The sequence below is a fragment of the Lepidochelys olivacea genome, assembly GCF_965140295.1.
Source record: "Lepidochelys olivacea isolate rLepOli2 genome assembly, chromosome: 24".
In the NCBI taxonomy this organism is placed as follows: domain Eukaryota; kingdom Metazoa; phylum Chordata; order Testudines; family Cheloniidae; genus Lepidochelys; species Lepidochelys olivacea.
In genome coordinates this window covers 16,806,172-16,875,608 of record NC_140434.1, presented here as the reverse complement: position 1 = coordinate 16,875,608, position 69,437 = coordinate 16,806,172, and the positions used below count along the sequence as shown (strand labels likewise).

General features: G+C 58.6%; 2 protein-coding genes across 2 annotated transcripts; one reads left to right on the top strand and one right to left on the bottom strand.

Moving 5' to 3' along the window:
* Positions 1–16,689: 16,689 nt before the first annotated feature.
* On the bottom strand, positions 16,690–22,953 carry LOC311512526 (putative G-protein coupled receptor 33; the record flags this gene model as incomplete). The annotated part of the gene is made up of 2 exons (XM_084613783.1): positions 22,891–22,953; positions 16,690–17,790 (listed from the first exon to the last, which is right to left on the bottom strand). The coding sequence occupies exons 1-2, from the start codon at positions 22,897–22,899 to the stop codon at positions 16,690–16,692; spliced, it is 1,110 nt and encodes a 369-aa protein (XP_084469909.1). The 5' UTR covers positions 22,900–22,953.
* Positions 22,954–24,762: 1,809 nt separating this feature from the next.
* On the top strand, positions 24,763–57,792 carry IGLON5 (IgLON family member 5). The gene is made up of 8 exons (XM_084613762.1): positions 24,763–24,953; positions 45,941–46,019; positions 48,832–49,064; positions 50,672–50,791; positions 51,340–51,471; positions 51,633–51,753; positions 55,328–55,479; positions 55,947–57,792. The coding sequence occupies exons 1-8, from the start codon at positions 24,890–24,892 to the stop codon at positions 56,045–56,047; spliced, it is 1,002 nt and encodes a 333-aa protein (XP_084469888.1). The 5' UTR covers positions 24,763–24,889; the 3' UTR covers positions 56,048–57,792.
* Positions 57,793–69,437: the final 11,645 nt, after the last annotated feature.

Genomic DNA, 69,437 nt, shown 5'->3' with positions numbered 1-69,437 from the left:
CTACACATGCCCCCACCATCGAATTTGGTTGTGTGCGTGACCCTCAGTACTCCAAGATCTGACTGGCAGCCGGGCGAGCCATCCCCGTGCAGCGTTGCTCTGTTATTCTTTCCCAGCTGCCCCACCCCAGAGGTGGCTGCATCCCAGCGCCGGATGAGCTGCCCCCTGCGGAGTGGTGGTGGGGCTGTTCCCCAGCCACCCTGCCCCATCTCTGCCCTGGGTAAATGCCAAATGAGATTTTGAAGGAAAGGAGACTTTCTGCCAGGCCCCCATACTCGTCAGACTGCGATAAGGAGAATCTGGTTGGGCTGGGCTGATCGATGCGAGAACCTGTTTGCTAAATGTCTGTTAATTAGAATTTAGCCTGTCAATAAAATTACAGCTTTGAATAAACACCCAGCCCAGATCTACGGCTTCCCCACAGCCACCAGGACAGTTATTACAAGTTCGATACAGATTAATAATTAAGTATTTAAATTATTTTTCTTCCCAAGGTTTAAGCAAAGTTCCCACCAGCCCAGCAGGTGGCTGGCAGGCCGACGTAGATATGTGCTCCGATCCGAGACGGATTTATGGGAGAATTATCCCCACTGTGGGGAGGGGAGTGGGGTCTAGTGGTTACAGAAGGGGGGGTGGGGAGCCAGGACTCCGGGGTCCTATCCCCAGCTCTGGAAGGGGAGTGTGGTCTAGTGGTTAGAGACAGGGGGAGCTGGGAGCCAGGACTCCTGGGTTCTATCCTCAGCTCTGGAAGGAGAGTGGGATGGAGTGGTTAGAGAAGGCGGGGCTGGGAGCCAGGACTCCTGGGTTCAATCCTAAATTCCCTTTAAGCTGCGGGGCCGTGCAGCAGGCTATCAAGGGGGCCCATCCCCCAGCCCAGCCCAGACGTAGCTGCCGCAGCCAGGGAGAGGGGCCTCTCACCTGGCCCAGAGCTACCGCGGGGAAAGAGGGCTGGGAGGAGTACTCTCCCAGCTGCAACCCTGGGGCAGCCCGCTCCCCAGAGCCTGCGCCCCCTCCCGTACCCCGATCCTCTCATCCCCAGAGCCTGCACCCACAGCCAGAGCCCTCTGCCCCAGCCCTGAGCCCTGTCCCACACTCCAAACCCCGCGGCCCCACCCCCACCACACATCACCTCCATATTGGTGCAAATAACAAAAGTCAATCCGCACATGGATGTACAAAATTAGGGGGAACAATTCTATCCCCGGCTCAGGGAGGGGGGGGTCTAGTGGTTAGAGTGGGGGACTGGGGGCCAGAACTCCTGGGTTCTATCCACAGCTCTGGAAGGGGAGTGGGGTCTAGTGGTTAGCGTGTGGCGGCTGGGGGCCAGGACTCCTGGGTCTTCCCCCCACCCAGCTCCAGGAGGGGAGTAGGGTCTAGTGGTTAGGGCTGGTGGGCCAGGACTCTTGGGTTCTCTCCCTGGCTCCAGGAGGGGAGTAGGGCCTACTGGTTAGAGGAGGAGAGGGTATCTCTTATTTCTGCATTGTCCCCTCCCGGCTGGCTAACTGCACCTGAAACACGTCCAGGATGATGCATGTTGGGCTGCCGCCTCCATCTGTCTCTCTCCCCGCGGACGCTGCAGCCTCATTGATTTTTGCCTTCACCTCCCACCTTCCCTCCCAGCCCTGGCAGGCGGAATCCTTCACCGGGCCCGTCAGCGCCAGGAGCTGCTCCCGCAACACCAACCCGGAGGGGATCTAGCTGCACCAGTGTTCTAAGCATTACGGTAGTGCCCAGGGGCCCAGCTGAGACCTGTACCCTATGGTGCATGAGAGCCAGCCCTGGCTGCCGGGGAGAGCCCCCCACCCTGCTCACCACTAGGCCCCACTCCCCTTCCAGAGCCAGGGATAGAACCCAGGAGTCCTGGCTCCCAGTCCCATCTGTTCAGTGCAACCCTCCCTAACGGACCCAGGAAAGGGGACGCTCCCTCTACTGTGGCCCCAGGGCAGGGTGTAGAGGTCGGGGCCTGGGATCATGCTGCTTTGACTGACCCCAGCTCTCCGTCCCCCCGATCAATAGGCACAGAGAAGCCCATAAACCACCAGGGAATGGACCAGGCTGTAAACTGGCCCATCGATTTCCTATTGCAACCGCCCACAAGGCAGCGAGACCAAGGGGGAGCCGTGGAGATTCCTGCTAGTGGTTAGAGCGGAGGGGCGGGGGTGGGGGGTTGGGCGCCAGGACTCCTGGGTTCTATCCCTAGCCCTGGGAGGGGAGCGGGGTCTGGTGGTCAGAGCAGGACTGGGGGCGGGGCGGGGGGCGGCTGGGATTATGGATAACAACTGCAGTACAGAGCTAGGTTCACCCAGCCTATATCCGGGGCATGAGCATGTGCGGATGGGGGCTCTGACCACAGAGCGGGATTCTCAATCCATAGGGGGCTCAGTGAGATCTCTGGGCAGGCAGCCCCTTCCCCACGCAGTGTGGGGTGCTGTGTCTATCCATCCACATATACCCCCCTCTATCCATCCCCGTACACCCCACCATATATCCGTCTCCGTACCCTGCCTCCACCTGTCTCTCCCCAGACACACTGCTCTATCTGTGATTTTCTATTTTCCTATTGATTTCTGGCTGCTATTTTTTCATTTTTCTCCATATGTCTCTTTCATCTCATCAAGCCCCTTAATCCAGTTAATCGAATCTATTTATCCAGAAGGAAACCAGCTAATTTCCACTGCCCCTGTGATCTAAACTCCCATTTCACCTCGGTGGAGACCCAGCTGCAGCCTGACCAATTACCCCGTCGAATCCGTTCAGTGAGTCTGCCGAGCCATTGGATCAAAATCATGAAAATGTCCAATCTGAGCCGGTGTGAGGTATTTAATATAATCCCGATAATCTCATCAAGAATCCGTTACATCTTTGTAATTGAATACGATTTTGTTAATCCATTTAATCTAATCCATTAATCTCTCTATCTGACGTTTTCTACTCTCTGTCTGCTGCTGTGTCTAAAATGTGCACCACAGACCTGGGAATCAGGACTCCTGGGTTCTCTTCTTGACGCTGGGACAAAGTCCTGAAGACCACCAGACCTCACTCCCCTCTCAGCGCTGGGGACTGAACTCAGGAGTCCTGGCTCCCAGGCCCCACTGCTCTAACCCCTAGACCCCACTGCCCTCCCAGAGCTGGGGATAGAACTCAGGAGTCCTGGCTCCCAGCCCCAGCCCCCTGCTCTAACCACTAGACCCCACTCCCCTCCCCAAGCACAATCTAATGTGTCCCGTTAAAATAACTAAAATAACTCTAAAAAAGCTGGACACTGGAAGTGTTTTTGTTCCTCTTTTCTTTTTTAGGAATTGGTGCAATCCAACAGCTCTGTGTGTGTGTGTGTGTTCTTCTAGGTGTTGTTCTGGATTCTTTAGTGCCTTGAACAGATCTAAAATGTGTGAATCATAGATTTTAAAGTCATAAAAGGCCTTTATGGGCATCTCAGGTGACCTCCTGTATAACACTGACCAGAGAACCACACCCAATAATTCCTACTTCAAGCCCAGACTTTCTGTTTGATCTAGGGCACAATTTATAAGCCGAATGAGTCAAAAAGCCCTTCACTCCAGACTGACTGGCACCTGGAACCAACAGCATCCTGCAGGGGATTAGAACTATTGTTGCATTGAATGAAGCTAGAATGAAGAAATTGTGCTGAGAATAAAGATATTTAGCCAGAATGAACCCTGTATTCAGAATCTCGATGTCTTGTGTTAATATGGAATCTAGAAGAAGTCACACTGTCAAAGAAAAATCCCAGGTTCTCGACCATCTGGAAACTGGAATCTATGTCATTCAGAGGGGGCTAGGCTTAATCTAGAATATAGATGTCTCGCTGCTCTAAAAGAAAGATTTTTATATTCTAGATCATATGAAATCTTGGAACCATGTCATTCAGAAGGGGATTAGAACCACTGACAGCTTGGATTGATTTAGAACCTAGGAACTCCCCAGCTCCACGAGAAACACCCTGCATTCTGGATCAAAATGACCACTACAGCCTACATTGTTCCGCAGAACAACAAAATCCCATGTCTTGCATTAGTCTAGATGTCAGCCATCTTCGAAAGCAAACTGCAGATGGTTCTAAATTCTAGATGCTTTCAGTGGATATTTACAACATTTCTGGAACCTGTTTGATTACTGAAGATCACTGTAGCGGGGTGGTCATCCCACTCCGGCCCTGAAGGGGTTAAAACAGCCCCGAGAAACCACTAGGAAAAGCAGCCCTGGAGATGGCTGCAGCTGGGGGAAGAGGACTGAGTCGCTGACCACAGGTGTGGCCAGCTCAATTAGGGCCCAGCTGGCCCTAACGAGGGGGCTGTGGGCCAGGAGCTGGAGGAGTCTCCCTCTAGCCCTGGAGTGGGAAAGGGCTGGCTGCCTGCCTGGGAGTGAGGTACCTGAACCGGAGCTGGGGAAGGGCAGAGGGAACTGGGGAGCTCCAGCCTGGTAAGCCCCCAGGCTGCAGACCTTGGTGAAGGCCTACATAAGTCCTGGGGTTGCAGAGGGGCAGCCCGCAAATAGGCAAAGGCAGTAGGTCCTAACCTCTTGCCAATGATGAGTGGCCATTACACTGCAGTCTGCCCCAGTGAGTGGGGGGCTAGATGATGACTGGCAGTAGCCACTGAGGCAAGGTGGGTTTAGAGGGTTGGGGGTTCCCCTGGGAGGGGAGCCCCAGAGAGCAGGGGTACTGCTGGGGCAGAGCCCTAAGGTAAAGGGCGCAGGGGTCCAGGAGGGACATGGGGCCTGAGGCAGGATGCTCCAGGTTGGAATCGAGCTAATCCCCAGGATCACCAGCAGGAGGCACCATGCCGGTGAGTCATCGCACCGCTACAATCACAGACAATCCAGAACATAAATTGTCTTCGCACTAGTTACTCCTCATCCAGATTAGTTTTTATCTCTGTACTTAGGTTTGGAGTTTATCAGGAGTTTTTGGCTACAATCTCTCCTGCAATTGTCTCTCCTCAAATCTGGATCATCTAGAATGCTAAAGAGGGTCCCAGTCGCAGCTGTTCTTCAAAGTGGTCCTGTACCAGTTTTAGAGAGAGACGCTGTCTAAAACTGGGGGAGTTCAATTGTCATGGAGAAGCTTCTAGATACACAAGAAGAGGTTGCTTTTGTAAAAGAAGCTCTTGGCTCTGGCTCCAAAATTGTCAAGAGGTCTAGACCCCATGGCCAGCTACAGACTGGCAGGTGGAAATCTAGAACCCATGGGATGTTGCTGGGTTTGAAAGCACTCAGAGAGCCGGCGCCTGTGAAATTCTAGACTCAATAAGGAATCTGGCACCTAGAAGTTCACCTCATGATGTTAAAAAGGAGAGAGATCGAGACCCATGGAACCAGCTAGGAGTCTAGCACACATGGGGTCTGTGACGCATGGCTAGAAAGGGTTAAACAGCCTGCAAAATAAATAACCCACAGAAGACATGTGGGGCGATGATTACGTTGTCCACCCTACTCATTCATCAATAGTCCCTGTCTGTGCTGTATTCTGATCATTCAGAGGTCAAAAGACCATCCTAGCATGTAAATGAATTGTAAACATGGGATATCTCAGTATTCATCTCTCTTTGAACTGTACTGTGAATGGTGGAGAAACAAGCAAATGGCCTTGTGTTAATTCATATAGCTAAGTACCACTGATGGACCTCCTTCAAAGTCATCCTAATGACCTTTTGTTCCTTGAGGAACTCCAACTTGTCAAAGGACATGAAATTGTATAAAAGATCCTTGGCTCCTGGTTCTGTCACCTCAGATCTGCTTAAGCTTCTTCAGGGGAAATTTGAGTCACAAGATTGAGATCCCAGTTATGCTGGTATGCGCAGAGTATGAGATTTGGACTATGACCTATGATCTGAATTCTAAAGGAAGATTTTGTAACTACAAAGCTCTGCTGTGAATCTGAACCTCAATGGATTGAACTCATCTCTGTAGGTACATTGATCTTTTAACCAGACTCTCTCTTGTTTGTTAATAGAGTTTAGCTTAGTTAATAAGAACTGGCTGTAGTGTGTATCTGGGTGAGATCTGAAACATTCGTTAACCTGGGAGGTGACGTGTCCGATCCTTTGGGGTTGGTAGAACCTGTTCTTTTATACGATGAAATAAGATTTACAAAAATTTTCATCATATTTGATGTGGGTACCTGGATGGAGGCCTGAGGCTGGATCACTTTAAGGGAACTGTGTTGTTTGCACTTCTGAGTAACCAGTAAGGTAATAAAGAAGCTCTTTTATGCTGGCTTGGTGAATCTAAGAATTGGAATATCCCCCAGCTTTATGGAGAATGGCTGCCCCATTCTTTGCAGTTCACCCTAATTGAGTGACCACAGTTGGCTCCCCACTGGGACCCCGGTCACAGTGGCGTAGTCGTGCTTGGATACACATTACAACAGGGTAATTGGCTTTTTGGATCAGAACCACACGCTTGTCAAAATTTAATTTTGATATTGGAGAGTTTACGGGTTAAAAATCTATTAGAGTGAGTGGCCTGTGATCGAGATCCTGAAAGAAAAAGCCTGGAAGAACTGTGCTTACAGAGAAGGCTGTATTTTAAGAAAAGGCCCCAGAGCACGAACTGAAAAATCTGTTAATTGCCAGCAATAAGGAAGCAGACCCAGGGAAATGTTTGCAGTGAGAAACCAGCAGCTCGAACTTGAACAAAAGCAAAAACTTGCTGATATGGCAGGAGAAGCTGCTGAAAGAGAACACCTGTGTTTTGAACACGAACAGAGAATGGCATATATTCGATTGCAGGAACTAGAAGCTAAGGCAAAAGTGGACAGACTTAAGCTCCAACTCCTGAGAATAAAGGAACAGGAACTGTATCATCCTGAAAAGCCAGCTCCTCTCAACAAAGATGGGGAAAGACTCTATCCAGTTTGTAACAATGTTGGTATGATGTTTGACTCTAAGCAGCTGTCTGTGTGTAACCAAATTTACCCCAACACTATCACCTTCTATGTAAAAGTTTTTACTGTGAGCTCAGGTGAAGGTAACCCCATAACTTGTGCAGAGAATGTAAAAGTCAACGGGAAAAGCTGTTTAGGGCAAATGACAGCTTCTAACATCACTCTTGTTAAAACAGATTTTGTCAAAGAGGAAGATTATTTACCAAATCAGAGTGTGAATACTGTAATCCTCTGAGTTTACTGTAAGCGTGCCTTTAGCCAGAATCCATCTAAAATGGAATGGTGTTAAACATGAAGTTATCACTAATGTAAGGAAGTTATTGCCTAAGGATCTTTTGATTGGGGATGATTGGGGATCAAACCTTTGTTCGGTCAAGTTGATGACATAAACCAGCACAAGAAAGAAATAATCCTGAACCTGTGTCTCCGAGGGCAAGGATTTGCCTATGGAGGGTTTCTCCAAATGTTTGTCGGAGGAAGATGGCTGTTCGTCTCTGCAAAGAAGCACTGCACATGTGGGAAAAATTCCTAATTGCCTGTCTGGTATTTCAAAAGTGAATCTGGCATTAGATAAGGCTCAGGAAAAGATTTCTCTGGAGCAAATTAAAGTTGGTGATTAGGTTAAAGCCCTGATTGAGGAAGAAACGAGTACATTTTTTATGGGTGATGGAATGTTGGCTAGTAAAGCTTGGGAAAGTAAGCCTGGCCCAGGTAAAAGTGATGTGCTTTAAGTAGCTTAGTGTAATAAGACACTATTTGTGGGAAACAGCAGTTTATCTGTTAAGGGAGGGGAAGGCAAAGAAAGTTTGGGTGAGCCTAGGCAGCCTTCTGAGCTGATGGCTTTGTCTAATCACCAGTTTGGGAAGGCAAGGTCAGTCGAATGTGAGTATCCCTACGCCTTACCTGTTACCAGTGTGGAGAACTGTGACAGTGATGGAAATGTTCCTGTGTCTGTCAGGGGTAATGACTTGCCCATGCAGGGAGCTACCTCAGTCTCTGAGCAATTGTCCGTGAACAGCCATGTGTGCTGGGCCAAGGGAAAGGATATCCCAAGCTGTGTGTCTGTTAAAAGGGAATGTTTCTCCAGCTCTTTTGAAGCCTGTCAGCCTATTATGGTTGAAAATTTATTAATTGACCCAGAGCTGATTCTGGATACAACTAAAGCCCAGGAAGGAAGTGGTCCTGAATTTGTGTCTGCTAGGGATGATGACATTGTAACTAGGTTTCATCCAATTAATGTCATAAATAACTCCCAGAGACCAAGCGATTCTGGTGCTTCTATTTTGCCTGTTGCTAGTGTGTTGCTAGGTAAAGATATGACAACCTTGTCTGATCACAATAATATAGCCAGGGCACAAGGAAAGCATGAAGGTGATTTGACTGTTACGCACTGACAGTGTGGAAACTTGTAACAAGGAAGAGAATGCTTCTAATCTTGTGACTATGAATTCTAGCAGTTTACCTGAAAGGGGGGGTTGTGAAAATCCTCCTGATGGGACAGAGGTGATTCTGGATTTAAGTGAAACCCAGAGTCTGTTCTTGCTCAGGAAAATGTTCCTTTAGTGCAAGCCCAAGGTGAACTAAACTGGGAGGAGAGGTAGATATGCTGGAGGGTAGGGATAGGATACAGAGGGACCTAGACAAATTGGAGGATTGGGCCAAAAGAAATCTGATGCGGTTCAACAAGGACAAGTGCAGAGTCCTGCACTTAGGACGGAAGAATCCCATGCACCACTACAGTCTGGGGACCGAATGGCTAGGCAGCAGTTCTGCAGAAAAGGACCTAGGGGTTACAGTGGATGAGAAGCTGGATATGAGTCAACAGTGTGCCCTTGTTGCCAAGAAGGCCAAGGGCATTTTGGGATGTATAAGTAGGGGCGTTGCCAGCAGATCGAGGGACATGATCGTTCCCCTCTATTCGACACTGGTGAGGCCTCATCTGGAGTACTGTGTCCAGTTTTGGGCCCCACACTACAAGAAGGATGTGGATAAATTGGAAAGAGTCCAGCGAAGGGCAACAAAAATGATTAGGGATCTGGAACACATGACTTATGGGGAGAGGCTGAGGGAGCTGGGATTGTTTAGTCTGCAGAAGAGAAGAACGAGGGGGGATTTGATAGCTGCTTTCAACTCCCTGAAAGGGGGTTCCAGAGAGGATGGTTCTAGACTATTCTCAGTGGTAGAAGAGGACAGGACAAGGAGTAATGGTCTCAAGTTGCAGTGGGGGAGGTCTAGGTTGGATATTAGGAAAAACTTTTTCACTAGGAGGGTGGTGAAACCCTGGAATGTGTAACCTAGGGAGGTGGTAGAATCTCCTTCCTTAGAGGTTTTTAAGGTCAGGCTTGACAAAGCCCTGGCTGGGATGATTTAATTGGGGATTGGCCCTGCTTTGAGCAGGGGGTTGGACTAGATGACCTTCTGAGGTCACTTCCAACCCTGATATTCTATGAGTCTATGAAAAGGGTAAGGGCAGAATTTCTGTGAAAAAAGTTGTTGGTTAGAAAGATTCCTAAAGAGAAAAATCTTCAGGGTAGTTTTTGCAAGCAGTTTGCTGCAACTGATGGCTGTGGAAGTGATTTGATCAAGTTAACTCAGGATGAATCACTGTGTCCAGAAATCAACAGTTTGTTTGGGAGACTTGTTCCAGTTCCTAACTGCCAGAGTCTTTCTGAGGTGTGTAGATCCACTGACTTTGCTTTAGAAAGACCCAGAGTGGATAGCTTTGAAAAGGCTTCAAATGGAATTAAAATGGTTAGGGAATTTAAACAGCACCCACGGAGTCAGCCCCACCCCAGCTCACCTCTGCCTCCTCCCCTGAGCGCACCGCTGGGTCCTGCTTCTCCCCGCTCCCTCCCAGCGCTTGCACCGCGAAACAGCTGTTTCGTGCGGCAAGCCTTGTGGGGGGGGGAACAGTGCACGCTTGTGGGAGGAGGCGGGGCCAGGGTGGGGATTTGGGGAGGGATCCAATAGGGTCAGGGAGGGAGGAGTTGGGGCGGGACTGGGGGGGGGTGCGAGCACCCACTTGCACGGACAAAAGTTGGCTCCTGTGGCCATTAGCAAAGAGGACGCACCCAGCCGGCCAATGCATTCTGTTACACAAAAGAGTTCAGATTTTGACCCTCCAGAATAGGGAGAAAGGGAAAAAGTTGATCACGTAAATAAAAGCCACCGGTTAACCCTCAAATACCCAAACCCCAAGGAAGTGGTTAAACTGAAAGCCGGTGTTAAGGAAGACTCTGAGGTCAAGAAAAAGCTACAGAAGTTCAAGAAGTGACCCGGAACAAGCTGACCTAAGGAATGGTTTGTCAAACCCAAAGGCTTGGCGTGACAAAACTGACTGTAGATGTTCACATGTGATAGACCTGATGTCATTGCTAATGACTGTAACTAACTTGTCGCTGATACCAAAACTTGTAAAAATGTACAGTGTGCAGGGGTTTGGGAAAATCCCTTGAACGTGCTGGGGGTGATACATACGAATTCATTATGTTGTACAAGCCTGCATGGGTTAGACTCTTTCATGAGATGACAACACAAACTACATTAAAAGGCCTGGTGATGCTGATATTCCACAGTTAGTGCCTGTATCTAAACTTCAAATTGTACACATCAGAAAAGCCACTGCAAGCTTGAACGGCTGTGCACAAAGGGAAACTGAGGTACCACACCTCACAGCCTTCATGGCTGAATGCCGGAGTAAGTGCTCTCTGAAGAACATTACTGACTAGGTTAAGTTAACACATAGACCAAACCCTGGAATCTCGAAAGTGTTTCTCAAAGTATGGGCTAAGTTTTTAACTTGGGCCAGAGCATGCATCAATAATTTGGCCTCACTAAGAATTCAATATAAACACAGCTCATATCAATGTTGTAAGGTCCTTAAGGTGTATACAGGAGCTCTCATTTCACCCTTCCACACCGGTCTCATGTTGGGGGTGTGATGCATGGCTAGAAAGGGTTAACCATCCTGCAAAATAAATAACCCACAGAAGACATGTGGGGAGATGATGTATGAGTAGGGTGGACAATGTAATCAACAGTCCCTGTCTGTGCTGTATTCTGATCATTCAGAGGTCAAAAGAACATCCTAGCATAAAAGTGAATTGTAAACACAGGACATTTCAGTGTTCATCTCTCTTTGAACTGTACTATGAATGGTGGAGAAATAAGCAAACGGCCTTATGTTAATTTGTATAGCTAAGTACCGGTGATGGACCTCCTTCAAAGTCATCTTAATTACCATTTGTTCCCTGAGGAATTAATTCCAACTTGTCAAAAGATATGAAATTGTATAAAAGATCCTTGTGTCCTGATTCTGTCATCTCAGATCTGCTTAGACTTCATCAGGGGAAGTTTGAGTCGCAAGACTGAGGTCCCAGTTAAGCTGGCTCAGCCCAAATATGAGATTCGGACATCGGACTATGACCTATGAACTGAATTCTAAAGGAACTCTTTGCAACTACGAAGCTCCCCATCTCTGCTGTGAATCTGAACCTCCAATGGATTGAACTCATATCTGTAGGTATATTGATCTTTTAACCTTACTCTCTCTCTTGTTTGTTAATAGAGTTTAGTTTAGTTAATAAGAATTGGCGGGAGCGTGTATCTGGGTGAGATCTGAAACATTCGTTAACCTGGAAGGTGATGTGTCCGATCCTTTGGGGTTGGTAGAACCTGTTCTTTTATACGATGAAATACGATTTACAAAAAGTTTCATCATATTTAATGTGGGTACCTGGATGGAGGCCTGAGGCTGGATCCTTTAAGGGAACTGTGTTGTTTGGACACCTGAGTAACCGGTGAGGTAATAAAGAGCTGGTTTATGCTGGTTTGGTGAATCTAGGTATTGGAACATCCACCAGCTTTTTGGGGTTTGGCTGCCCCTTCTTTGCATCTTTGCAGTTCACCCTAATTGAGTGACCACAGCTGACTCCCCACTAGGACCCTGGTCACAGGGTCACACCAGGGTTTTAAAGGGTGAGTGATCTAGAATCCATGTACTTCTAGACTGAACTAGGAATCCTTGAGTTATTGAGTATTGTGAGATCTGGGACATGCACATGTCACGGAGTCCCCGGGCGATGCTCTAGAACTGCTCCCCACGAAGCCAGTCAGGACTCTGGGGAAGTCTCCTTTCTGGGAGCAGCCTGTCTGCAGGACACACGCATCCTCTGCCCCTCCGAGCGCTTCCCACAGTAAGTTCACTCAGGCGGGGTTCCTGGGGAAGCCAGAGGATCCTGCACCCCAACTTCGGCGGTCAGACATGACTCTCAGCCAGCCAGTAAAACAGAGGTTTATTAGACGACAGGAACATGGTCTAACACAGAGCTTGTAGGTGCAGAAAACAGAACCCCTCAGCTGGGTCCATTTTGGGGGGCAGTGAGCCAGACAACCCCGTCTGCCCTTCACTCCATGTCCCAGCCAGCCCCAAACTGAAACTCCCTCCAGCCCTTCCTCCTCTGGGCTTTCCCCTTTCCCGGGCCAGGAGGGCACCTGATTCCTTTGTTCTCCAGCCCTTTAGCTCTCACCTCCCAGGGGGGAAGGGCCCAGGCCATCAGTTGCCAGGAAACAGGGTGTCAGCCATTCTCTGTCTCCAGACCCCTGCACACACCTGCCCTCTAGGGCTCTGCAATGATCATACACCCTTATCCCACCCCCTAGATACTTAAGAACTGCCAAGGGGAAACTGAGGCACCTGCACACTATTCAGAGGAAACATTAAGAACAGTCCCACTTCGTCACATCTCTCCCCCCTTCGAGATCGAACTGAGCGGGGTCACTTTAGCCGGTGACCTGGGGAAGTTCGAAGCCACAAACGTTCCCATGGATGCCCCAGCATCTCTCCCATTCCTTGGTAGGAGTTACACCAGGCCCTTCCAGTTTCACGCCCTCCTTCAGGTCGGGGGTGGTCAATAGCACTCGCAAGCCGCATGTGGGAAGGTTTATGCGGCCTGTGCCCTTTGGCCACCCCAAAACCCCAGGGGGTCAAACTGGGATTGGGTCTTTTCTATGCAACAATTCACCCCTCACAGAAATTCTGCTCTTACCCACTTCACCGAGGGCTTGCTCTAGAGGAACACTTTCCTGAGCAACAACAGACTCTTTCTGAGTCTCCCTTACATCCAGAATTACCTCTGGCCCATCCAGCGGATTCCTCCACAATCCCCTTTCAGGCAAACTGACAAACTTCCTAGAGAAAAGGTCAGAAGCATTCTCCTTCCCTTTGACACACACAAGTTCAGGAATCTTTTCCTTTTTGCTACAGGTTTCCACACCCTCAGTAGGTAACACAATCACACACCTTCATACTCTCCTTGTGTCCTGGCTAGGATCTCACTCTGATTAGACAGAGTTGCTCCACCCTTTCCCAACAACACACTAGCAACGGGCAAAATACAAGCACCAGAATTGTCTGCTCTCTGGGATTTTACATAGACCCTAACTGGATGCGACCTAGTTACAGGGCCATTCTCCCGAGCAGACAGAAACTTAGGACCCTTCCCTTCCTGGGCTTTAGCTGAATCCAGAAACAACTCTGAGACACCTGCACGACCCTCAACCATCACAGGCTGCAAGGCCCCTTCTGTCTGCTCCACAGACAAAGAAGAGCCAGACACACTTTTTCCTTTCCCAGACACCCAGCTTGGGATCTCATTCCCCTTGTGCCAGCACACAAGGCTGGTCACAGACAACTGCTTGGAGACCAGGGTAGCTCCCTCATTAGACAAGTCAAAACCCCTGACAGACACGGGCATGTTTCCTTCCCTGTCCCAATTCTCCACCCAGCTAACAGGTAAGGTCCAGGGACTCTCATCTGCCACTCTCCTCGCCTTCCCACCCTGCTGACTAGACACAGCCATCAGCTCACAAGGCTGCCTAGGCTCATCCAGACTTTCCTTACCAAGCACCTTGCCACTCCCAACAGATCCCCTGCCCGGCCTGTGTCTCCCCCTACTCAGCTGGGGTCTCAGTTCCCACTGTGCTCAGCGCTGCCCTTGCTGTCCCAGTGGGGGTAGGCAGCGAGCTCGCTGCTTTCCTCACTGCATCAGAGCCAGCCTGAGCCTCCTGAGCCCCCCTCTCCGGTGTGCAAGGGGGGCGGGGAGCCCCAGGGCTCTGGTTACAGACAGGCAGGTAGCCTGAGCCTAGCCGCTCCTCCCTGCTGCCAGCCAGGTCATCTGCCTTTTCACTGACCGTTTCCCTCTCCGCCGATTGGTTCCCTGGATTCAAATTCAAACCCTCGGCAGTTACCGGAGCATGGCCTGGATCCTGTCCCAAAGAGACACAGTCACCCCACAACAGGGTCTCGCAGCCGGTGTCCTGGAGAACCCCAACGACCAGCCAGCCCCACCCCCTCCTGGGTCTGCACAGGGATCTGGGCCATAGGCAGGGCGAGGGGCTTCGTCCCTGGGACCCTCACCCAGCTCACACAGCCCTTCAGCCTCTGAGGCTGCACTACCTGGGGCCTGACAACAGTCCTCTCTGTCCCAGGGTCTCGCCACCCCAGGAATGTCTCCCCATTGACCATCACCTTCCGCTCCCACTGGGGGTCCGAGGGGCCCGGCCCCAGGAAACTCCACACAGACAGATAGGTTGGGGTCAGGAGTGGGAGCCCGTCCACCTCCCCACCCATCTGGCTGACGGAGTCTATGGCCTTGGGACCCAGCAAGGGAGCTAGACACCGGGGCTCTTCCGCAGGGTCCCCCTGGTTCAAAACTCCAGCCTGCTCAAAGGCAGTGAGGTGGCATCCACATCCCCCCCTCCTTAACCAGGGGCAGCAATTTAGTCTCGAGGTTCCCTGCAGAACTGGCCCCCCAAGGTCTATCCCCACTCACCCCTGGGAGGTCCCCTAGGCCTCTCCGCTCCCCCATCGCCAGTTCATGCTGCTGCTTCTGCAGCTCTTTCTCGGGCTCTCGCTGTCTCTCACAGTCCTCTTGCTCTCTCGGACTCAGCTCCAATCCCGTCCATCTCCGATCCCCCGATGGGGAACCCGATCGTGAAGACCCTCATCTGGTTGGGGACAGGAGTCTTGGGGATGCCTGGCTACTACTCCAGCTGCTCCCAGATCCTGCTGTAGCCCCATTTGGGGTCAGGAATCTGTTCCTTAGAGCCGTCATCCTCCTCCAGCTGCACGATGAACTGTGCTTTGGTGAACTTCCCAATGCGCAACCCTCTCTTTCTGCACAGGGTTACAATGTCCTTCTTCAGGAGACGGTGACAGGCCCTCACTCCGCTCTTCCCAAGTTGTTGTGGACTCACAGGCCTGTGTGCTCACAGCTCCCCACGCATTCAGGGAGAACCCCTAGTCTGCCAGCCCTTCTCCAGGTCACCACCTCTTTGCCAGGGTCTAGCTGCAGGCTCCTCCGCCCCTGAGACAGCTCACCGCCGTCCCCAGGGGGACCCCATTACTGCACAGTCCTTCTCACTGGTCACACACTCCCAGGCGTCAACCACCCCCCGAAACCGCTCCTCTCTGAACCTTCAGCACGCCTGGTCCTCGTCAATCCCCCTTCGTTTTACTGCTCCCCCGTCACTTACTGCAGGAAGTGCCATCCGCGGGGTGCAGTACATCCCACCGCTGCCACCAGTTGTCACGGGGTCCCCGGGCGATGCTCTAGAATGGCTCCCTACAAAGCCAGTCAGGACTCTGGGGAAGTCTCCTTTCTGGGAGCAGCCTGTCTGCAGGACACACAGCTCACACAACTTCCACCTTCCTGGGTCTGACCTCGGAGCATTCAGCATCCTCTGCCCCTCCGTGCGCTTCCCACAGCGAGTCCGCCCAGGCGGGGTCCTGGGGAAGCCAGAGGGTCCTGCCCCTCAACTCCACAGTCAGACGTGACTCTCAGCCAGCCAGTAAAACAGAGGTTTATTAGACAACAGGAACATGGTCTAAAACAGAGCTTGTAGGTGCAGAGAACCGGACCCCTCAGCTGGGTCCATTTTGGGGGGCAGTGAGCCAGACAATCACGTCTGTCCTTCACTCCATGTCCCAGCCAGCCCCAAACTGAAACTCCTTCCAGCCCCTCCTCCTCTGGGCTTTGTCCCTTTCCCGGGCCAGGAGGGCACCTGATTCCTTTGTTCTCCAATCCTTTAGCTCTCACCTTGCAGGGGGGAAGGGCCCAGGCCATCAGTGGCCAGGAAACAGGGTGTCGGCCATTGTCTGTGTCCAGACTCCTGCACACACCTGCCTCTAGGGCTCTATAATGATCATACACCCTTACCCCACCACCTAGAGACTTAAGAACTGCATAGGGGAAACTTAGGCACCCCCACACTATTCAGAGGAAAGATTAAGAACAGTCCGACTTCGTCACAGCACACTTCTAAGAAACGGTCAGGAATCCATAACCAATTAGATAACATCTGGGTTTTAAAGCATGAGTGACCTAGAACCCATTAGACCAATCATAAAACTAGAACATACAGAGAAACTGTGGTTTTTAGATGAGCTAAAATAGGTCAGGAACTCATGAAGCTATATGGCAAAACAGGAAGCTAGAGCATACAGGGCTATATCAGGAGTTTAAAGGAGGAGATATCTAGAACCCACTCTGTTATAGAACACACTGAGAATTTAGAACATGCAAAATCACACCAGGGGCTTGAAGGGGGATGATCGAGAACCCATGATGTTCTTGACTCAGTCAAGAACCTTTTGGATTTTTGTTAAAGCATCAAGAAATCTGGAACCCGTGACATTTTAGAACATACCGTTATTCTAGAACCTGCCACATCACACCAGACTTTCTGATGCCAGGAGAGCTAGAGGCCATTAACCTCTCCATCAATTAATCTAGAACCCTGGGTTCTAAGCTCCCTGACCCTGAATCCAGAGGCCCCGTAACTTGGTCAGGCAGCTCCCATTTGCCAGCTGCTACCCCGGAGCTCTCATGGGAGATAGCGCCGTTGCCACTGTGGTCGTCAGCAAAAGTCTCCCGAAGCAGAGCAAGCAGGGATGTCTTGAGCACCTGCTGGAACCGCCGCCCGACGAAGAGGTAGAGGACAGGGGTGAAGCAGGCGTTGAAGCAGGAGGTGAGAGTGTAAATGACAAGGATGCTGTCCAGCTCCCACCCGTCTTTGAAGAACTTCAGGCCATGATAGAGATGGTAAGGCAGCCAGCTGAGGAAGAAGGAAACCACCGCGGCCCCCATGACTTTGAAAGGCTTCCTGCTCCGCACCAGCCCCTTCTCCTTCATCTCCAGCCCCACGCAGCCATAGCATCCCGCGATGGTGCAGAAGGGCAGCAGGAAGCCCAGAAGGAACCGGACCATGAAGACGGCCAGGCGGACCCGTCTGCCCAGGTCCTGCATCTCGACTCCATTCCAGTCTCTGGAGAAGTTGTAATTGTTGATGCAGATGATTCTGCCCCCGTCCAACATGCGGGTCTCCCGGAAAGCCAGGTAGGGAGCACTGAGAGCTAAGGAGACCAGCCACACGCCCACAACCAGCTTCCTGACCTGGGGCACGGTGCGGTGATGCCGGCACCAGATGGGGTGGTGAGTGAGGATGTAGCGGTCCAGGCTGATGAGGGTGAGAAGGAAGACCGAAGTGAACATGCCCAGAGAGATGCAGGCATTCAGGAGTTTGCACATGGCCGTGCCAAATACCCAGCGGAAATCCAGGAGGACATAGACAGCAAAAAAGGGGATCAGCAGGGTGAAAAGAAGGTAGCAGGAGACCAGGTGCAGGAACAAGAGCGTGGTCACTGTCATCCTCATCTTCAGCCCCAGCACCCACAGATACAGCCCATTCCCCACCACACCCACCAGGAAGGTGATGAAGAGCAACACGGCTGCGGTGAGGTGAGAGGCGATCACAGCTGCTGGGATCTGGCTGGAATTTGCCCCAGCGGTTGGTTGGAGAGTCGTGTTGCCTCGGTCCATGGTGCCCTGGGGAGAGACAGAAGAGGGGTTAGAAGGGATGACAGACTAGGGTAAAAGGGAGAGTGGACGACAAGGAAGGGAGAAATACCAGAGAGTTAGGAACGTACCATTGGAGAGGACCTCTCTGGGCACCCTCTGGTCCTCCAGACTATCCAGGCTGGGTATTCTCAGAGCAACTGGGAAATGGCCAGTGGAACTCACTGCTACAAGACAGAGCTACGGGCCACCCCTTGCACTGAGCGTTCTGTGCCCAGGATTTCTGCAGTATCAGCACCCTTGTACGGCCCTTTCCTTCCTAAGTGGGAACAAGGACCCTGGCGTAATAGGGAAATGGATGGAGCCAGTTGGACATGTCAGCCATTTATCACCAGGAATTGCAAACCAGGTCAGGTTCCTTTTCAAAAATTTAATGCAATTTTTGTTGTTGTTGTTAATGGAAAAAGTGGAAACTGGATTTTTTCAGGTTTCAGAAACTAACTGGGGTCAAAATTTGGGAGTTTCAGTAAATGTTTTGGGGGATGGATAAAAAATGGCAGTTCTGGTAAGAAAAAACGTGGAGTTTGAGTCAAATGTTCAGTTTTTATAAACTCTTTTAAGCCCAAATCTCGGGTTTTGAAAATGGATTTTTGGTAAGGGAAAAAAACCCAATCAGGTTCCAATAACTGTATTTGCGGTTTGATTCAAACCGTCAGTTTTGATGAAAACCATTCGGAGGCTTCATAAACGTCTTGAGTTTACAGAAAACAGCTTTTAGCACAAGCTTCGATTATTGAAAACTGGTTTTCGGGGGAAAAAAACAGTGATTTTTATGTTTTAAAAAATCCACTTGCCAGGCTGGCTGTTTGGTTAAAAACAGAACAAGTTCAAGGTTTTTTAAAAAACGATTCTTTTTAAACTGCAAACTCAACACTTTTACCCCCCAAATTTAAAAGTTTGTACATTTTAGGTCAGATGTTAGGAAACACTTTCTAACTCTCATGGGGGAGAAGCTCTGGAATTGGCTTCCAGGGGTGGTTTTGGGATCCCCATCACTGGAGGGTTTTAAGAACAGCTGGACAAACACCTGGTGGCTTTTCCGGAAGATGCTCTTGGCAAATGAGAGTGATTGGGCTCAGTATGGGGGGACTAATTGAGAACCCCTAGCCTGGGCTGTGCCGGAGACGAGACTGGAATGATCTAGGGGCCCGTCTGGCTTCCAGACAGACGGATTTATGAATTAGCAGCCAGCAGGAGGCTGAGAGTTCAGAGCAACTTTGCCCTCAGGTCAGAGCCCTCTCCACTGGGTTCTCTTCTCGCTGGGGATAAATGCATGTGACATCTGGCCAGCCAGATCCCCGGCACAGATCTGAGTGTAACTGGCGCACGTGAGGCTCGGGAGGCTAGGGGCAGGCAACGGGAAGGGGAACTGCCGTCTGGCTGATGCAGAAAACCTCAAAAGCTGAAGTGGTTTCACAAATACACACTCCTAACCCAGCAGGAGAAAGTGCCGTGCTTCTGTGCCTGGAAGGGGCTTTCCACCTGGCAGCCTTGGGCCTTCTTAAGGGCTGGGACTCAGGACCCCTGGGTTCTATTCCTGCCTTAGGGGATGGGATCTAGTGGCTAGAGCAGGGGTAGCTGGGAATCAGGACCCCTGGGTTCTATTCCTGCCTCGGGGGATGGGGTCCAGTGGCTAAAGCTGGAATGCCCAAGGACAGAAAAACTGCTCAACGGGCCCATCTACCCCGGCGTCCTGTCTCTAGCAAAGCCCAGCTGCTTCCGAGGAAGGTGCAAGACACCCCCTAGTGGATGAGGATGGAATAATCTCCCTGTGGGAGAAATTCTCTGCCAGCCCCTAATGCCTCGGGGTTGGTTCCTGGTCTAAGCAGGTAGGTCTAACCCCTTTCCAAGCATCTTGCTCCGAGTTTTAACTCCTGGCTCTAAAGGCTCCGCTTGTCCTCATTACTCACAGGTAAGGCCCAAGGTTTAGTCAGGGGTATATAGTAAAAGTCATGGACAGGTCACAGGCAGTAAACAAAAATTCAGGGCCTGTCCATGACTTACTATATACCCCTGACTAAACCTTGGGCTTAGGGTGCTCGGGGGGGGGGGGTGCAGCAGGTGCTCGGGAGTGGCCCAGGACCCCCACTAGCGCTGGGGGGTGGGGTTGGCGGGGCTGGCAGTCCACTGAGCTCCCTGTCCTCTCTGCCTAGGAGCTGCAGGGACATGCCGGGGGGAGGCCCCCCACCAGGTAAGCACTACCCTGCACCCCAACTGCCTGCCCCAGCCCTGAGCCCCCTCCCATACCCAAGCTGCTGCTGCTGCTGGCCCAGGGGTTGTCTGGCCCGGGCAGCCCCTGAGCCAGCACCTGTGGCTGCAGAAGTGACGGAGGTCACGGAAAGTCATGGAACCTGTGACTTCCCTGACCTCTGACAGACACGCAGCTGGCCTCATAGGAACACCTCTTGCTTTCTTCTGCGCTGTGACTGGCAATGAGTTTCCTGTGGCACAGAGTCCCCCCAGGCCACCGCTTTAATTCCAGGCATTCCCTGTCGTCTGACACAACATCCTTTCCTTTGGCTGAGCAATGGGCCATGGCAGCATCCAGCGGCAAGGTGTTCCACAGGTCGATGGTCTCGAAATTGGATTTGATTGGTGTCAGATTTGCCACATGTCAATCACACCCCCTGGCCCTTCCTGCTTGGGTCATGGATTTGATTGGGGGGGCATGAGGCTGGGAGTCCGGACTTTTGGGTTCTATTCCTGTTCTGATCATCCCATCTGACCTCTTGCGTAGCTGAGGCCAGAGAACCAGGGACTCCTCCATCCAGCCCATGTCTGATGGTTGAGCTTGCCGCAAGAGACACCTGCTCTCGATGGAAAGCACAAGGATGGAGAAACTGCCCTGTCCCTGGGACAGTCGCTCCAAGGATCTGTTCCCCACTCTGGGGAAAATCTGCCCCTTATTTCCAGTCTTGATTCGTCTGGCCTCACACCCCAGCCATCGACTCTCGCTCTGCCTGGCCCAGCTGGGCTAACCAGCCCTCTACTCCCTGAAATCTTCTCCCCAGGGAGAAGCTGACAGACCGGGATCTAGTCCCCTCTGAGCCGTCTCTGGGACAAACTCCACAGATCGAACTCCTTCAGTCTCTGCTCTCAGACAGGTTTTCCAGCCCTCGGATTGTCCCCGTTGCTCTTCTCTGAGCCCTCCATGATTTCCTGACTGCCTGTTTGATGTGTGGCCCCCCAGAGCTGGGCGCAGTCTCCAGTCATAGTGTTCCCCCATGCTGTATCCAGAGAGGACCCCACCTCCTGGCTCCCACTCGCTATTCACCAGCTTCTCCAGCTGAGGAGTGTGCTCGCCCTCTTAGCCACAGCATCGCTGGGGGAGCTCATGGGCCGTTGGTGCCCCAGGATTCCTGGGTCCTTCCCAGCCGGGAGATGCGGGGAATCAGCCTTCTTGGAGCCATGAGACATGGGTGGCGGTTTTCACGCCCACCCCTGCACCCACCTTTTCTTTGCCTCCCTGTCCCCCCGCCACCCAACCCAGTCCGCCTGTCTCTTGCCAGGCTTCGAGCCTTCCTACCACCCACCCAGGAACCTGCCGGCCGGACTCACCTCCAGCCAGGCGGTGGGAGATCAGGGCCCTTGGATCTGTCCCTGCCTGACCCAGCTCTGCAGCTGCGGCCCCAAGCAAGGCCTGGGAAGATGTGAGGAACCGGAGTCCAGGTTCCCCATTCACTTTAACTTGAAACTGAAAGTGAGCTAAGGGGCTGGCAGGAGCAGGGCTGGGGCTAGGAAACAGCTGGCCTTGGCTCTGGGGCTGGGGGTGGGAGTGTCCTTTAAACAGGGCCAGTGAGAGGCAATAGGTTTGGTTCTGGCAGTCACACCGCGTAATGCCCCCCACTCCTGCCCCGCAGCCCCCGGCTAGCCCAGCCCTGGGCTCCCCCACCCAGCTCTGCCGGTGCCCCTCACTCCCGACCTGTAGCCCCCTGCCAGCCCAGCCCTGGGCTCCCCCCTCCCCCCAGCTCTGCCGGTGCCCCTCACTCCTGACCCACAGCCCCCTGCTATTCCTGCAGGGGTACCTGAGCCTGGGGTCTGAGAGGTATAACCTGGCCGTGTGTGTGGGGGGGGCACTCCCGCACCTCACAACCCCCCCCACCCCAACCCCATGACTCCCCCCTCTCCAAGTCAATCACCCCAGGGCTTCCAGTCAAGATGAAACCAGCACAGCGATGCTCCCAATTATTCCTGGTTGTTTATATTTGCTGTTTGTGGGTAATAAACGTAATTGAATTGAGTGCCGCAACGGGAGACAGAATGGATCTGAGCTGGGGGCGGGCTGGAAGTCAGGACGCCTGGGTTCTATCCCTGGCTCTGAGAGGGGAGTGGGGGCTAGTGGGTTAGAGGATTGGGGGCTGGGAGCCAGGACTCCTGGGTTCTATCCCTGAGAGAGGAGTGGGGGCTAGTGGTTACAGTCACGGGGAGCCAGGACTCCTGCATTCTGTCCACAGCTTTGGGGAGGGAGTGGGGTCTAGTGGTTGGAGCAAGGGGGAGCTAGGCATCAGGACTCCTGGGTTCCCTTTGGGGCTCCTTGGGTGACCTGCAGCAATTGCTTCCCTTTTCTGTGCCTCCAGTTCCTCAGCTCTAGGAGGGGGAGGCTGGGTTCAGTCCTGCCTGGTGACTGAGCCCCCCCGGTGCCAGGATGCCGGGAGCTGCCGGGCCACCTGCTGAGGCCCATTTCTCATCTGGGTCAGAGAAATAGTCAGGGCCGAAAACTGGAGCAGGGAAGCTGAACACGCACCATGGCTGTTAGGGGAACAAAAGCTGGAGGAACTGCTGCACAGAACTGGGGCTAGAACCCAGGAGTCCTGGCCCCCAGCCCGCCCGCCTGCCTGCTCTAACCACTAGACCCCACTCCCCTCCCAGTTCCCAGTGCTGTTGTGTACCCTGCGGTTGGGGGGCTGTTTTCCCAGGAGCGTTGGGGTCCTGTTGGGGGTCGCAGGGTCCCAGCCCCAAGGCTGGGGTCTGGGTAACAGACCCGCCGGGGAGAGCCGAGAATTACTGGGACAGTTAAACTAGAAAGGGAAGTGGTAGCAGTTCCATAAAGTCCTTCACCAAGGGACTTACCATGAACATGTAGGTGAAATAAGAATCCTCACTTCTCCTTAGCTCTAACCACTACCCTCCGCCCCGTTCCCAGAGCTGGGGAATGACCCCAGGTATCCTGACTCCCAGCCCTCCCCTGCTCTAGTCTACTAGACCCCACTCTGCGGCCAAGCCAGGATAGAACCCAGGAGTCCTAGCTCCCTGCCCCCCACCCCAGTATGGGTAACCGACTTGCAGGACATCTGATTACCCTGCCTCCAGCATTAGCCTTGTTGCCATGGTAACAAATGTTATTAACGGTCACAAAATTGGACTCCCTGACCCACTGCAGCTGCTGGGAGGGGCGTGGGGTCTAAGGCTTAGAGCAGGGGGGGCTGGGAGCCAGGACGCCTGAGTTCTATCCCCAGCTCGGGAAGGGGAGTGGGGTCTAGTGGTTAGAACAGGGGGTCTAGGAGCCAGGGCTCATGGATTTTATCCCAGCCCGGGAAGGGGAGAGGAGTGGGGTTTAGGAGCCAGGACTCCTGGGTTCTATTCCTGACCACGGGAAGGGAGTGGGGTCTGGGAGCCAGGACTCCTGGGTTCTACTGCTGTCTCCTCCACAGACTTTTTGTGTGACCTTGGCAGATCACAGCATCACTCTGTGCCTCAGTTTCCCCACTCATAAAGCAGGGAGCATACTCCTGCCTCTTTCTATTTGAGGGCTGGCTCTCGCTCTGTCTGAGCAGCGTCCTACATAGGGGGCCCGATCTCAGCTGGGGCAGGGTCTGTCTCTGGCCCAATGGGGCCCCAGCACCACAGGGCCCAATCGCGTTGGCAGGGCTACTGTAATACACCTAGTAAACAGGACAGCTAAAATCTTCCAGCCTGCATTCTCCTGGGAAACATTCACCCCTCATCAGTGTGTGGAAGCTGCCCCGCTTGAGGATCCTCTGCCCATCCCCCTGGCCTCCCGGCTCAGGAGCGGGGTTAGGAGGCGGAGTTAAACCCCAGGTAATTAGCATCGCCAGCCCCCGCGTAGGCAGAGAAAGAACAATCAATATGCTCCCCTGGCAGTCAGCCCCTGGTCTCCGGGGGGTGCCGCAGGGGGCGAGGTGGGGGGGGGCGATGCTGCAGGGGGCCTGGTGGGGCGAGGGGGGCAGTCAGCCCCTGGTCTCCGGGGGGTGCCGCAGGGGGCGAGGTGGGGGGGCGATGCTGCAGGGGGCCTGGTGGGGCGAGGGGGGCAGTCAGCCCCTGCTCTCCGGGGGGGGGGGTTCCGCAGGGGGCGAGGTGGGGGCAGTCAGTCCCTGAGCGGCGGCGGGGGGGGGGGACGAGGATGCCGCAGGGGGCGAGGTGGGGCGGGGGGCAGTCAGTCCCTGAGCGGCGGGGGCTGGGGGGAGATGGTGCAGGGGGTGTGGTGGGGGGGCAGTCAGCCCCTGGTCGCCGGGAGGGGGGGTTCCGTAGGGGGCGAGGTGGGGGGGCAGTCAGCCCCTGGGCGGCGGGGGGCGGGGGGGCTCTCCCCTAGCAGTCAGGGCTGGCCCCCATGCCCGGGGGGGGCGCTATGCTGCGGTGGGGGGGAGAAGAGGCTGGAGGGGGCAATGAGGTTCCCCCCAGCCCCTGTGACGCTGGGGCTGGCGATGGGGGGAGGGGCTGCGGGGGGGGGATCCCAGGTGCGGGGAGCTCCCCCGGCCCCTCCCCCCAGCAGTGCTGCAGTAACAAAGAACGCCTCATAAATCAGCGCCCCCCCCCGGCCCCCGGCTTCTCCCCTCTCCCATTGGTCCACTCCTCTGGCTTCATTTGCGTGCCTGACCCCGCCCCTCCTGCTCCTGGCTCCTGATTGGTCGCTCCCCCTCGATCAGCTGTCTGTTAACATTCCAGCCATTCCCCCCCTCCCCCCCGCAGCCCCGGATTTGATGCGCCAGGGCTGGTGGGCTGGACCCCGCGGGCCCGTCCCGTCCCGTCCCGTCCCGTCCTGCCGCATCCCCGGGGCCGGGGCCGGAGCCGGAGCCGCAGCCGGAGCGCGCGAGGGGGAGCCGCCGGCGCGATGAGCGGGGGCGCCTGGCCGGGCTGGCTGCTCTGCAGGCTGGGGCTGGTCCTGCTCTGCCGAGGTACCGCAGTGCCCGGCCCGGAGGGGGGGAGTGGGTGTGCGGCCCCCTGCCGCCCCCTGCTGGAGGGGCTGCGCCCTGCGGGGGGGGGTGTCCCCCTGCCGCCCCCTGCTGGAGGGGCTGCGCCCTGCGGGGGTGGGGGGTGTCCCCCTGCCGCCCCCTGCTGGAGGGGCTGCGCCCTGCGGGGGTGGGGGGTGTCCCCCTGCCGCCCCCTGCTGGAGGGGCTGCGCCCTGCGGGGGTGGGGGGTGTCCCCCTGCCGCCCCCTGCTGGAGGGGCTGCGCCCTGCGGGGGTGGGGGGTGTCCCCCTGCCGCCCCCTGCTGGAGGGGCTGCGCCCTGCGGGGGTGGGGGGTGTCCCCCTGCCGCCCCCTGCTGGAGGGGCTGCGCCCTGCGGGGGTGGGGGGTGTCCCCCTGCCGCCCCCTGCTGGAGGGGCTGCGCCCTGCGGGGGTGAGGGGTGTCCCCCTGCCGCCCCCTGCTGGAGGGGCTGCGCCCTGCGGGGGGGGTATGTGTCCCCCTGCCGCCCCCTGCTGGAGGGGCTGCGCCCTGCGGGGGGGGTATGTGTCCCCCTGCCGCCCCCTGCTGGAGGGGCTGCGCCCTGCGGGGGGGGTGACCCTGCCGCCCCCTGCTGGAGGGGCTGCGCCCTGCGGGGGGGGTGATGTGTCCCCCTGATGCCCCCTGCTGGAGGGGCTGCGCCCTGCGGGGGTGGGGGATGTCCTCCTGCTGGCCCCGCTGGAGGGGCTGCGCCCTGCGTGGGGGGGTGATGTGTCCCCCTGCCGCCCCCTGCTGGAGGGGCTGCGCCCTGCGGGGGGGGTGATGTGTCCCCCTGCCGCCCCCTGCTGGAGGGGCTGCGCCCTGCGGGGGTGGGGGGTGTCCCCCTGCCGCCCCCTGCTGGAGGGGCTGCGCCCTGCGGGGGTGGGGGGTGTCCCCCTGCCGCCCCCTGCTGGAGGGGCTGCGCCCTGCGGGGGTGGGGGGTGTCCCCCTGCCGCCCCCTGCTGGAGGGGCTGCGCCCTGTGGGGGTGATGTGTCCCCGTGCTGGCCCCGCTGGAGGGGCTGCGATCTCCGGGGTGGGGGTGGGTGTCCCCCTGCCACCCCCTGCTGGAGGGGCTGCGCCCTGCGGAGGGGGGGTGACCCTGCTGCCCCCTGCTGGAGGGGCTGTGCCCTGCGGGGGGGTGGCCCTGCAGGGGGTGTGTGTGTACACACCTTGGGGGTGTACCTCTGGGTGCACATTTTGCTCTGGGTGTGAAACACTAGGTGCACAATCTGATCTCTGTGTGTGTGTGAAAGAGAGACACTGGGATGCGCAATTTGGTGGGTGGGTGTGCGCCTCTGGGGTGCACAGTTTGCTCTCGGTGTGTCTCAGACAGAGGGATACACAATTTTCTCTCTTTGACTGCACGTATCCAAGGGGGATGCACAGTCTGATCTGGGTGTGCAAATGGGATACACAATTTGATGTGTGTGTGTCTGTGTGTGTGTGTCCCTGCTGCCTCCTGCTGGAGGGAATGAGCCCTGCGCTGTGTGTCTGTGTGTGAGCACCTCTGGAATGCAGAATTTTTTGTTTTGCTGTGTGTAGATCTCTGGAGTGCGTCTCTCTGTGTGTGTGCCTTTGGGATGCACAATTTGATCTGTGTGTCTTTCATCAGAATACACAATTTGATGTGTGTGTATTTAACACTGAGACACACATTTGATCTGTGTGTGTTTTGCCACTGGGAAAATGATATTTTATCTCCATGTCCATTTATATCTCTGGTAGACACAATTTGTGTGTGTGTGGGGGGGGGGGGGCACGCTACTGGAATATTGACGAATTTTCTACCACTATGCATACCTATCTCTGGAACAGGCAGTTTGGATCTATTACCGTATATCACTGGCCCACACAATGGGTGTGTGTACACGGGTGAATTAGAATTGTGGAGTGTTTGTGTTTCTCTGAAATCATCGAATTTTCTCCTCTATGTGTGTGTGTCTCTGGGATCCAGACCCGCCCCCCCCCCCCCCCCGCGGCGCTTTCTCTACCTCTTGGCATACAAACTAGTCCCTCTGTGAGTGCGTCCGTGTGGACGCACATGCACTGCAGGGGGGAGTGTGTGGCTCTGGTGGGGGGGCACGGGGAGGCAGCCCGCTGGCTGTGGAAGGGGTGGGTCGGGTGATGGATAGAAGGAGAGAACGACTCAGGAAGAGAGAGACGCAGGGACCCTGGTGTATGGCCCTGGAAGAACAGGAAGGAGGGGGAGATGTGTTAGACAGAGGTGGGGGGGTGGATGCATAGATAGGGGTGCGGGGGCATAGAAAGGTGGCTGGATGGATAGAGAGATGGGGGGTTGGGGGAACGCGTGGATGGGTAGACAGAGGGCTGTGGGGGATGGATGGGTCGAGAGGTGCGTAAGGGGACAGGTAGATGGGGGGGATGGATAGGGGGCTGTGGGGGTTGATGGATGGATAGAGAGGTGCATACAGGGATAGGTAGATGGTGGGGGGGATGGATGGGGGCTTTGGGGGGTGGATGGGTGGGTCAATAGGTGCATATGGGGGCGGTGGGGGATGGATGGGTGGGTAGAGAGGTGCATTGGGGGCAGGTAGATGCAGAGGGGGCATGGATAGGGGGCTGTTGGGGGGTGGATGGATGGGTAGAGAGGTGTGTCCAGGGACAGGTAGATGGGGGGGATGGATGGTGGCTGTGCGGGGATGGATAGGTCGAGAGGTGCATACGGGGACAGGTAGATGCGGGGGGATGGGTAGAGAGGTGCATTGGGGGCAGGTAGATGCGGGGGGGTGGATAGGGGACTGTGGGGGGATGGATGGGTAGAGAGGTGCGTTGGGGGCAGATAGATGCAGGGGGGGGATGGATGGGGGCTGTGGGGGGATGGATTGATGGGTAGAGAGGTGCGTCCAGGGGCAGGTAGATGTGGGGGGGAATAGATAGGGGGCTGTGGGGGTGGATGGATGGGTCGAGAGGTGCGTACAGGGATAGGTAGATGCAGGGGGGGGATGGATAGGGGGCTGTCGGGGTTTGGATGGATGGGTAGAGAGGTGCATTGGGGGCAGGTAGATGCAGAGGGGGGATGGATACGGGACTGTGGGGGGATGGATGGGTAGAGAGGTGCGTTGGGGGCAGATAGATGGAGGGGGGGAATAGATAGGGGGCTGTGGAGGTGGATGGATGAGTCGAGAGGTGCGTACGGGGATAGGTAGATGGAGGGGGGATGGATGGGGGCTGTGGGGGTGGATGGATGGGTAGAGAGGTGCATTGGGGGAGGTAGATGCAGAGGGGGATGGATAGGGGGCTGTGGGGGGTGGATGGTGTCACGGCGTCCCCGGGCGATGCTCTGGACCGCTCCCCATGAAGCCAGTCAGGACTCTGGGGAGTCTCCTCTCGGGGAGCAGCCTGTCTGCAGGACACACAGCTCCCCCGGCTCCACCTTCCTGGGTCTGACCTCAGAGCATTCAGCCTCCTCTGTCCCTCCGTGCGCTTCCCAAAGCGAGTCCACCCAGGCGGGCTCCTGGGGAAGCCAGAGGGTCCTGCACCCCAACTTCGCAGTCAGACGTGACTCTCAGCCAGCCAGTAACACAGAGGTTTATTAGACGACAGGAACATGGTCTAACACAGAACTTGTAGGTGCAGAGAACGGGACCCCTCAGCTGGGTCCATTTTGGGGGGCAGGGAGTCAGACAACCACGTCTGCCCTTCACTCAATGTCCCAGCCAGCCCCAAACTGAAACTCCCTCCAGCCCCCCCTCCTCTGGGCTTTGTCCCTTTCCCCTGGCCACCGGATTCCTTTGTTCTCCAACCCTTTAGCTCTCACCTTGCAGGGGGGAAGGGCCCAGGCCATCAGTGGCCAGGAAACAGGGTGTCGGCCATTGTCTGTGTCCAGACCCCTGCACACACCTGCCCTCTAGGGCTCTGCAAGGATCATACACCCTTATCCCACCCCCTAGATACTTAAGAACTGCTTAGGGGAAACTGAGGCACCCCACACTATTCAGAGGAAACATTAAGAAGAGTCCCACTTTGTCACATCTCTCCCCCCTTCGAGATCGAACTGAGCGGGGTCACTTTAGCCGGTGACCTGGGGAAGTTTGAAGCCACCAAAGTTCCCATGGATGCCCCAGCATCTCTCCCATTCCTTGGTAGGAGTTACACCAGGCCCTTCCAGTTTCACACCCTTCCTTAGGTCGGGGGCGGTCGATAGCACTCGCACGCCGCATGTGGGAAGGTTTCTGCGGCCCGTGCCCTTTGGCCACCCCCAAAACCCCAGGGGGTCAAACTGGGATTGGGTCTTCTCCCCAACATGCTGGCCAAACACAGCCACTTGGTTATAGGACTGTTTAACTTTCTTAAAGGCTTTCACTCCATCTGAGACCTTCTCAAAGCTCTCCACACTGGGTCTTTCAACAGGAAAGTCAGTGGATCCATTCACAACAGAAAATTTCTGGCTGTTAGGAACTGAAACTTTCTTGATTAAAGAAAAGGAGTACTTGTGGCACCTTAGAGACTAACCAAGTTATTAGAGCATAAGCTTTCGTGAGCTACAGCTCACTTCCTCAGTTATCACTTTCACACCCTTCAGTTGCAGTAAACTGCTTGCAAAGACTCCATGAGGATTCCTTTCCCGAGGGCTTTTCTATGCAACAATTCACCCCTCACAGAAATTCTGCTCTTACCCTCTTCACCGAGGGCTTGCTCTAGGGGAACACTTTCCTGAGCAACAACAGACTCTTTCTGGGTCTCCCTTACATCCAGAATTACCTCTGGCCCATCAGGCGGATTCCTTCACAATCCCCTTTCAGGCAAACTTACAGACTTCCTAGAGAAAAGGTCAGAAGCCTTCTCCTTCCCTTTGCCACATACAAGCTCAGGAATCTTTTCCTTCTTGCTACAGGTTTCCTGGATTCAAATTCAAACCCTTGGCCATTACAGGAGCAGGGCCTGGATCCTGTCCCAAAGAGACACATTCACTCCCCAACAGGGTTTTGCAGCGGATATCCTGGAGACCCCAACAACCAGCCAGCCCCACCCCTCCTGGGTCTGCACAGGGATCTGGGCCATAGGCAGGGCGAGGGGCTTCGTCCCTGGGACCCTCACTCAGCTCACACTTCCCTCAGCATCTCAGGCTGCACCACCCAGGGCCTGACAACAGTCCTCTCTGTCCCAGGGTCTCGCCACCCCCGGAATGTCTCCCCATTGACCATCCCCTTCCGCTCCCACTGGGGGTCCGAGGGGCCCGGCCCCAGGAAACTCCACACAGACAGATAGGTTGGGGTCAGGAGTGGGAGCCTGTCCACCTCCCCACCCATCTGGCTGACAGAGTCTATGGCCTTGGGACCCAGCAAGGGAGCTAGACACCGGGGCTCTTCCACAGGGTCCCCCTGGTTCAAATCACCAGCCTGCTCAAAGGCAGTGAGGTGGCATCCACATCCCCCCCCTCCTTAACCAGGGGCAGCAATTTAGTCTCGAGGTTCCCTGCAGAACTGGCCCCCCAAGGTCTATCCCCACTCACCCCTGGGGGGTCCCCTAGGCCTCTCCGCTCCCCCATCGCCAGTTCATGCTGCTTCTGCAGCTCTTTCTCGGGCTCTCGCCGTCTCTCACAGTCCTCTTGCTCTCTCGGACTCAGCTCCAATCCCGTCCGTCTCCGATCCCCCGATGGGGAACCCGATCGTGAAGACCCCCGTCTGGTCGGGGACAGGAGTCTTGGGGATGCCTGGCTCCCACTCCAGCTGCTCCCAGATCCTGCTGTAGCCCCATTTGGGGTCAGGAATCTGTTCCTTAGAGCGGTCATCCTCCTCCAGCTGCACGATGAACTGTGCCTTGGTGAACTTCCCAATGCGCAACCCTCTCTTTCTGCACAGGGTTACAATGTCCTTCTTCGGGAGACGGTGACAGGCCATCACTCCGCTCTTCCCAAGTTGTTGTGGACTCACAGGCCTGTGTGCTCTCAGCTCCCCACCGTTTCCAGGGAGAACCCCTAGTGTGCCAGCCCTTCTCGAGGTCACCCCCTCTTTGCCAGGGTCGAGCGGCAGACTCCTCCGCCCCTTGGACGGCTCGCTGCAATCCCCAGGGGACCCTGTTACTGCAAAAGTCCTTCTCTCTCCCAGAGCCAGGCCGCAGGCTCCTCTGCCCCTGAGACAGCTCATCGCAGTCCCCAGGGGCACCCCATTACTGCACAGTCCTTCTTGCTGGTCACACACTCCCAGGGGTTAACCGCCCCCCGAAACTGCTCCTCTCTGAGCCTTCAGCACGCTTGGTCCTAGTCAGTCCCCTTCGTTTTACTGCTCCCCAGTCACTTACTGCAGGAAGCGCCACCCACGGGGTGCAGAACATCCCACCGCTGCCACCAGTTGTCACGGAGTGTGGGAGAGTCCAGGCCCTGCACCCCTCTTCCTGGGATCCACTGAGACTCTCAGTCAGCCAGTAAAACAGAAGGTTTATTGGACAACAGGAACACAGTCCACAACAGAGCTTGTGGGTACAACCAGGACCCCTCAGTCAAGACCTTCTGGGGGAGCAGGGAGCTTAGACCCCAGCCCTGGGGTTCCCTGTGTTCCTCCACCCAGCCCCAAACGGAAATTAACCCCCCCCGCCCCCCCCCCAGGCTCTCTTCTGCAGCCTCCCTCCACATTCCTGGGCAGAGGTGTCACCTCCCCCTCCCCCTCCTGGCTCAGGTGACAGGCTCTCAGGTCTCCCCTCCCCAGGGCACATTCCCAGGTCAACGCTCCCCCCTCCCTGCTGCGTCCTGAGGTGCCTACGGGGGCAGGGGGATGCGGGGGGGATGGAGAGGGAGCCGTGGGGGGTGGATGGGTGGGTCGCGAGGTGCATAGGGGGGCAGGGGGATGCGAGGGGGATGGAGAGGGGGCTGTGGGGGGTGGATGGGTGGGTCGCGAGGTGCGTACGGGGGCAGGGGGATGGAGGGGGGATGGAGAGGGGGCTGTGGGGGGTGGATGGGTGGGTCGCGAGGTGCGTACGGGAGCAGGGGGATGCAGGGGGGATGGAGAGGGGGCCGTGGGGGGTGGATGGGTGGGTCGCGAGGTGCATAGGGGGGCAGGGGGATGTGGGGGGGATGGAGAGGGGGCTGTGGGGGGTGGATGGGTGGGTCGCGAGGTGCGTACGGGGGCAGGGCGATGCGGGGGGGATGGGGAGGGGGCTGTGCGGGGTGGATGGGTGGGTCGTGAGGTGCGTACGGGGACAGGTGGATGCGGGGGGGATGGAGAGGGGGCTGTGGGGGGTGGATGGGTGGGTCGCGAGGTGCATACGGGGACAGAGGTTGGGGGGGATGGAGAGGGGGTTGTGGGGGGTGGATGGGTGGGTCACGAGGTGCATACGGGGGCAGGAGGATGCAGGGGGCATGGATAGGAGGCCGTGGGGGTGGATGGGTGGGTCGAGAGGTGCGTACGCGGTCAGGGGGATGCGGGGGGGATGGAGAGGGGGCTGTGGGGGGGGATGGGTGGGTCGTGAGGTGCGTACGGGGGCAGGGGGATGCGGGGGGGATGGGTGGGTCGTGAGGTGCGTACGGGGACAGGGTGATGGAGGGGGGATGGAGAGGGGGCTGTGAGGGGTGGATGGGTGGGTCGCGAGGTGTGTACGGGGACAGGGGTTGGGGGGGATGGAGAGGGGGCTGTGGGGGGTGGATGGGTGGGTCGCGAGGTGCGTGCGGGGGGATGGAGAGGGGGCCGTGGGGGGTGGATGGGTGGGTCGCGAGGTGCGTACGGGGGCAGGGGGATGCGGGGGGGCTGTGGGGGGTGGATGGGTGGGTCGCGAGGTGCGTACGGGGGCAGGGGGATGCGGGGGGGATGTAGAGGGGGCTGTGGGGGGTGGATGGGTGGGTCGTGAGGTGCGTATGGGGGCAGGGGGATGCGGGGGGATGGAGAGGGGGCCGTGGGGGGTGGATGGGTGGGTCGTGACGTGCGTACGGGGGCAGGGGGATGCGGGGGGGGATGGAGAAGGAGCCATGGGGGGTGGATGGGTGGGTCGCGAGGTGCGTACGGGGGCAGGGGGATGCGGGGGGGATGGAGAGGGGGCCGTGGGGGGTGGATGGGTGGGTCGTGAGGTGCGTACGGGGGCAGGGGGATGCAGGGGGGATGTAGAGGGGGCTGTGAGGGGTGGATGGGTGGGTCGCGAGGTGCGTACGGGGACAGGGGGATGCGGGGGGGATGTAGAGGGGGCTGTGGGGGGAGGATGGGTGGGTCGCGAGGTGCGTACGGGGGCAGGGGGATGGGGGGGATGGAGAGGGGGCTGTGGGGGGTGGATGGGTGGGTCGTGAGGTGCGTACGGGGGCAGGGGGATGCGGGGGGGATGGAGAGGGGACTGTGGGGGGTGGATGGGTGGGTCGCGAGGTGCGTACGGGGGTAGGGGGTGCGGGGGGATGGAGAGGGGGCTGTGGGGGGGGATGGGTGGGTCGCGAGGTGCGTACGGGGGTAGGGGGTGCGGGGGGGATGGAGAGGGGGCTGTGGGGGGTGGATGGGTGGGTCGTGAGGTGCGTACGGGGGCAGGGGGATGCGGGGGGGATGGAGAGGGGGCTGTGGGGGGTGGATGGGTGGGTCGCGAGGTGCGTACGGGGGCAGGGAGATGCGGGGGGATGTAGAGGGGGCTGTGGGGGGAGGATGGGTGGGTCGCGAGGTGCGTACGGGGGCAGGGGGATGGGGGGGATGGAGAGGGGGATGCGGGGGGGATGGAGAGGGGGCTGTGGGGAGTGGATGGGTGGGTCGCGAGGTGCGTACGGGGGCAGGGGGTGCGGGGGGATGGAGAGGGGGCTGTGCGGGGTGGATGGGTGGGTCGCGAGGTGCGTACGGGGGCAGGGGTTGCGGGGGGATGGAGAGGGGGCTGTGCGGGGTGGATGGGTGGGTCGCGAGGTGCGTACGGGGGCAGGGGGATGCGGGGGGATGGAGAGGGGGCTGTGGGGGGTGGATGGGTGGGTCGCGAGGTGCGTACGGGGGTAGGGGGTGCGGGGGGATGGAGAGGGGGCTGTGGGGGGTGGATGGGTGGGTCGCGAGGTGCGTACGGGGGCAGGGGGATGCGGGGGGGATGGAGAGGGGGCTGTGGGGGGTGGATGGGTGGGTCGCGAGGTGCGTACGGGGGCAGGGGGATGCGGGGGGATGGAGAGGGGGCTGTGGGGGGTGGATGGGTGGGTCGCGAGGTGCGTACGGGGGCAGGGGGATGCGAGGGGGATGGAGAGGGGGCTGTGGGGGGTGGATGGGTGGGTCGTGAGGTGCGTACGGGGGCAGGGGGATGCGGGGGGGATGGAGAGGGGGCCGTGGGGGGTGGATGGGTGGGTCGTGAGGTGCGTACGGGGGCAGGGGGATGCGGGGGGATGGAGAGGGGGCCGTGGGGGGTGGATGGGTGGGTCGTGACGTGCGTACGGGGGCAGGGGGATGCGGGGGGGGATGGAGAAGGAGCCGTGGGGGGTGGATGGGTGGGTCGCGAGGTGCGTACGGGGGCAGGGGGATGCGGGGGGGATGGAGAGGGGGCTGTGGGGGGTGGATGGGTGGGTCGTGAGGTGCGTACGGGGGCAGGGGGATGCAGGGGGGATGTAGAGGGGGCTGTGGGGGGTGGATGGGTGGGTTGTGAGGTGCGTACGGGGGCAGGGGGATGGAGAGGGGGCTGTGGGGGGTGGATGGGTGGGTCGCAAGGTGCGTACGGGGACAGGGGGATGCGGGGGGGATGTAGAGGGGGCTGTGGGGGGAGGATGGGTGGGTCGCGAGGTGCGTACGGGGGCAGGGGGATGGGGGGATGGAGAGGGGGATGCGGGGGGGATGGAGAGGGGGCTGTGGGGGGTGGATGGGTGGGTCGTGAGGTGCGTACGGGGGCAGGGGGATGCGGGGGGGATGTAGAGGGGGATGCGGGGGGGATGTAGAGGGGGCTGTGGGGGGTGGATGGGTGGGTCGTGAGGTGCGTACGGGGCAGGGGGATGGGGGGGATGGAGAGGGGGATGCGGGGGGGATGGAGAGGGGGCTGTGGGGGGTGGATGGGTGGGTCGCGAGGTGCGTACGGGGGCAGGGGGATGCGGGGGGGATGGAGAGGGGGCTGTGGGCTGTGGATGGGTGGGTCGCGAGGTGCGTACGGGGGCAGGTGGATGCGGGGGGGATGGAGAGGGGGCTGTGGGGGGTGGATGGGTGGGTCGTGAGGTGCGTACGGGGGCAGGGGGATGCAGGGGGGATGTAGAGGGGGCTGTGGGGGGTGGATGGGTGGGTCGTGAGGTGCGTACGGGGGCAGGGGGATGCGAGGGGGATGGAGAGGGGGCTGTGGGGGGTGGATGGGTGGGTCGCGAGGTGCGTACGGGGACAGGGGGATGCGGGGGGGATGTAGAGGGGGCTGTGGGGGGAGGATGGGTGGGTCGCGAGGTGCGTACGGGGGCAGGGGGATGGGGGGATGGAGAGGGGGATGCGGGGGGGATGGAGAGGGGGCTGTGGGGGGTGGATGGGTGGGTCGTGAGGTGCGTACGGGGGCAGGGGGATGCGGGGGGGATGTAGAGGGGGCTGTGGGGGGTGGATGGGTGGGTCGTGAGGTGCGTACGGGGGCAGGGGGATGCGGGGGGGATGTAGAGGGGGATGCGGGGGGGATGTAGAGGGGGCTGTGGGGGGTGGATGGGTGGGTCGTGAGGTGCGTACGGGGGCAGGGGGATGGGGGGGATGGAGAGGGGGATGCGGGGGGGATGGAGAGGGGGCTGTGGGGGGTGGATGGGTGGGTCGCGAGGTGCGTACGGGGGCAGGGGGATGCGGGGGGGATGGAGAGGGGGCTGTGGGGTGTGGATGGGTGGGTCGCGAGGTGCGTACGGGGGCAGGTGGATGCGGGGGGGATGGAGAGGGGGCTGTGGGGGGTGGATGGGTGGGTCGCGAGGTGCGTACGGGGGCAGGGGGATGGGGGGGTGGGCGGATGCTGGCCCCGACCCGCCCGGTTGCTCTCCTGGTGACCCCAGAGTTAATTTCCTCTGCTCCTGTCTGTGTCCTGCTACCTGGGGGAGCCTGAGCGAGGCCCTGGGGGTCGGGGTGCAGCGGGGACTCTGCTGTCCAGGTTTGCAGGGTCCCTGCGACGTGGCTCTGAGCCCGGCCCCCCCGGCGCCACCGCAGCCCCTCGCTGGGCTGCTGAAAGCGGCCCGGGGTCCAGGCCGAGCGTGGCGTTGAAATCCACCGCCCGGAGCAGGAGGGTCGGGGGGCCGCGGGGCCGCCGTCGTGCAGGGGGCGTTAACGGCAAGCCCGTGGTGGGATTGGAAGCGCTGGGATCTGTGGGACTGACGTGCTGGCGATGGGATTTGTGGGGCACCTGTTGCTGGTGTGGGTGGGTTGATGTTACGGGTGTTGGAAGGATGGGGTTGGTATCGGTCACTTGGTGGGAAGAGAGTCGGGGGGTCAGTTGGCGGGATGGGGATCAGGATGGTCAGTTGGCAGGATGGGAGTCGGGGGGGTCGGTTGGTGGGATGCGGGTTGGGGGGATCGGTTGGTGGGATGGGGGTCGGGGGGGTTAGTTGGTGGGATGGGGATCGGTCGGCAGGATGGGGGTCGAGGGGATCGGTCGGCAGGATGGGGGTCAGAGGCTCAGTTGGCAGGATGGGGGTTGGGGGGTCGGTTGGCAGGATGGGGTTCAGGGGGATCAGTTGGAGGGATGGGGTTGGGTTGGTTGGCGGGATGGGGGTCAGTCGGCAGGATGGGGGTCGGGGGGTCGGTTGGCAGGATGGGGGTCGGTCGGCAGGATGGGGGTCAGAGGCTCAGTCGGGAGGGTTGGGGGAGCTTGGGGGAGCTCTGTTGAGATGCGTGATTGAAGCTCTTGCAGAGGTGATGTTATGGGGTTGGTGAGACGCAGTATTGGGTCGGGGCTGCGGTTACTGGGGTCAGAGCGTGGGCGCGATTGGGGTCGGTGGGGTCCAATGGTGCGATTACGTTGGTGGGATTGGCTGCCATTATCGGGGTCGGTGAGATGAGCTGATTGGATCGGTGGCGTTGGCGTTCTATGGTTGGGGAAATGGTGCGATTGGGGTCGGTGGGTTGAGCCGACGGGGGTTGGGGGGCCCCGTCGGCGCGGGCGGGGTCGGCGGGTTGAGCCGACGGGGGTCGGGGGGCCCCGTCGGCGCGAGTGGGGCCGGCAGCGTTGCCGTGACTGGGTCGGGGGCTCTGATGCCGAGGGAGGGTGGGCCAGAGCTTTGGCTTCCGGCGTGAAGTGCAGGCTCCCGCGGTGAGATCTCGCTCCACCACGGATTGCTGGGTGACTTGGGCCAGTCGCTTCGTCCCTCTGTGCCTCAATTTCCCAGCTGTCAAACTGGGATATTTCTGCTTCCCGAGGCGCCGGGCGTCCTGGAGAGGAGACGGGTGCCCTGGGATAAAACCCACCCACTGAAACGCCCTGGAGCGACGCCCTCGGGACCGGTTTGCTCACGGGGGCTTTGGGGGTTGCTGTTCTCGGTGTGGGTCTGGTTGATACGGTTACAATTAATAATGAAACTCGGGGCTCAGAGGGGACGGGGAAGGCTCAGTGTCTGCCCTGGCCTCTGAATCATGACATCAAACGTGCGGCGTCTCCGGGGGCCGTCGCGCCAGCCAGGGGGACTCCGGTTGGTGCAATGACTCCGGACATCTTGGCGGGCTCAGAGCTGAGCTGACCCTGCGACTCTGAGTCACGGGGCAGCGCCAGGCAGGCTCAGGGCGGGCGCCGCTTCGCCCGGCCAGGGAGAGTTTCAGCTCACCTTGTGCCGGGTGGCTTTGCCCGTCCTGCCGCTTGGGAAAGCAGGGAGCCACGGCCAGATCCCGGCGTTTCGCACCACATCCCGCCCCTTGCTGCCCAGGACCCGTCGCTGACGGTGCCTCTGGGATCCTTTAAACCAGCCTCTGAGGACTGGGTCAATTCTTGATCTTTCTGACTGGAGTTTGTGTTACCATCGCACCACCAGTGCCTGTTGTTGTCCAGGACGCCACTGCGCCAGGCGCTGTACGGACCCAGAACAAAAAGCCCCCCAGTGTCTGTCCCGGACGGAGCCCAGGCGGCGTGTACCACAAGAGAGAACAGGCGGATTCGGAAGTGTTGCCATCGAAGCGATCGGTGGAATGGGGTGGGCGACGGTCGGTGCGATGTTGTTCCCCTGCCTCCCTCCCCCCGGCACAGCGACGTTGGGTCTGGCAGCAGTGTGGCCTCGCCGGGTGTTTGCACGTTTGTGTGAGCTGAAGGTGTGTGGTGTTCGTGGATCTCTGAGCTCAGGAGAAGGTGTGCGGTTTTCTGGCTGTGTTTGTGTGAGTCACAGCGCTTGTGAGAAGGTGTGTGGTTGTGTTGTGTGACTGTGGTTGTGTAAGTCTGTGTGTTGGTGAGACTGTGTGTGGTTGTGTGTGACTGAGTGTGTGTTTGGAGGACTCTTATCAGGTGCACGCGTCTGAGACAGTGCACGTTTGTGTGAGCACGGGCATCTGTGTGGTGTTTGTGTTGGTGTGGTTGTGTTGTTGTGATTGAGCGTTCCTGTGCATGAGTGTGTTTGTGGATAGGTTGTGTGTGTGTGTGTGTGTGTGTGTGTTAGGGTTAGAGGGACATGCTAACAGGTACTAAGTGCAGGTGTAGAGGAGAAATCAGGGTTAATTTCAGTGCACATCTAACTATCCACCCCCGTCCACCCCCTGCATCCATCCGTCTATCTAGATATGTATCCATCCCCCTATACCCCCCATCTGTCCATCCATCCCCCTATACCCCCCATCTGTCCATCCATCCCCCTATACCCCCCGTCTGTCCATCCATCCCCCTATACCCCCCATCTGTCCATCCATCTCCATATACCCCCATCTATCTATCCATCCTCATATACCCCCCGTCTGTCTATCCATCCCCATATACCCCCCGTCTGTCTATCCATCCCCATATACCCCCCGTCTGTCTATCCATCCCCATATACCCCCCGTCTATCTATCCATCCCCATATACCCCCCATCTGTCTATCTATCCATCTATCTATCCATCCATCCCCATATACCCCCATCTATCTATCCATCCCCATATACCCCCATCTATCTATCTATCTATCCATCCCCATATACCCCCCATCTATCTATCCATCCCCATATACCCCCTCTATCTAGATCTGTCTGTCTATCTATCCACATACACCCCATCTATCTATCTATCTATCTATCTATCTATCTATCTATCTATCCATCCCCATATACCCCCATCTATCTATCCATCCCCATATACCCCCATCTATCTATCTATCTATCTATCCATCCCCATATACCCCCCATCTATCTATCCATCCCCATATACCCCCTCTATCTAGATCTGTCTGTCTGTCTATCCCCATACACCCCATCTATCTATCTATCTATCTATCTATCTATCTATCTATCTATCCATCCCCATATACCCCCATCTATCTATCCATCCCCATATACCCCCATCTATCTATCTATCTATCTATCCATCCCCATATACCCCCCATCTATCTATCCATCCCCATATACCCCCTCTATCTAGATCTGTCTGTCTGTCTATCCCCATACACCCCATCTATCTATCTATCTATCTATCTATCTATCTATCTATCTATCTATCTATCCCCAGACCCCCCCCAACCCCCCCCTCACCTCTTCAGTCTCGTAGCTGAACCCTCGGAGGCCCCTCCTGCCGCCCCGATGGGGTTTGGCCCCTTCCCTGGCTGCGCCCGGCAGGTTGGGGCTCTGACCACAGCGGGGAAGGGGCAGCAAACCTGACGGGACGGGGAGCCCAGGGCCCTCCAAGTACCCACTGACCCTCGGGGTTGATGCCGGGGGGTGATGGGGGGCGTTATGATGGAGCCACAAACCAGTCCATCAGCTTCCCCTCTGTGGAGTCCCATGGCCCAACGGGCCGGTCCACGGGCCTTGTCCCCGGTGGGCAGAGACATAATCTGGGGGGTAAGGAGAGAGAAACAGAGCGGGTGGCTGGGTGCAAGGAGGGGGAAGAGGTGATGGATGAAGAGCGAAGGCAGAGGGAGGGTGGCTAGCCAGGCCAGGGAGGATGGCTGGCTACAGACAGTGGCGAGCGATCTGGAAGGGAGGACCAGAGAAAGAAAGGGTGGACAGCTAGATAAAAAGCGAGGGTGGATTAATAGCTAGATCTCTCTTGGGGGGACACAGCTGGGGGATCCCACCTGCCCCACTGGATGGCCGTGGGGAGGGGAGGGGCCAGGCATCTGGGGGCAGGACAGATACCCTGGGTATGGTCGGGTCACTTGGCAGGGCTGCATTTTCCACTGCGTGCAGCCGATGAAGTGAGCTGTAGCCCACGATAGACTGATTAGTCTCTAGGTGCCACAAGTCCCCTGTTCCTGTTGTTCTTGTGGTTTCTCTCAGAACCCGTGGGGCTGTGCGCTGGAGGGTCGCCCTCTTCTCCGCTGCCGGGATCCCTCCCCAATCCTCCCCATTCCCACCAGTCCCCGAAATGAGCCTCAATTGGGTGGGCTGGGGGTGGCGGGGGGGTTCTGTCCCCAGCTCCGGAAGGGGAGTGGGGTATAGTGGTTAGAGTGGGGGAGGGGCTGGGAGCCAGGACTCCTGGGTTCTCTCCCCAGCTCTGGGAGGGAAGTGGGGTGTAGTGGTTAGATGGGGGGCTGGGAGCCAGGACTCCTGGGTTCTCTCCCCAGCTCTGGGAGGGAAGTGGGGTGTAGTGGTTAGGTGGGGGGCTGGGAGCCAGGAGTCCTGGGTTCTCTCCCCAGCTCTGGGAGGGAAGTGGGGTGTAGTGGTTAGATGGGGGGCTGGGAGCCAGGAGTCCTGGGTTCTCTCCCCAGCAGCAGGGACACACACACTGTTCATAGTCCCTGGGATTGCAGCTCCAGGCAGGCGCTTTCCCGCAGGGCCATGAGGTCCCCTTTGCTGCCCCCTGTAGTGATGGGACCCCCCCCCAGAAATGGGGAGGGGGGACGGGGAAGCGAACTGAGAAATAAGCACCAAGGGAGTTCTGCCACCTTGGGCTTCGGGGTTCTCAGGCCAGCTGCCTCTGGAAGGGCCGGGTGGGGGTGGGGAGGCTGAGATCTCGGCATCGAAACAAAGGAACTGAGGACAATGGTCCAGAGAGATAAAGGAGACACAGAGAGAGAGAGAGAGAGAGAGAGATTAACACTGCATCGTCCATCCATCCGTTCCCTTACACAGCTGTCTATCTATCCGCTCCACTCCCTCCCTCTATCTATCTATCCAGATACACCCCCCCTCTATCCCCATACACCCCCCTCTATCTATCTATCTATCTATCTATCTATCTATCTATCTATCTATCTATCCAGATACACCCCCCCATCCCCATACACCCCCCTCTATCTATCTATCCCCCCATACACCCCCTGTATCTATCTATCTATCTCTCTATCTATCCCCTCCACCCCCTCTATCTATCCTGTACAGTAGTGAACTGTCTGCTTCATGTCTTCATCACACCTCAATACAGGTGAGTTGTTTCAAGACGTGACTCCCCCTGGAGTCTGTGAATTTCGGCGCAGCTGAGCTCATGAAATTTGTCCGTTGCCATCTCCCGTGGTCGGGGAGGAAAGGGTGAAGATGTGATTTTTTTCTCCCCCAGGGGCGAGGAACCCAGCAGGCAAATAAAGACCCCACATGTATGATGGTGTAAAACCTTGTGTCTTGACGGCAGTTGTGATTTCGAGGGCCGGCGTTGTGATTTGGGTGCAGTCTCTGGCCTCGGGGGGATCGTTAGGATTTCGGTGCCATCTCCGGATTTTGACGGGAAATTTGCTATTTTGGGGGAGCATCTCCTGCTCTCCGTGACGCTGGTACGATTTAGCGGGGCAGTTGGGGGACTCTGAGGCGAGCCCGTGGTTTTGACAGTAAGCCTGTGACTCTTGCAGGGCAGTGGTTGGGTTTGAAGGTGGGCTGGTGATTTTGGGGGCACAGTCCCGCGGCTGTGAGGGCATGGTCATGATTTATGGCAGGAGTCTCCTGATTCTCAAGGCCGTGACCCGACATGGGGGGCAGGCCCGCAGTGGGGACGGCGGTGTTGTGGGTTTTATGGTGATCTCCCAGTCGGGGGGGGCGGGTCACCAGGGCCAAGACACACAGGCTGAGACACCGACATGACACCCCGTCTGAGCAAGCGATTCAGAAAGAGCTTATTGATTTTGAAAAGGCCACTGGGACGGGAAGCAGCCCTGCCAGCTCCCATCAGCGTCCTCCGGCTTCGGAGGCAGACAACAATTTCCTCCCCCCGCGCCCGGTTCTTTGCACCCAATTCCAGAATTGTTTCCCTGCCCCCCTCCCCAGCCCCACCCAGCTGGGATCCCACCGCAGCACGCGAGGGACTGAAGAACCCGGAGCAATCCCTCGACTGGGGAAAAGCCAGTGAGAGAGGAGGGATGAGAGGGGAAACTGAGGCTCCCAGTCTTGACCGCCTCGTTGTCCCCTTCCCCCCAAATGGGGAACACAGCCAGGCAGGTGAGAAGCGTAGGGGTGGGGCGAGGGGATGGGATGGGAAGGATCTATCAGGTAGCTTGGGGGAGGGGATGGGGAGGGGTGGGTGAATACATACATACCTTCTCTCTCCTGCCCCGTCCATCTGTTTGCAGACACCCGCTCTCGCTAGCTATCGAAATCCGGCCCTGTTCCCGGTGCGGTCAGAGGGTGACTCCGGACTAACATCAGAACTCACCCCCTGAAAATGCCCAAAGGAGAAGTGGGAAACCTACTGGCCCACTCACTGCCTCAGTTTCCCTGGGGGGTGACAGTGGGGTAGTGTGTGGCCCTGAGCTGGTTTCAGGGAGGCAGGGGGACAACTGCCTCCCCCACGTCTAGGCTGAGCTGAGCACCCCATTTCTGTGCTGGACTGAGACGGGGAGGGGAGGGGCGGCATTTAAATGGGGTTCCCCTGCCCGCGGGACGCGTGTGTGTGTCCCTGCTGGAGGGGCTGGGCCCCGGGGTGTGTGTGTCCCTGCGGGGGGCGGAAGGGGGCGATCGGGGGCATGGGTGCAGCATGTAACACAGGGCAGCAGGGACACCCCCCACCCCCCCACACACACACAGTCAGAGCTGCCTAACGACACCCTGAGGATCATCATTACAAACACGGTCTCCATTTTTATTTGCTGCATTATCTTACCAGCTCGAGGCCTTGCCTCAGATCACTGTACGGACCCCCCTCCCTGAGGCGGGAGAGAACCCAGGAGTCCTGGCTTCCAGCCCACCCCCCGCCCCCTGCCCGCTCCTGCATTTAGACCTCGCTGCACCTCAGGGTGCATCCTGGCCAGGCTCCATAAATCACCTGAATTAGCCAGAGCCGGGGGGGGGGGGGGTCCGTGGGTGTTATTAGTCAAGCAGCGGGAGCCGCTTTAATACCCCAGTAAGAGCTGGGCTTGCAGGGTCAGGAGTGAGGGGCAGAGCGGGGTGCGGGGGGCTGGGCTAGCAGGGGCTGTGGATCGGGAGGGAGGGGGCTGGCAGGGCTGGGGCTGGGGGCTGGAGGGGGTGGGCAGGAGCCTGGCAGGGGTAGGGAGCTAGAGGGGCTGGCAGGGCTCGGGTTGGGGGGGCAGGGGGCTGGCAGGCAGGGCTGGGGAGGGGGGAGTTGGCGGGGGGCAGGGGGCTGGCGGGCAGGGCTGGGGAGGGGGGAGTTGGAGGGGGCAGGGGGCTGGCAGGGCTGCGGAGGGGGGAGTTGGCGAGGGGCAGGGGGCTGGCGGGCAGGGCTGGGGGGGAGTTGGAGGGGGCAGGGGGCTGGCAAGGCGGGGGGGCAGTTGGAGGGGGGCAGGGGGCTGGCGGGCAGGGCTGGGGAGGGGGGAGTTGGCGGGGGGCAGGGGGCTGGCGGGCAGGGCTGGGGAGGGGGGAGTTGGAGGGGGCAGGGGGCTGGCAGGGCTGGGGGGGGAGTTGGAGGGGGGCAGGGGGCTGGCAGGCAGGGCTGGGGAGGGGGGAGTTGGCGGGGGGCAGGGGGCTGGCGGGCAGGGCTGGGGAGGGGGGAGTTGGAGGGGGCAGGGGGCTGGCAGGGCGGGGGGGAGTTGGCGGGGGGCAGGGGGCTGGCGGGCAGGGCTGGGGGGGGAGTTGGAGGGGGCAGGGGGCTGGCAGGGCTGGGGAGGAGTTGGAGGGGGGCAGGGGGCTGGCAGGCAGGGCTGGGGAGGGGGGAGTTGGCGGGGGGCAGGGGGCTGGCGGGCAGGGCTGGGGAGGGGGGAGTTGGAGGGGGCAGGGGGCTGGCAGGGCGGGGGGGGAGTTGGCGGGGGGCAGGGGGCTGGCGGGCAGGGCTGGGGGGGGAGTTGGAGGGGGCAGGGGGCTGGCAGGGCTGGGGAGGAGTTGGAGGGGGGCAGGGGGCTGGCAGGCAGGGCTGGGGAGGGGGGAGTTGGCGGGGGGCAGGGCTGGGGAGGGGGGAGTTGGAGGGGGGCAGGGGGCTGGCAGGCAGGGCTGGGGAGGGGGGAGTTGGCGGGGGGCAGGGGGCTGGCGGGCAGGGCTGGGGAGGGGGGAGTTGGCGGGGGGCAGGGCTGGGGAGGGGGGAGTTGGAGGGGGCAGGGGGCTGGCAGGGCTGGGGGGGGCTGCCGGCTGCGATGATCGATCGCTGTCTGTGCCCGTCTTCCCCTGTCACCTTGTCGCGGGCTCTGAATGCAAAGTGACAGACCCCCCCTCCTGTCCCCCCCCAGCCTGTCCGGCCCCATCCCCCAGCCACTTCGTCAGGCAGCTCCCCCTGCCCCCCACCGGTGCCTCTCAGTCCCGACCGGCAGCCCCCTTCTGCCCCAGCCCTGCCCCCCATCACACCCCGGGGCAGGGAGGGTCACGGGGGGGGGCTCCTCTCCGGCTTCGGTTAGTTGCGTCCCTGCTGCAGCTCTGAGCCCGGCCCAGGGGTGTCTCACCCCACCCCCCGGACCCCCCTTCTACCCGGGGCAATAGCCGGTTCACCCCATGGGCCCAGCCCCCCCCGCCACTGGAGTCACGTCCCTGCTGAGCCTGGGGGACATGTGGCCGAGGGTCCGTATCGCCCTGGGGGAGCCGGGAAGGGAAAAGAGCCTCTGACCCCCGGTTCCCCGACCCACAGCCCCCCATGATCTCAGCTCCCCCCCACCCAGCCCTGCCGGTGCCTCCCACTCCTGGCCTGCAGCCCCCCATGATTCCCGCACTGCCCCTCCTGCCCTGCCGGTGCCCCCCACTCCTGGCCCACAGCCCCCCGTGATCCAAGCCCTGGGCTCCCCTGTGGTTGTTACATGGTGGGGGGGGCAGTGAAGAGGAGGGGTTGAAATGAGACAAGCAGGAGGGGCTCTTGGCCTCTGACTCCGTGTCCCGGGGAGGCGGGAGAGGAGGATCCATCACCGAAATCCCCCTGACAGAGCCAGACAGGTGCTGGGCGATGGAACAAACAGCCCCGGGGCTGGGATCAGAACTCGGACGCCTGGGTTCTCTCCCCGGTTCTGGGAGGGGAGTGGGGTCTAGTGGTTAGAGGCGGCGGGGCTGGGAGCCCGGACTCCTGGGGTATCTGTATGTTCCTGCTGTTTAGTGGGGAGGATCTTTGGGGCTTTTAAAATCCCCCAGCGCCAGCTCTGCCCCACTAAGACCAGAGCGGCCTGCGCGTCGGGGGCCGAGTCCTGTGAGCGCCCCCTGCTGGGCTCAGCTGAATTCACCTTCCAGGGGGGTTGAGCGACTGCGTTATAATCCCCTCTGTCCCCAAAGCGAACGACTGCTAGGGGGCGCTGTGCTGGGGGGGGCTCCCCTGGCTGTCATGGCTGGCCCCATTGCCCCAGGGCAGCGCTAGGGGACAGCCTAGCAATTCCTCCAAGAGGCTGGGCTTGAACCCGTGGATCTGGGCCAAACCCCAGCTGGGGCGATTCCATTCAGCTTCCCTAAATCCTCAAACTGCGATTTTCATTCACTTCCCATCTGAAATCGCATGGAATTGTGAATTAACCAGCCGCTGTGTCCCCACCCCAGAGGTGGCTGCATGTCAGCACCAGGTGAACCAGCCCCGTGTGTTGTGATGTGCGGCTGTTACCCAGTTGCCCCACCCCAGAGGTGGCTCCATCTCAGCCCTGGGCAAGCCGCCCCCCTGCATTATCTTACCCATTCTCTCTTTCTGCCCTCAGGGCTGCTGGTGCAGAGCCTGGAGTATAACCAGCCGGCCGACAACTACACTGTGTGTCAAGGGGACAACGCCACGCTAAGGTGAGACCCTGCCAGAGCGGCCCCCACGCTGGGAGGGTGTGGCTGGGTGTCTCTGTCCCTGCTGACCCCTGCTGGAGGGGCCCCACCCCGCTCCCTGCAGCAGGGTCCCCCCCAATGCCACTCACCCCACGTCTCACCACATCCCTGCGTTGCTTGGTGTTTGCCAGCACCCGACAATAACAGGCGTGAGCCACATTAGGGTTCTGATGAGAGACCCGGTGGTGATCAATTGTGCTTGAGAGACCCTAACGATAACGGCCAAGAGACCCCACAGGGACAAACCACACTGGGGAGACTCGACCGTAAGAGCTGAGCGCGGCAGTGTTGGGACGAGAGACCCGACGATAACAAAGCCGGGTGGTGGGTGGGTGTCCCCTTCTGGGCATCAGTAGGGGATGTGAAAAGTTGTGATCTATCGATCTATCCCCATCCACCCCCTCTGTCTATCTATCCCCCCATACACCTCCCACTATCTATCTATCTATCCCCACACACCCCCTCTATCTATCTATCCATCTATCCCCCCATACTCCCCCCACTATCTATCTATCTATCCCCATCTACCCCTTCTATCTATCCATCTATCCCCCCATACACCTCCCACTATCTATCTATCTATCCCCACACACCCCCTCTATCTATCTATCTATCCCCCCATACTCCCCCCACTATCTATCTATCTGTCTATCTACCCCTTCTATCTATCTATCTATCCCCATCTACCCCTTCTATCTATCTATCTATCTATCTATCCCCCCATACACCCCTTCTATCTATCTATCCCCATCCACCCCATCTATCTATCTATCTCCATCCTCCCCCTCTATCTCTCTATCTCTCTCTCTAGCCCCACACCACCTTGTCTCTCTCTCTCCCCCGCTCCCTCCTGCAATGCACCAGCCAGCCTGAGTCATGCTCAGCCTGACCTAGATCCGGCTTCCCCCGCCCCGCGCCGCAGCCCTCCAGCGGCTCTGCCCGGGGGTGATGGGGCTGGGCTGACCTAGACACTGGGGGTAAGTGGGTTGGGGACCGGCTGGGAGTGGGGCTGTGCGGTGGGTGCTGAAGGGAAAGGGGGAGCCCACACAGGCCCCCCGCAGGGCCCTTCTACCCCATATCTTCTTCTCAAAACCCCTGCCCCCCTCTCCACCCTGCCAGGCTGGCTTCCAGGCCCCTAACATCGTCTGTGACTTCCCCACCCCGACCGACACTGAGCCAGTCACAGGCAGGCTGGGTGCCTCACCCACCCAGCCGGGGGCGCTCCCCGACCCCCTCCCTCGCCTGCCCCGTACAGATCTTGGAACAAGACCCCCCACCCTGCCCCCTAGTGCCGCCTGGGGCATGGGGCCAGCCCTGCCTGCCAGGGGAGAGCCCCCAGCCCGCTCCGCCGAGCGCTGATCCATCCGCGTCCTGCAGCTGCCGGGTGCTGGTGCCTGGAGCTCCTGACACCTGGAATTATTCAGTGACTGTGGCATTAACAGAGAGAAAACAGCCCCCCCCCCCCCGATTCAATCCCACTCTGCTGATCGGGGGACTCACAGGCAGGAGTGAGCAGGAATGGCAGGGGCTGCGGGTTGGGAGTGAGGGGCACCGGCAGGGCTGCGGGGGGCAGGGCTGGGCTAGCAGGGGCTGCGGGTCGGGAGTGAGGGGCACCGGCAGGGCTGGGGGGGCAGGGCTGGGCTAGCAGGGGCTGCGGGTCGGGAGTGAGGGGCACCGGCAGAGCTGGGGGGGCAGGGCTGGGCTAGCAGGGGCTGCGGGTCGGGAGTGAGGGGCACCGGCAGAGCTGGGGGGGCAGGGCTGGGCTAGCAGGGGCTGCGGGTCGGGAGTGAGGGGCACCGGCAGAGCTGGGGGGGCAGGGCTGGGCTAGCAGGGGCTGCGGGTCGGGAGTGAGGGGCACCGGCAGGGCTGCGGGGGGCAGGGCTGGGCTAGCAGGGGCTGCGGGGCGGGAGTGAGGGGCACCGGCAGGGCTGCGGGGGGCAGGGCTGGGCTAGCAGGGGCTGCGGGGCGGGAGTGAGGGGCACCGGCAGAGCAGGCCCGGTTTTGGGACATGCCCACGTAGGGATTCAATTGACAGGCTGCTGTTTCTTTCCAAGCTTTGCTGATCCCTCTGTCCCAGGTCTGGGAGCCGATCACGTGTTTTCGGGGTGGGGGGCAGGGGGATAAAATGAGCTGTAGAAGCTCCGACATCTCGCCTTCCTTGGGTCTGGGGACACAACTGCTCGGGAGCTGGGAAGAGAACCCAGGAGTCCTGGCTCCCGGCTCCCGTGACTCTTTCAAGGTTCTTTATCCAGCTGGTGCTGAGATGCAGCCCCCTGCCAGCCCAGCCCCGAGCTCCCCGGCGCCCCACACTCCCGACCCGCAGCCCCCTGCCAGCCCAGCCCCGAGCTCCCCGGCGCCCCTCACTCCCGACCCGCAGCCCCCTGCCAGCCCAGCCCCGAGCTCCCCGGCGCCCCTCACTCCCGACCCGCAGCCCCCTGCCAGCCCAGCCCCGGGCTCCCCGGCGCCCCTCACTCCCGACCCGCAGCCCCCTGCCAGCCCAGCCCCGGGCTCCCCGGCGCCCCTCACTCCCGACCCGCAGCCCCCTGCCAGCCCAGCCCCGGGCTCCCCGGCGCCCCTCACTCCCGACCCGCAGCCCCCTGCCAGCCCAGCCCCGGGCTCCCCGGCGCCCCTCACTCCCGACCCGCAGCCCCCTGCCAGCCCAGCCCCGGGCTCCCCGGTGCCCCTCACTCCCGACCCGCAGCCCCCTGCCAGCCCAGCCCCGGGCTCCCCGGCGCCCCTCACTCCTGACCCGCAGCCCCCTTGTCTCTGCCCCCAGCTGTTACATCGACGAGCAGGTGACCCGGGTGGCCTGGCTCAACCGCTCCAACATCCTGTTTGCGGGGAACGACAAGTGGTCCATCGACCCGCGGGTCCGGCTCCTCACCAACAGCCCGGCCGAGTTCAGCATCCTCGTGGCCCAGGTGGACGTGTGGGACGAGGGGCTGTACACCTGCTCCTTCCAGACCCAGGCCAGGCCCCACACGGCCCAGGTCTACCTCATCGTGCACGGTAGGGGCCGGGGGAGGGCTGAGCCCGAGGGGGGGATAGGCAGGGACAGGGCGAGGAGGGGGAGGGCCCTGGGGGCTGGGCTGGTGGGTTGAGGATGTGGGGCTGGGCTGGGGCAGAGAGGCGTAGGGGGCTGGGCAGCGATTGGGCGGGGGGCTAGGCCCGAGGGGGGGACTGGCATGGGGGGGGGTGAGGGGATGGGCAGTGACTGGGGTGGGGGGATGGGCAGAGATGGAGGAGCAAAGACCAGTGGGGGCAGAGGACAGGGAGGGGGCTGGGTCATCATGCAGGGGGTTCGGGGGGAGTCAGTGCAGGCATGCATGGCTGAGAGGGGAGGGGGGATTGGGGGCTGGGGGAGGGGGCAGGTGCATGTGGTGGGGGATGGGAGCTGGGGGGCTGGGCCATGAGGAGGGGCTGCACAGAGATCTATGGCCAGTTGGGGGGGGCAGCAGGGGCGGGGCTGTCTCCTGCTGTAGGGCTTGTGCTGGACCCATGTGTGTGTCCATCCCTAGTGCCTGCGACCCCCCCGAATCCCCCCCACGCCCTGCCCAGGGCCCTTTGACTTGGGGCTAAGTTTGTGATTTTAGTTCCCCCCGTGCCCTGCCCCAGAGGTGGCTGCATGTCGGGCCCGGGGGGCCCTGGATACCCAGCCCCCCATGCCACGCCCCAGAGGTGGCCGCATGTCAGGCCCAGGCCAGGGGGCCCTGGATACCCAGCCCCCCATGCCGCGCCCCAGAGGTGGCCGCGTGTCAGGCCCGGGCCAGGGGGCCCTGGATACCCAGCCCCAGAGGTGGCCGCATGTCAGGCCCGGGCCGGGGGGCCCTGGATACCCAGCCCCAGAGGTGGCCGCATGTCAGGCCCGGGCCACGGGGCCGGCACGGGGCGCGTGATTGGAGCCAGGAACCGAGGAGATTTTGCCGTCTCAGCCGCCCCCCCCGGGTGTCCGCGGCACCAGGAAGTGGGGACAATGGGCCCTGATTGGCTCCGGGGGGACAATTGTGGGGTCCCTGCTGCAGCTGTTCGCCGCTTTGCCCTGATTGGCTGCGGCTCTCGTCGTTCGGCCAATCAGCTCGCACAATGGGCCTTGTTAGCGGGGCTGGGGGAGACTCGCGTCAAGGGGTGGCTTTTTTTGGCTTTTCCACCAAATTGTCCCACGGGGGGGGGGAGGGTGAGTCCAATGTTAACACCCCGTGCGCTGCCTGCCACTGAGATGCGGCCACCTCTGGGGTGGGGCGTGGGGGGTTTGTTATACGGGGACCCCTCACCCAGCCCTGGGATGCAGCCACCTCTGGGGTGGGGCGTGGGGGGTTTGTTATACGGGGACCCCTCACCCAGCCCTGGGATGCAGCCACCTCTGGGGTGGGGTGTGGGGGCTGGTTATACGGGGACCCCTCGCCTGCCTCTGGGATGCAGCCACCTCTGGGGTGGGGTGTGGGGGCTGGTTATATGGGGACTCCTCGCCTGGCTCTGAGATGTGGCCACCTCTGAGGTGGGGCGTCTGGGTACCAACCCCACTTGGTCAACCCCTAGCACCAGGCATGGGGGGCTCAGAGGGGAGGGCGCCCCTCGGGGGACAGAGGCTGACGCTGCTCTCCGCCCCCCGCCCACAGTGCCAGCTCGGATCACGAACATCTCCTCGGCCGTGACGGTGAACGAAGGGAGCGACGTGAATTTGCTGTGCGTGGCCACGGGCAAACCGGAGCCCACCGTGACCTGGAGACAGCTGAGAGGTAAGAGGGAGCGGGCCGGGGAGGGGGCGATTTGCAGATGGGGGGGGAAGGCGAGAGTGGGAGGGAAGGAGGAGGAGGCAGGGAATGATTTGGGGAAGGGACAGTTGGGGGGTGGATCAAGGTAGGGGGATATTGGGGGGGATTTGCCGGGATATGGGGGGAGGGAGGTTGGTCGGGCTGAGGAAAAGGGGGATCTGGGTAGAGTTGGGGGCTGGAGGGGCTGGAGCTGTCATGGAGGAATCAGACAGGAGCCTGACCTGCTGCCCCTCACTCCCGACCCGCAGCCCCCTGGGCACCCCAACACCCTGCAGCTTGGCCGGTGCCCCTCACTCCCGACCCGCAGCCCCCTGGGCACCCCAACACCCTGCAGCTTGGCCGGTGCCCCTCACTCCCGACCCGCAGCCTCCTGCTGGCCCAGCCCTGGCAGGCGGTGGCCGTACCTCAGGAGGTGTTTGTAACTGTTGTGTTGTTGTGTGTCTTTTCTCTCGTGTGTAAGTCTGTGTTTGTGTCTGTCTCCCCCCCGCTCCACACCTCCTCCCCACACACAGACGGGTTCACCAGTGAAGGGGAATATCTGGAAATCACCGAGATCAACAGACAGCAGGCCGGGGAGTATGAGTGTGTCACGGCCAACGGAGTCTCTGTGGCCGACAGCAAGAGGGTCCTGATCACAGTCAACTGTGAGTCAACCTTTGGGCTTCCCACTCTAGGGGGCGCCGGCTCCCATCCAGCCTCAGGGCAGGGACTGGCTGGCTCAGCGGGGCAGGCAATGGAATATGGGGCCTTTCCCCTCTAGGGGGCGCCAACTCCTCTCCTTTTTTCCTTTGCTTTCTCCTCTCAGATCCTCCCACCATCAAGGACGTGAAGGACGCCTATCCCACCATGGGGAAGCCGGCACTGCTGAGATGTGAGGCCATGGCCGTGCCACCTGCCGAATTTGAGTGGTTCAAGGATGACAAGCAGTGAGTGACCCTCCTAACCGGCCCCACCCGCCCCCTCCAGGAACGGGCCCCTTTGCCCTGCCCTGGAGTGACTGACGTCCAATCAGCGACCCTCTGACCTCTCATTGGCCATGCAGTGTCATGTGATCTGTGGTAGACTGGATGTCACATTTCCCCTCCCAGTGAGATCTGAGCTGTGACGGTCTCCTCCAGGACAGATTTAATCCCCTTTCCGGGGCTCTCTGTCGTTGCTGGGGGTTTGTGTTGGTTGTTGGATGATTGTTGCTACGCTGGGTGATGGATGGTTTGTGGAGTCGGTTGAAGGGTTGATTATTGGTGTTAATTTGTTGGGTCTGTTGCTTTGTAGGGTTGGTCGTTGGGCTGGTTGACGGGTGGTTTGTGTCGTTAGTCGGTTGTTGGCTGGTTGCTGGTTTGCGGGGTTCGTTGTTGAGTTAGTTAATTGATGGTGTCAGGCTGATTCCCCACTCTGGCACTTCGAGGGCAGGAAGTGGGGCCCGCAAGGGTTCTAACCGTTAATACCGGCCACTCCGGGCTTGTATTGAGCTTCCACGGTTCCAGCTTCTCTCGGACCTTGGCTTGGCAAAAAAGACGTGATCAGTGCAAAAAAATGGATTTTGGGCTTGGTCTCATGGAAGCGATGCAGGGATGGGGGTGTCTCGTCGGCTGTGACCCGCTCGCCGCGGGTGCGCTAGAGGGCGGTTCGGGCTCCGGTTGAGCCTCTCGCGCCGGTTTAGCTGCGGCTGCAGGGGCGGCCTCTGTGGCCCCCTTTGGTGCTGGCTCCCCTGACTCTGGTGCTGGCAGGTTCTGGCTGGGTCCCTGTAGGAGGCTCAGGAATGGGATTAGGTGTGGAGGCCTGTTTAGCCTGGCTGCGGGTGACCATCCCCACCCGTTTTGTTACCCTCACATGGTTGGCTAAGTCTTCTCCCAGCAGCATGGGAATGGGATAATCGTCATAGACGGCAAAAGTCCATATCCCTGACCAGCCCTTGTACTGGACAGGCAACCTGGCTGTAGACAAGTTAAAAGAGTTGGCCTTAGAGGGTTGCACCATCACATGGGCCTCTGGGTCAATGAATTTGGGGTCCACCAGGGATTGGTGCATGCTGAGTGTCTCGCCTCGCAGTAATCTTCCTCCCACCCACACTCACAGTGTCCCTTTGCTCTGGAGGTGTTTGCAAGACATCTGGGCCTGAAGGCTCTTGGTGAGACTCTGGGGTGATGAGTTGCAGTCGGCTGGTGCTCTTGGGGCAGTTGGCCTTCCCATGCCCCAGCTCATTACATTTAAAGCACCACCCAGCTGTCTGTGGGCTGGGACAAGGTGAGTGGTTGGAGAGTGGGGTGGTAGGGCGAGAAGGCAGCTGGGGTCTCCCTGGCTGTGTGGAGGGCTCCTCCTCGCGAGGTGGGGCCTTGGGCTGACTTCGATGGTGGGGTGTCGTCTTGGGTTGCCCCTTGTGGTATCCCTGCCAACTGCTACTGGCCTTCTTCTTCTCTGCCACCTCCACCCATTTGGTTACAATCTGCCCCACCTCGATTACAGTTTTGGGCTTCCCATCTAGGGTGCACCTTTCTATTTCCTCAGGAACACGCTCTAAGAACTGCTCCATTTGCATTGGGAGAGATCGATCTTCCCGAGATTTAACACTTGCTCCTGATAGCCAGGCACCCCAATGTTTCACAGTGTGGTGGGTGTGTTGGGAAAATGCCACGTCTGGTTTCCACCTTAAGGCCCTGAACTGCCGACGGGCCTGCTCGGGTGTTAGCCCCATTCTGATTCTGGCCTTTCGTGTAAAAAGTTGGTACTCGTCCATGTGTTCTCTGGGCATTTCAGCTGCCACCTCTGCTGAGGGTCCACTGAGCTGCAGCCTCCGCTCCACCGTACACTGGTCTGGAGGGGCGTTGGACCCCGTTCGAAATTTTCTAAGGCCTCTGTATCATCACCTGCCTCGTATGTGGGGGATTTCTTGGAATGGGGAGCGGGACCCGGAGAAGGACTGTACCTGGTGGACCCAGCTTAGCCCTTTCCAGCTCTAAGCGCTTCAGCTTTGACATCGCCTCCAAGGGCTTCGCTCCTCTTTTGTCCTCCGCTTCCAAGCACATCATCTGTCGAAAGAAATCCCTGTCTTCCGCAGTCAGAACTCGGTTCAGCTTAAAGGTTACAAGCAAATAAAAGCATCTGGGGTTTAGCACAGAGGAGTCCAGGAGCCAAAATAAAGAAATAAACCTGATCACGTCTCTTTAAACATTCCCTGTCCCAGTGATTCCTTCCAGGTATGGGAAATAATTTTTCAGACTTGGTTCACACCTCAGGCAGCGTTCCTGCCTCTCGCAGGGCTGCTCCCTGTCCCTGCAGCTCAGAGAACAACAGACAAAGGGAAAGTTTCTTTCCCCATTTTAAAAAAAGTTCTCGCCCTCCCATTAGCTCTTTTGGCCAGGTGCCCACTTTCTTTCTTGACCTCGGGGACTTTTTAACCCTTTACAGGTAAAGCAAGTTGAGAACAGCTACCAAGAGGGATTTTACAGCTAACTGGCTGGGTGGGTGTCCATCAAAGGAGCTACCCACCCCCCTTCATTTATCACAGATGGTTTGTTGAGTTGGTTGTTGGTGTGCTGGGTTGGTTGTTGGGTTAGTGAATTGGTGGTTTGTTGAGTTGGTTGTTGGTGCGTTGGGTTGGTTGTTGGGTTAGTGAATTGGTGGTTTGTTGAGTTGGTTGTTGGTGCGTTGGGTTGGTTGTTGGGTTAGTGAATTGGTGGTTTGTTGAGTTGGTTGTTGGTGCGTTGGGTTGGTTGTTGGGTTAGTGAATTGGTGGTTTGTTGAGTTGGTTGTTGGTGCGTTGGGTTGGTTGTTGGGTTAGTGAATTGGTGGTTTGTTGAGTTGGTTGTTGGTGCGTTGGGTTGGTTGTTGGGTTAGTGAATTGGTGGTTTGTTGAGTTGGTTGTTGGTGTGTTGGGTTGGTTGTTGGGCTAGTGAATTGGTGGTTTGTTGAGTTGGTTGTTGGTGTGGTTATTGGGTTGATGGTTGGTGTGTTGGGTCGGTTGATTGTTGGTTTATTCAGATTGCTCGTTGGCAGGTGGGTTGATTGTTGGTTTGTAGGCTACAATTGTTGTTTGACACCTGAGTTTCTTGTCGATTGGTTAGTTGGCTCTTTGATATCAGGGTTCTTGGTGGTTGCTGGTTTAATGGTTGGTTGGTCTATTGGGTTGCTGGGGGCTTCCTGGTTTTGTTTGGTGCATCGGTTGTTGGCAGTTTGGGTTGGTTGCTGGGTCTATTGTTTGTTGGTTGGTTAGGTTGGTTCTTGGGCTGATTGTTGGTGTGTTGGGTCAGTTGTTGGGATGGTTGTTTGGTGGGTTGTTACTTTATCAGGTCGGTTGTCAGTTTCCCCTCACTCCTGACCCACTTCCCCCTGCTAGCCCAGCCCTGCGTTCCCCCAGATCTGCTGGTGACCCTCATTCCCGACCCACAGCCCCCTACTAACCCAGCCAGTTCTGTAGTTTGTCGTGTTTCATGCTGGTTTGCTGATAAACTCCCTACCAGGTGTGAAACTGTGAGATCTTGTAATGCTCCCCCATCTTTGCAGACTCTTTGGGGGCCTCGAGGGGCTGCAGATCCAGAACGAGCGCACACGCTCCATGCTGCTCATCGACAACGTCACCGCTCGGCATTATGGGAACTACAGCTGCCTGGCCTCCAACAAGCTGGGAGTCTCCAACGCAAGCCTGCGGCTGATACGTACGATTCCCCGCCCCGTGCAACGGCTCGTCCCGCCCACTGCCCCACCCTCTGTCATTCACTGCTGGCCCCGCCCACCATTCCCCTCAGAACCGCCCACTCTCCTTCACCACCGGCCCTGCCCACCGTTCCCAACAGCCCCGCCCATAATTCACAGCTGGCCCCGCCCCCTGTCTTTGAAGACTGGCCCAGCCACAAACCCCCAAAGGGGTATAGTAACATTTAGATAGAACGTCCTGGCTCCAAGCACCCCTCTGCTCCAACCCATAGACCCCACTCCCCTCCCAGACCAGGGATAGAACCCAGGAGTCCTGGCTCCCAGCCCCCCCCAGCAATCCAAACCAACCTTCTCTAAAATGCTGAAGGCCAGTGAGGTACTTTAAATGCTTCTGAAAATCACCCGTGGTGCCCGCAGTCCCTTGAAAGTCTAGTCCCTGGCTTTGAAATCCTCTTTCTTCTCTTGCCAGGACCCGGTTCTCTGGAAAACATAGCAGTGACCGGGATGGAGTCCCCCTTGTTCCTGGGCTTGCTGTCGTCTGCCTTTGTGACTCTCTTGTTTAAGATCTAGCGTGTTCGGCGGACGCAGTGGAAGGAGAGGAGGCTCGGACAGAGAGGGAGAGCGCGCGAGAGAGACCTTCTCCTTTCCGGGAGAGACGAAGAGAAAAAACAAAGAAACAAATCTTATCGAGAACCCCAGCACTGTGAGGGAAATGTGAAAAAAGAAAAAAAGAAAAACGACAAAAAAAAATATGCATTTCTTTCTACGGCCATTTTCCGTCACTTTCCATCCCAGACACTTCCAGCCGGACTTGTTCTAAAGGGACAAACAAACTGACCTGCAAAGACACAGGGCTTTAAAGGGTTAACGGCCAGTGCTTCTGTGCCCCATGGGGGCCCCCGCAATAGGGCTTGTGGTGAGGGGTTGTTCCCCTTCTCTGGGAGAGTTTGGGGTTCTCAGCTGCCATGAAAGACGAGCTTCGGTGGCATTCGCAAATGTGGGGGGCTGGGCCTTTCTGTAGCACATGGAGTTTTTGAGTGGGGAATTTCCCTAGTTTGGGGCTGAAAAATTCCTCAGCAAACAAAGTTTCTTGGGCTGAGAATGACCCTTGTTTACACAGGTTTTGGACTCTGAATTTCCTGATTTCATGAAGCTTTCCTGGCTGAGATTTTCCTTCGCTCACAAAGTTTTCCGGGCTGAGAATTCCCTTGGTTTACACAGGTCTGAGGCTGAAAATTTCCTTCCTTCACAAAGTTTTTTGGGGCTGAGAATTACCCTGGTTTGCACAGGTCTGAGGCTGAAAATACCCTTAATTCACAAAGGTTTTTGGGCTGAAAATGTCCTTAATTCACAAAAAAAATTGGGCTGAGAATGACCCTTGTTTACACAGGTTTGAGGCTGTGAATTTCCATAGTTCGCAACCTTTTGGGGGCTGAGAATGGCTCTGATTGACAAAGGTTTGAAGCTGGAAATGTCCTTAGTTCACAGAATTTTGTGGGCTGAGACTTATCCTAATTTACACTGGGTTTGGCTTGAGAGTTTCCTTAGTTCACAAAGGTTTTAGGGGCTCAGAATTTCCCCAGTTTATGCACGTTTCAGGCTTTCTTAGTTCACAGGGTTTTGTGGGCTGAAAATTACCCCAGTTCTGGGGTGCAGATTTATTTCGTTCACAAAGTTTTCTGGGGTGAGAATTTCCCTGGTTTACTGAGTTTTCAGGTGCGCCTTTCCTTTATCCAGCGAGTTTTTTGTGAATTTCCTTAGTGAACAAACCAAACCAAAATATACCCCCCTTTTAGCTGTCAGTTGCCTCACTTAATCCAGCGATTTGCCCCAGTGGGAATTTTTTCACCTAACAAATTCTTTGCCTGGTAATTTTCATCGCTCATGAAGTTTTGTGGCCTGCAAATTGCCTTCAGTCGGTGCCAGTTTTGCCTGGGAATTCCCCAGGATCACAAAGTTTTGGGGGCTGAGAATGTTCTTCATTTTTCAATCGTTTCCCCACCCCCTGGCTCGGAGAAGACAGAACTGGAAGCTGGCTGCTGCCTGGGGATTTGGATTCAGCACCTTGATTCTGCTACTTTCCTGCACTCTGGGCACGAGGGGGCTCACATGCCCTGCTCAGATGTCCGGCTTCCCAGCCTAGGACGGAGGAAGGCTCATAGCTGAGCATTGGAACCACCCGTCTCTTCGGCTGAGGAGCTCCCCTTCCCTCTCTCCGTGCATGGGGGCGCAGCTGGTCAGGTCCGAGACGTCCCCACCGAGCCAGAGTGAGTCAACCGGGAGGGGACTGACTGGGATGGGCTTCATGGGGGGGCTCAGGCTTCAAGCAGTTGCCGGGGGGCGGGGAGTGGGGGGGGGCGGGCTTCTCCTGGAGCCTGACAAACATTTGCAAAGTTGGTGTCGTTGTTCACAAAGTGGGGACCTGGCGGCAGGAGACCAGGAGACCCTACAATAACAAAGGGGCCCACTCAGTCCCAGCTGCTGCAATGAGGCACCGGTTTGCCGATCCGTAACAGAATGGGAATGCAGGCCTGGCATTTATGAGAGACCCTACAATAACAACCAGCATGTGTACAGCCTTGTCCTTCCCAAGAGACCCTACAATAACAACCAGCATGTGTACAGCCCTCCCCCTCCCCAAAGACCCTACAATAACCACTGGTATGCGTACAGCTCCACCCCTGCTGAGAGACCCTACAATAACAAACCAGCATGTATACAGCCCTACCTGTCCTGAGAGTATCAACTTTCCTGAGAGACCCTACAATAACAGATGGGTATTTATCACCTTAATGAAATTAAGTTAATGAACCCGACTAAGGAATTTCCTTCATCCTTTGTCATAAGGATTTGGGCTGGCTGGGAGGCATTACACACTGGTTTGTTATCGCAGGGTCTCCTTGGGGTGCTGGAGGTTGCTCGCTTGTCTTGTTATTATTTGGCCTCCTGGGAATGGCTGGGCTGTATAGACTTGGTATATTATTGTAGGGTCTCCTGAGAACGCCAGGAGTTGTGGAGACTTGACGTATTATTGCAATGTCTTCTGGGAGGGCTGGGGGGCGGTGCAGGCTTGTCTTATTATTGTAGGGTCCTTTGGGATGGCTGGGGGTTGTGCAAATTAGGATTATTATTGTAGGGTCGCCAGAAAGTGCTCAGGACTGTGCTTGCTTGGCTTATTATTGTAGGGTCTCCTGGGAGCCAGGGCCTATGCAGGCTTGGTTTGTTATTGTAGGGCCTCCTGGGAGAGGGGTGTGTGTGCATAAACCATGAGGGCGGAGCTCCTTCCAGGCATATTACCTGGTAAACGTCTCCTTTGCTGATCCTCTAAGGTCCTAGGACGATGGGTTATTCCATGGGCTCATCTAGATGTGTAAGCAGCTCACTCCATGCGACCCCAGATCAGACCCCTGGGCCCATCGAGGCCGGTATCCCGCCTCCCTCCCAGTGGATCAGCTCGGAGGGGTGGGCATGTCTCCCACAGGAAGCTGCCGTTTCAGAGAACGGCGCAAAAGACCCCGCGGTTCTGGGATCGCCGGGTGGGAATCGGATCCTCCATTTTCGCAGGACAATCCACAATTTTTGAAACTCTCGAAATGGAAGCAAACGAAATTTGAAACTTTCTGGGAAATGAAATTCTGGAAGGGGAGGGGGTCATTTTGGGTCGATCACCTCGTTCTGATCCCATTTTGGTACATAAATATTTTTTTAACTTTGTTTTTCCACGCTATATTTTTGCTATATACTCCCCACTGTATTTTCCACGGCATGCAGCCGAGGAAGTGAGCTGCAGCTCACGAAAGCTTCTGCTCAAATAAATGTGCGAGCCTCGAAGGTGCCACAAGTCCTCCTGGTCTTTTTGCGGCTCCAGACTAACACGGCTGCTCCTCTGAAACCGTGCTACAAAAGCAAAAAATCTTTAAATGAAAAAAGAGAAAGTTCCACTTGAGAATTTCCATCTGTTCGGGGGGACACCCTGAAACCCCAGTGGGAGTTTTCCCCCCGCCGGATTTTTTCTCAGCACAGAACAGGAGTAAAACCGTCATCAGATCAGACACGTGGGGTGGGGCTGGGTTGACAAAGAGACTCTTGGTCACCTCGAGTGAGGTGTGAACAAATGTCCCCAGGTTTTTGGCCTGGGAGTTTCCTTCGTTTTGGGGGTTTTTTAAAACAATGGCAAATGTCTTTTGTTCCGAGTGTGTCTGTCCGAGTGCCGGGAGCTTGCCCGGGCGCCAGATTCAGCGACGTTCTTTTTTTTATTTTATTTGTTTTTATGGTACCAGCAAACAAAGCTTTGCGTAACGAAGACGATTCGCTCAATAGCAGCCATTATTATTGATTAGGTGGGTGACGGTCATGCCCAGAACCCGCCATCATGGACCAAAGCCCCATCACACCAGGCACTGTACGAACGAGGGCCATTTATTGGGTGTGTTACGGTAACACCCAGGCCCTGCAGTCGTGGCCTAGGACCCAAGGGTGCTATTTATTAGGTGTATTACGGTGTCAGCCAGAACCCCAGCTAGAGAGGGAAGGTGCGTGGGCCTCCGGACACCTGGGTCCTATTTCTGGCTCTGCCAAAGATTTCCTGGGCCACCTTGGGCAAGTCGCACCCTGCCTCAGTTTCTAGGCCTGGCACTGGGGGCGCTGTGCTGCAGGGAGTGGGGTGGGGGGGCTCTCCCCCGGCAGACAGGGCTGGCCCCGATGTCCCAGTGTGGCACTAGGGGGCGCTGTGTTGCAGAGGGCAGGATACCGGGCTCGATTGTCAGGCCGCTCGCTGGGGCTGGGGGTGGCAGGAATCAACGGGCGGTGTTGACGCACCAGCTGCTGAGTGCCCAGAAACCACGAGCCTCTCACTGCTCATGGGTCCTGTTAACCCCTTCCGCCCACAGAGCTGGGGGGCAGGCGGCAGGGCTGGGCTGGCAGGGGGCTGCGGGTCGGGAGTGAGGGGCACCGGCAGAGCTGGGGGGGGGAGCCCAGGGCTGGGCTGGCCGGGGGCTGCGGGTCGGGAGTGAGGGGCACCGGCAGAGCTGGGGGGGGGGAGCCCAGGGCTGGGCTGGCCGGGGGCTGCGGGTCGGGAGTGAGGGGCACCGGCAGAGCTGGGGGGGGGAGCCCAGGGCTGGGCTGGCCGGGGGCTGCGGGTCGGGAGTGAGGGGCGCCGGCAGAGCTGGGGACGGGGGAGCCCAGGGCTGGGCTGGCAGGGGGCTGCGGGTCGGGAGTGAGGGGCACCGGCAGAGCTGGGGGGGGGAGCCCAGGGCTGGGCTGGCAGGGGGCTGCGGGTCGGGAGTGAGGGGCGCCGGCAGAGCTGGGGACGGGGGAGCCCAGGGCTGGGATCGCGGGGGGCTGCGGGTCGGGAGTGAGGGGCACCGGCAGAGCTGGGGGGGGGGAGCCCAGGGCTGGGCTGGCGGGGGGCTGCGGGTCGGGAGTGAGGGGCGCCGGCAGAGCTGGGGACGGGGGAGCCCAGGGCTGGGCTGGCGGGGGGCTGCGGGTCGGGAGTGAGGGGCGCCGGCAGAGCTGGGGACGGGGGAGCCCAGGGCTGGGCTGGCGGGGGGCTGCGGGTCGGGAGTGAGGGGCGCCGGCAGAGCTGGGGACGGGGGAGCCCAGGGCTGGGCTGGCGGGGGGCTGCGGGTCGGGAGTGAGGGGCGCCGGCAGAGCTGGGGACGGGGGAGCCCAGGGCTGGGATCGCTGGGGGCTGCGGGTCAAGACACTAGGTCTAGAATCTCCCATCGTTCCAGTTTCTGTTCACGAATTTCACGTTCCCCCCCCCCCAGAGAAATTCCCCCACCCCCGACCTTCCACGATCAGCCCTAGGGGGACCCTGCTCCCTTCCTCATGTGTGTGGCCCCCTTGGGCCAGCTTCAGCTCTTGCTGTATATAGGTGTAATGCATCCCTCCATCCATGCTCCGTAGGCCCCCATCCCCCAATCCATCCCCCCCACACCACATCCATCCCTCCCACGCATCCATCCATCTCTCCAGGCCCCCCCCCCACCCCTCCATTCATCCACAGATACACCCCTCTGTCCGTCCGTCCCGCCCTCCATCCCCATACACCTCCTCCATCCCCCCTCCCCCCTCCTCTCCCCCCGCCATCGGTCGGGCAGGATAATCTAGGCAAAGCATGGGGCCGGGGGGGGGGTCACTGGAGTCGTAAACGTCTGCAGGACCGTCCTTTCAATGGTGTTCGCTCTGCGGCCGGCAGAGGGGGGGACACTCCCTCCGCTGCGCCCCCCGGCTCCGTGGCCGGCGGGTGGTGGCAGGTTTGCTAACACCCTGTCGTCGGCAATGGGGCGAGCTGGGTATCGCTGGAAAGCCCCCTCTTCCCTGAACCCAGGGCGCCCCCGAGGCCCCGCCCCCATCTCCGCCCCTTCCCCCGAGGCCCCGCCTACGATCTGCCGCTTCCCACCCCTGCTCCGCCGCCTCCCCCAAGAGCCTCCCGCCGAACAGCCGTGGCTGGTGGGTGCTTCAGCCCTGGAGCACCCACGGAGCCGGCTTCTCCCCACCTGGTCCCCCGCCTGGTCACTTGCCCTCTCGCCAGCGGGGGCAACCGCTCCCCCCGTCCGCCGCACGGCTGCAGCGGGGCGTCGTGCTGGGCGTCCCCCGAGAATCGCGCCGGCGGGACGCCTCCGGGCCGGTGTGCAGCTCGGCGCCGACCGTCTCCGCCGTCCCGAGAGAGACGCCGGGGCCCGACTCCAAGCGGCCTTACCCCGGTGCTCGGCAGACCTCCATTTGTGGACCCCTGAGGCGTTGGGGGGGGCGCGGCCCCCATCGGCGTAACCCGCAGAGCCTGGGTTGAAAACGGCTGCGTCACGCCACGCGCCAGCCGAATTCTCCAGGCGACAAGTCCCACGCTGGAGCCGCCGTCCTGCCAGATCCGAGGGGACGCCGCCTCGGCGCGAGTCTTCGCTGGGCCGCTGGGGACCTTCGCGGCGTCACCGACTCCGGACCGGGCAGGGGCCGCACCGCGGAGTCTCTTCTCTTGGGGAGCAGTTTCCACTGATAGCTCTGCATCCGCGTCAAAGGCGAGGCGGGTTTCGTCCTCGGGCCAGGGTTTTCCCTGGCGCCTCGTAGCAGACAAATCTCGGCTGGCGTTAGCAGTTCCTGGTTTGCCGAGCGCTTGTCCCTCACCCGGACCGTCCACGACGGCCCCGCGGAAAGGGCTCGGCGGGAATAAGGTACCGTCCGCGGGGCGGGTGTCGACGTTTTCCACCCGGCAGCCACGACATTGTCCGTCGCGTTCGAACAGCAAGCGTGGCGCCCTGGAGAACTCGTCCTGTCCCAACGTCGCATCTCGCCGAGTTGTGGGCACGACCGGCAAACGCCGACCCGTCTGCGGTTAGCTCTGGCCCCCACCACCGTCTTCTTTGCATTCGAGCTCAGCGTGACTCTGTCCTTCCTGCCCGGAGAGCGACGGAGCCTGGGATAATTCTCCGGGGTCTGGGTCATGACCCACAGTGCCCACTGGACTGGCATCTGGAGCGAGCTCCTCGCCGCTTCTCTCCTGATCTGCCCGGGCCTTTCAAATCGCCCCAGCACATCACGAATCCGGGCGCCGCTCCATTCACTCTGGGGACGTCTTCCCGGCCAGGTTCGCTGGAAAGTCGGCGGTGCTCTTGCGAGGTCAGGAGAAAGCGGGGCAGAGCGATTGGACGCTGTGTCCCGCCCGCCAGCCCCGGTGGCCGTCGCGGCTCCGTTTCCCGCGCTGGGGCTTCGTCCGAAGCAGGCCCCCCCCCCGCCCCCCCGAAGGGACCGCGGGCCGGGGAGCTGGCGGAAGGGGAAACTCGCTGCTCCGAGTACTTCCCGTCCCGCCTTGCGTCCCGTGGCACGGAAGGGGCCACCGCGTGATGTGCTTGCCCGGCCCCTCCGCGGTGGGGTGTCCCAGAGCGTCGGCCGCTCGGCGACGCTCGGCCCCTCCGCATCGCACCCCCCAAGGGACCCCCGAGGCATCCGGAATCGGCTCCTCTGGGAGTGCGATTCGTTCTGGCTGCCGCCCACCCGTGGTGGCCCCGCCTCTTCCCGCCCCTGCTCCGCCCCTTCCCCGAGACCCCCCCCCCGCCCTGCCTGTCTGAGCCGCTCTCCTCCATCCTACCCCCCTCCGGAGATCCCTGCCGCTCGCCTGGTCCCGCCTCTCCTCAACCCCTCCCCCACGAGCCCCCTCGCCCGCCACTCGCCGCATCCCGGGGGGGGCTTGCGGGAGAGGGGGGAGGAGAGGAGGGAGGGGGGGCCGAGTGGGGAGGGGGACACACGGGGGCCGGGCCTGGGGTGGAGTGTGGGCAGGGTGCTGGGGCAGAGCAGGGGTGGGGTATGGGCAGGGTCTGGGGCGGAGTGGGGCTGGCATGTGGGCGGGGCCAGAGAGGCGGGACAGGGAGCTAAGCTTCACCCTACCCAGATACCCCATCCATCCCCACACACACCCCTCCCTCCCTCCCACACACGCCCCTCGGTCTGTTGGTCCATCCATCTATCCCCACTCAACCCCGTCCTCCATCCCGCCATCCATCCCCAGCCACTACTCTGTCTGTCTATCCATTCATCGATCTGCATACGTACTCCTCCATCCATCCATCCTCCCCACACCCCGCCATCCATTCCACACAAACCCCTCCAACCATCCCCAAATACCCCTCCATCCATCCACCTGCATACACCCCCTGCATCCATCCATCCATAGATCTACCCCTCTGTCTGTCCATCCATCCCCATACACACCCCTCCATCCCTCTAGCCACAGATCCACCCCTCCATCCACCCCCATGCTCCTCCGCCCATCCTTCCTTCCTCCGTCCCATCCCGTCGGGCCTGTCTCAAGCCAGGTAGGCAACCGAGGCCTTGCACTTGGGAGGAGCTGAGATCTGGCTCCTGGCAATGGGGGCTCTTCCTCTGAGGCAGGGGAGCAGATTTCAACCTACTTTGGGTGTGTAAATGGGTTCAGTCGCCAGCCTGAAGGCTCGTGCTGCTTGCATGGCATTATGGGATCAAAACATGGCTTCCTCCGCCCAGGACAGTGTGGGAATGATCAAAGCCCAAGTTACAAGAGGGTTCAGAGCTCAGGGCTGGATTCGGATCTTAGCTTCCCTCAGGGGAATCTGGAGTCACTCCACATAACTTGGCAACATTCCTGTGTCTTTGGGGCACTAGCATGTAGACCAGAATACAGCTTCTGAATTCTTTCCCTGGCACCTGGGTTCTGACCCTTTGTTATTTCCGTTGCTAAAAGCCCTTGGTGTTCATATTGAGTTTACATGAATGAAGTAACTATTTATATCATCTTTGCGAGGTTGTTAACTTGCTTTACACACGTTTACCTTGTGTTTACAGTGAAACTAGCTGCTTAGTTTGTAAGTGTGTGCAAGCCACATGAAAGTGCTGGCTGACGTACTGGCAAACAGTGTCAAACTGTCTACGATCAATTTGTAAAGCATATGTAAGCGATGAGTGAATCATGTAACCAATGAGTAAACCATATGTGAAGCACGAGTGAACAGTGTGCAAAGCATATGGAAGCTATGAGTAAATCATGTGTAAACAATGCAAAGCACTTGCAAGCAATGAATAAGATCTAAGTACATGTATGCTATGAGTAAACCATGTGCAAACAATGTGTAAAGTGTGGGTAAACCATGAGTAAATCATGTGTAGACTAGTAAACCACCTGCAAACAATGAGTGAGCAGTGTGTAAAATCATATGCAAAGCATGTGTAATTCATGAGTGAACCATATGTGCAAGACACATGCTAATCATGAGTAAGCCATATGCAAACCATGAGTAAACACAGTGCAAAACACAAATAAACTATGTGCAAACTTCGTGCAAATCATGGGTAAGCCACCGTGTAAAGCATGAGCAAAGCATGCATTAACCATGAGTGAAGCGTGTTAACTGTGTGGAAATCGCATGTAAACAATATGTCAGCCACAGCCATGCACAGAGATCATAGAATCATAGAATATCAGGGTTGGAAGAGACCTCAGGAGGTATCTAGTCCAACCCCCTGCTCAAAGCAGGACCAACCCCAGCTAAATCATCCCAGCCAGGGCTTTGTCAAGCCTGACCTTAAAAACTTCTAAGGAAGGAGATTCCTAGGGATGGAGCTTGTGTGTACTAACACATGCTAAGCACGTGAGCTCCATGTGTCAGCTATAGTTAGTAAATATGCACATCTGTGCAAACCATGTGCCGTACGGTATCATGTAACATGACGAATCACGTGTAGTACATGTCAGTGCTAGTCCTTATAGACCCATGTGAGCCAGCGTCTGCTTTCAGTGGGAGTGTGGAGTGACTCCGTCGGGGTTACCCTCTATTTACACCCTGTTGTGAGTGAGTGCAGAGTTTGGTGGGTGTTACAGCACATGGATGTTGTGAATTTGATTTACAGCTGTTCACGTGGGACTCAGGAAGTGCTCACAGCCATGAACCAGGTGTCAAGCCTGTGCAAACAAGGAGCAAACTCTGCGCAATGGAGGTGCAAGCAATGTGTAACCATGGCATAAGTTGTCTGTAAAGCAGGGGTGAACAAGGTGTAAACTGCATGCAAACAAGGTGTAAACTACAGGTCAAACCTAGGTAAACAAGGTGCAAACTCTGAGTAACTTAAGTGCAAACAATGGGGGAGCAAGGCCTAACTTCTGCGTATACCAGCTTATGTACAGGGCATGCAGTATCACTGTAAAGCGTGTGTACATTCAGTGTAAAGCAGATGCAAATACGTGTAAATGAGTTGTACAGTCTGTGTAAAGCATGAGTCAGTTACATGCAAGCCAAATGTAAGTGCTGTGTAAAGCACGTGCGAGCAGCGTGGGAGCTAGTGGCAAAAAAACAAACCCACATACCTAAACCCTGGCTAAAGCATGTGAAATAGGGTGTGCACACTTTGTGAGCATCATCTAAACAGGGTTGAAACCACACGCACAAGCGCATGTAAACATGAGTAAACCAAGTGTAAGCCACACGTAAACATGGTGTATGTTTCGGGTACAGTGCGTGCAAGCCAAATGGTAATTTTGTGCAAACTACTTGTCAACTCTGTGTAAACGCGGTATAGAACAGCACCCACCGAACGTGTGAACATGTAAAACTGGGTGTAAAGGTTTTGCAACCTGCATGTAAGCCAGGTGTAAAGTGTCAGCCACAGGTAAACTGTGCAAGGCTGGTGCAGGGAGTGTCTCTATTCTGTGCAAAATACATGTCACGCCCTGTTTTCAAAGCACAGGTAAACGGCGTGGCCAGTACGGGTAAATGTGGTGTAAACTCTCAGCCAAGTGTATGTAAACATGCATAAAGCACATGTAAACTGAGTGTAAACCTGGGGCAAGACATCTGTAAACCTCATGTAAAGTATGTGTAAACAGCGTGTAAACATTGTGCAAAGCAAGTGTAACCATGGTGTACCGAATGTATGAACAGGTGTCAACACTGTGCAAAGCCGGTGTGATCAGGGTGTGTGCGGACTGTGGAAACAGAAATTAGCATTGTGCAAGCCAGGTGTTAACACAGTGCAAAACACAGATAGAGAAGGGGAAACCACCCACTTGACCCCTTTTTGGTTTGTACGCTTGGAGCTCGTGCAAAGCAGTGGCTGGCTCCTGACTTGGTTTCTCCCAGAGCCAGGGAGGTGGGCTGGTTTTGGCAAGGGGTGGGAGTAGCTGATGGGGGGGGGGCAAGAGCTTTGAAGGGCTGAGTGGCTGCTGCAGGTGACCTAGATGGGGGAGTCCTTGTTCTCTCCACCTCAGGATGTTGCTAGAATCTCAGGCCCAGGGGGGCAGGTTAAGGGTGGGAGGGCGGCTGGAGAAGCTGGGGTGCACCTTGCACTGGGAGGGGGGTGGAGAAGGAGGAAAGAGGAATGGAGGAGAGAAAGGCAAGCAGCAGGATGAAGGGAATGCAGCAGGGAGTGAAAAGAGGAATGGAGGAAGGAGAAATGGAATACATGAGGTGGGGCAGGAGAGAGGGAACGGAGAAGGGACCGGAAGGAGGAATGGGCGAAGGGGGGAGCGGAGGGGTAGCCCAGGAGAGAGGGAACGGAGAAGGGACAGGGAGGAGGAATGGAGCAGAGGGGGGAGCGGAGGGGTAGCCCAGGAGAGAGGGAACGGAGAAGGGACCGGGAGGAGGAATGGGCGAAGGGGGGAGCAGAGGGGTAGCCCAGGAGAGAGGGAACAGAGAAGGGACCGGAAGGAGGAATGGGCGGAGGGGTAGCCCAGGAGAGAGGGAACGGAGAAGGGACAGGGAGGAGGAATGGAGCAGAGGGGGGAGCGGAGGGGTAGCCCAGGAGAGAGGGAACGGAGAAGGGACAGGGAGGAGGAATGGGCGAAGGGGGGAGCGGAGGGGTAGCCCAGGAGAGAGGGAACGGAGAAGGGACCGGAAGGAGGAATGGGCGAAGGGGGGAGCAGAGGGGTAGCCCAGGAGAGAGGGAACAGAGAAGGGACCGGAAGGAGGAATGGAGCAGAGGAGGGAGCGGAGGGGTAGCCCAGGAGAGAGGGAACGGAGAAGGGACAGGGAGGAGGAATGGGCGAAGGGGGGAGCGAAGGGGTAGCCCAGGAGAGAGGGAACGGAGAAGGGACAGGGAGGAGGAATGGAGCAGAGGAGGGAACGGAGGGGTAGCCCAGGAGAGAGGGAACGGAGAAGGGACCGGGAGGAGGAATGGGCGAAGGGGGAGCGGAGGGGTAGCCCAGGAGAGAGGGAACGGAGAAGGGACCGGGGAGGAGGAATGGAGCAGAGGAGGGAGCGGAGGGGTAGCCCAGGAGAGAGGGAACGGAGAAGGGACAGGGAGGAGGAATGGAGCAGAGGGGGGAGCGGAGGGGTAGCCCAGGAGAGAGGGAACGGAGAAGGGACAGGGAGGAGGAATGGAGCAGAGGAGGGAGCGGAGGGGTAGCCCAGGAGAGAGGGAACGGAGAAGGGACCGGGAGGAGGAATGGGCGAAGGGGGAGCGGAGGGGTAGCCCAGGAGAGAGGGAACGGAGAAGGGACAGGGAGGAGGAATGGAGCAGAGGGGGGAGCGGAGGGGTAGCCCAGGAGAGAGGGAACGGAGAAGGGACAGGGAGGAGGAATGGAGCAGAGGGGGGAGCGGAGGGGTAGCCCAGGAGAGAGGGAACGGAGAAGGGACAGGGAGGAGGAATGGAGCAGAGGGGGGAGCGGAGGGGTAGCCCAGGAGAGAGGGAACGGAGAAGGGACCGGGAGGAGGAATGGAGCAGAGGGGGAGCGGAGGGGTAGCCCAGGAGAGAGGGAACGGAGAAGGGACAGGGAGGAGGAATGGAGCAGAGGGGGGAGCGGAGGGGTAGCCCAGGAGAGAGGGAACGGAGAAGGGACAGGGAGGAGGAATGGGCGAAGGGGGGAGCGAAGGGGTAGCCCAGGAGAGAGGGAACGGAGAAGGGACAGGGAGGAGGAATGGAGCAGAGGAGGGAGCGGAGGGGTAGCCCAGGAGAGAGGGAACGGAGAAGGGACAGGGAGGAGGAATGGGCGAAGGGGGGAGCGGAGGGGTAGCCTAGGAGAGAGGGAACGGAGAAGGGACCGGAAGGAGGAATGGAGCAGAGGGGGGAGCGGAGGGGTAGCCCAGGAGAGAGGGAACGGAGAAGGGACAGGGAGGAGGAATGGAGCAGAGGAGGGAGCGGAGGGGTAGCCCAGGAGAGAGGGAACGGAGAAGGGACAGGGAGGAGGAATGGGCGAAGGGGGGAGCGGAGGGGTAGCCCAGGAGAGAGGGAACGGAGAAGGGACAGGGAGGAGGAATGGAGCAGAGGGGGGAGCGGAGGGGTAGCCCAGGAGAGAGGGAACGGAGAAGGGACCGGGAGGAGGAATGGAGCAGAGGGGGGAGCGGAGGGGTAGCCCAGGAGAGAGGGAACGGAGAAGGGACCGGGAGGAGGAATGGAGCAGAGGGGGGAGCGGAGGGGTAGCCCAGGAGAGAGGGAACGGAGAAGGGACAGGGAGGAGGAATGGAGCAGAGGGGGGAGCGGAGGGGTAGCCCAGGAGAGA

Coding starts and splice junctions, on each gene's coding strand:
- IGLON5 (XM_084613762.1), top strand. CDS start 24,890: ATGAGCGGGGGCGCCTGGCCGGGCTGGCTGCTCTGCAGGCTGGGGCTG. Junction 50,792..51,339: donor GACCTGGAGACAGCTGAGAG/GTAAGAGGGAGC, acceptor CCCCACACACAG/ACGGGTTCACCAGTGAAGGG. Junction 51,754..55,327: donor TGGTTCAAGGATGACAAGCA/GTGAGTGACCCT, acceptor CCATCTTTGCAG/ACTCTTTGGGGGCCTCGAGG.